At 32.6% G+C, this 52,581-nt stretch overlaps 7 protein-coding genes across 10 annotated transcripts; 3 read left to right on the top strand and 4 right to left on the bottom strand.

Annotated features, from left to right (window-relative positions):
• Positions 1–21,017: 21,017 nt before the first annotated feature.
• LOC109604791 (trichohyalin) lies at positions 21,018–28,830 on the bottom strand. Its single transcript, XM_020021329.2, has 8 exons — positions 28,689–28,830; positions 25,007–25,239; positions 24,775–24,951; positions 24,087–24,249; positions 23,600–23,780; positions 23,194–23,549; positions 22,932–23,144; positions 21,018–21,416 (listed from the first exon to the last, which is right to left on the bottom strand). Exons 1-8 carry the CDS (start codon positions 28,788–28,790, stop codon positions 21,198–21,200), a joined length of 1,644 nt encoding a protein of 547 aa, XP_019876888.1. The 5' UTR covers positions 28,791–28,830; the 3' UTR covers positions 21,018–21,197.
• Positions 28,831–29,628: 798 nt separating this feature from the next.
• On the top strand, positions 29,629–31,189 carry LOC109604471 (uncharacterized). Its single transcript, XM_020021003.2, has one exon. It carries the CDS (start codon positions 29,682–29,684, stop codon positions 30,879–30,881), a length of 1,200 nt encoding a protein of 399 aa, XP_019876562.2. The 5' UTR covers positions 29,629–29,681; the 3' UTR covers positions 30,882–31,189.
• Positions 31,190–32,975: 1,786 nt separating this feature from the next.
• LOC126265711 (uncharacterized) lies at positions 32,976–34,172 on the top strand. Its single transcript, XM_049968045.1, has 3 exons — positions 32,976–33,083; positions 33,140–33,244; positions 33,792–34,172. The coding sequence occupies exons 1-3, from the start codon at positions 33,048–33,050 to the stop codon at positions 33,960–33,962; spliced, it is 312 nt and encodes a 103-aa protein (XP_049824002.1). The 5' UTR covers positions 32,976–33,047; the 3' UTR covers positions 33,963–34,172.
• A 48-nt stretch (positions 34,173–34,220) lies between these two features.
• LOC109604480 (ionotropic receptor 75a-like) lies at positions 34,221–36,595 on the bottom strand. Its single transcript, XM_020021014.2, has 8 exons — positions 36,457–36,595; positions 36,227–36,402; positions 35,855–36,166; positions 35,683–35,804; positions 35,321–35,494; positions 34,827–35,271; positions 34,499–34,773; positions 34,221–34,449 (listed from the first exon to the last, which is right to left on the bottom strand). Exons 1-8 carry the CDS (start codon positions 36,593–36,595, stop codon positions 34,221–34,223), a joined length of 1,872 nt encoding a protein of 623 aa, XP_019876573.2.
• Positions 36,596–37,563: 968 nt separating this feature from the next.
• LOC109604632 (FAS-associated factor 1) lies at positions 37,564–42,020 on the bottom strand. The gene is made up of 12 exons (XM_020021162.2): positions 41,830–42,020; positions 41,665–41,733; positions 40,282–40,576; positions 39,739–39,919; positions 39,472–39,684; positions 39,234–39,418; positions 39,037–39,182; positions 38,690–38,981; positions 38,473–38,635; positions 38,186–38,420; positions 38,038–38,115; positions 37,564–37,982 (listed from the first exon to the last, which is right to left on the bottom strand). The coding sequence occupies exons 1-12, from the start codon at positions 41,866–41,868 to the stop codon at positions 37,902–37,904; spliced, it is 1,977 nt and encodes a 658-aa protein (XP_019876721.1). The 5' UTR covers positions 41,869–42,020; the 3' UTR covers positions 37,564–37,901.
• Positions 42,021–42,144: 124 nt separating this feature from the next.
• On the top strand, positions 42,145–43,605 carry LOC109604509 (SAGA-associated factor 29). 2 transcript variants are annotated; one of them, XM_020021047.2, is made up of 5 exons: positions 42,145–42,287; positions 42,337–42,582; positions 42,636–42,917; positions 42,976–43,213; positions 43,267–43,605. In XM_020021047.2, exons 2-5 carry the CDS (start codon positions 42,415–42,417, stop codon positions 43,449–43,451), a joined length of 873 nt encoding a protein of 290 aa, XP_019876606.1. In that variant the 5' UTR covers positions 42,145–42,287; positions 42,337–42,414; the 3' UTR covers positions 43,452–43,605. The 2 variants fall into 2 exon arrangements, with proteins under 2 accessions (XP_019876606.1, XP_019876614.1); XM_020021055.2 differs by having other exon boundaries at positions 42,201–42,287; positions 42,344–42,582.
• Positions 43,606–44,158: 553 nt separating this feature from the next.
• On the bottom strand, positions 44,159–46,996 carry LOC109605149 (polyadenylate-binding protein 2). Of its 3 annotated transcripts, none has more exons than XM_020021724.2 (5): positions 46,864–46,996; positions 46,361–46,603; positions 45,317–45,579; positions 45,131–45,264; positions 44,159–44,639 (listed from the first exon to the last, which is right to left on the bottom strand). In XM_020021724.2, exons 1-5 carry the CDS (start codon positions 46,865–46,867, stop codon positions 44,603–44,605), a joined length of 681 nt encoding a protein of 226 aa, XP_019877283.1. In that variant the 5' UTR covers positions 46,868–46,996; the 3' UTR covers positions 44,159–44,602. The 3 variants fall into 3 exon arrangements, with proteins under 3 accessions (XP_019877283.1, XP_049817288.1, XP_049817286.1); XM_049961331.1 differs by having other exon boundaries at positions 44,159–44,630; XM_049961329.1 differs by having other exon boundaries at positions 46,367–46,603.
• Positions 46,997–52,581: the final 5,585 nt, after the last annotated feature.

Here is a 52,581-nt window from a genome sequence, read left to right as displayed (position 1 = left end):
TAAATTAAAAAATTATAATAAAATGGGTAATTTAAATTTATAATAAATAAAATTTAAAATTTAATTAAAACCATGAAATTAAATTAAAAAATTAATATTTAAAATTAATAAAAAAGTTAAAATTAACAAATGAAATTTTAGTAAATCAAAATTGATTAGTTAAATAATTAAAATTAATAAGATTAATAATTAATAATTTGAATTAAAAAAAAAATAATTATAATAAAATTAAAATGTTAAATTTATAAAGTTATAATTAAGAAGCCAAATTTAAATTACAATAATAATAAAATTTTTAATTTAAATATAAATTAATTAAAATGAATATACTAAATTAAAAAAAAATTGATAATAAAAAATAAGTCAACATAAAAAATATAATTAAAATAATTTACAAAATTTTGAAAAATTAATTCGATAAATTTAAGAAAATAATGATAAAACAAAATTAAAAGTAATAATATAAAAAAAATAAAATATTAAATTGAAATTTTAAATAAATTAAAATTAACAAATGAAATTTTTACAAATTAAAATTAGATTAAAAAGTGAAATTTAAAATTTTTAATTAAAAATTAGTAATTATAATAAGTTGATTTGAAAAATAATTAGAATAAAGAAATGTATATAATTAACAATTTAAATTAAAATAATAATAATAATAAAATTAAAATGTCAAACTTAAAAAGTTAAAATTAATAAGCCAAATTTAAATTAAAACAATAATAAAATGTTTATTATAAATTCAAAATTAAAATCTACTTAATAAGCCAAATTAAAAAAAAGTAATAGAAAATATGACAAAATAAAAAAATATTACAATTAACAATAATTTACATACTTTTGGAATATTAATTGGATAAATTTAAAAAAAAAATAAATTAAATTAATTAAACTGAAATTAAAAATAAAAATTAAAATTAATAACTGAAATTTTAATACATAAAAATTAGATTAAAAAGTTATATTATATATATAAAGTTATATATATATATATATATATATATATATATATATAATAATATAATATATATATATATATATATATATATATATATATATATATATATTTCAATTTAAAAGGTTAAATTAAAACAATAATAAAATGTTTAATTAAAATTATAACAAATAATCCAAATTAAAAGAATAATAATTAAAAATAAGTCACAATAACAATTTATTATAATTAATAATAATATACAAATATTTTAAAAATTAATTCGATAAATTAAATAAAGAAAAAATAAATAAAAATTAACAAATCGAAAAATTATAATTAATAAGTGTAATTAAAAATAATAATACAATTGATATTTTAAATTTATAAAAAATAGAAAAAAAAAATTGAAATTTAAAAAAAAATAGAATTAACAAATGAATATTAGATTAAAAATGTTTATAGTATTATAATTAAAAATTTAAAATTAATAAAATAAATTATAAACTTAAAATTAATAAATTAAATTTAAAAAAAATAATATTAATAATTAGAATTAAAAAAATTTAAGTTAAAATTAATAAGTAAAAAACTTTAAAAAATTCAAAAAAAAAAAATTAAAATTAAAATAAAAAAATAATAAATTAATTTAAATAAATAAATAAAAATCTTATTGATTCCAATCTCGATTTTTCGGACTGGTAACATTTTGTTGCCTTTAATGTTTAATGAATTTTTGGTTAATATCTTCTATAACCTTCCACTCAAAAAAGAAATATTGTCTACACATATTATAAAGACATTGAATCATAATAAGGTGCGAGGCAAAATAATTTATGTAGACTATAAATAACAGTGAAGCCAAAACTGAATCTTGGGGAATCCCATGTTTTACTCCTTATGTCTATGAAGTCCATGAGTTCATTTTCATTTTCTCTCATACTGCACAAATTTTGTGACTCAGTGTAAAAAACGTTCTCGTTAAAGTGTCAATTAAAATGTGGAACGTCCTCGAATATGCAGTTATGTATTTCAAATTGCATAATTTCCATAACGAGGCTCGTGTGACCAAAATGGAGAACACATCCGCATCTACAATCGAAAGTGCGGATTGAAGGCTAACCATCGTCGTCAATTATCGTCACGAATCCCCGTACAATGTCCACTTTCAAACGAAGAATTTCCGACGCGGACATTTTATTTGATTTGACTTTATTTATTTTACGAATTGATCAAACAAAATCGCAATTAGATAATGTCATTATGTAAATCGTGCGAATCGGATCCAGGTAAGGGGGCCAGATGATGTCAATATATTTCTTTTAGGGGGTCACCATTCAAACTTGACTCATGTGAATTTTTCGATGAACTCTCATGAATATTTCGATGGGGCATTTGAATTCCATAACGCATCTCGTATCCATCGTACATATGTGATCATTCGACTTGTGCGTTATATAAAAGACAAAATTGTGCCCATCACGCTCTTATCAGAATAAATCAGTTGTTTCGGGGGCGCCGATCGATCAAACGTCTCATTTAAAAATCGGCTTTGTCGTCGTCTTCAAAAGAATACGCATCGTAATTACGGTTAAAGTGTGTTTAAATTCCACACGTGAAACTTTCACGATTAAAATGAGATGCAACGTTGCCGTATTCCGGATTATTCTCGGGGGTCGCGGAAATAAAATTGGAGGTGAAAAATGTTAATCCGGATTAGAAGTAATTCCTTGTTATGTGAATGGATTTTTAAAATTCTTAACGCCCCCACTATTATGTCTTTTTATACTTGATTTATGACTCTATGCATGTATACAAGGATAAACAAAATTAAAAGAAATTATTGAAATTATCAATATTCATTTGAACAACTTTTTGTCTTGAAAAATTGAACAAGTGAATCAAATGAATATTTTTCTTATTTTCTATCATAATTATACAATGAAATTAATATCTTCAAATGTATACAAATATTAAATAAACTTTTGAAACAAATAAAAGAATAAATATATCTGTATTTTTCACCAATATTCATTTGTATAAATGTTTTATTTTAAAAGACTAAATAAGTGATTCAAATAAATATTTTTATTAAATTACGTCATAATTATTATTTAAAAAAATTAATAAATAATAAATTAATAAACTACCTATAAATATTATTTATGAATATATTTAAATGTATACAAATACTCGTATTAAATAAACTCTTGAAACAAATAAGTGAATTTATCTGTATTACTCCCAGTATTCATTTGTATAAATGTTTATATTGAAAGATCGAACAATGCGATTCAAATGGATATTTTTATTAAATTCTGTCAAAGTTATTATTTAAAGAAATTAATTAATATAAATATTTTTAAATATTAAAAATGCGATTTATGAATAAATTTACAAGTATACAAATATTAAATAAACTCTTGAAATAAATAAGTGAATTTATCTGTATTTCTACCAATATTAATTTATATAAATGTTTATTTTGATTGATTGAACAAGTGATTCAAATGAATATTTTTATTAAATCCTGTCGTAGTTATTATTTAAAGAAATTAATAAATAATAAATTGATAAACTACTTATAAATATAATAATAACCACTTATAAATAAACTTTTATACAATTTTCATTTGTATTTGTATAAATGATTTAAATGAATATATTTATAAAATTCTATCATAGTTTTCATTTAAAAAAATTAATAAACAATAAAATTATAAATACTTATAAACTAACTTATAAATATAATTTATGAATATGTTTAAATGTACATAAAAATTAAATAAACTCTTGAAACAAATAAATGAATTTATGTGTATTTTTACGAATATTCATTTGTATAAATGTTTATTTTGAAAGATTGAACATATGATTCAAATGAATATTTTTATTAAATTCTGTTATAGTTATTATTTAAAGAAATTAATAAATAATAAATTGATAAACCACTGATAAACGTAATTTATGAATATGTTTAAATGTATACAAATATTTAATAAAATCTTAAAACAAATAAGTGAATTTATCTGTATTTTTATGAATATTCATTTGTATAAATGTTTATTTTGAAAGATTGAACGTGTGATTCAAATGAATATTTTTATTAAATTCTGTTATAGTTATTTTTTAAAGAAATTATAAATAATAAATTGATAAAACACTTATAAATGTAATTTATGAATATGTTTAAATGTATACAAATATTAAATAAACTATTGAAACAAATAAGTGAATTTATCTGTATTTCTACCAATATTCAATTGTATAAATGTTTATTTTAAAAAAGTAAGTGATTCAAATGAATATTTCTATTAAATCTTGTCGTAGTTATTATATAAAGAAATGAATAAATAATAAATTGATAAACCTCTTATAAATAAAATTTGTGAATGTGTTTAAATGTATACAAATATTGAATAAACTCTTGAAACAAATAAGTGAATTTATCTGTATTTTTATCAATATCATTTGTATAAATATTTATTTTGAAAGATTGAACATGCGATTCAAATGAATATTTTTATTAAATTCTGTCATAGTTATTATTTAAAGAAATTAATAAATAGTAAATTGATAAGCAACCTATAAGATTAAATGAGTTCTTAAAACAGATAAATCAATTTATCTGTATTTCTACCCATAGTGTCATTTTGGACAGGTGAATTAAATGAGTATTTTCTGATTTGCCGCCATAATAATCGTTTAAAGTTGTTAATAAAGAATAAATTGTTCAGTTTCTTTTAAATTTACTACGACTTATGAATCTACACGAGGATAAAAATTTCTTAAAATAAACAAGTAAGTTTATCTGTTTATCTGGAGGATCAAACGAATATTTTTCTTATTTACTGGCATCGTTACCGGTCAAAAAAGTTAATAAATAATAAGCCTTTGTGGCCGTCATGTACCGATCCACCGGCCACCGCATAACAAGGGTGTGATTAGTGTGGACCCTTCAACAAGACACCGACTCCCGGCAAGATTCTATTACTTCATCAGCATTCTGGTGAGTTATCGTGTCTGATGAGCCCCGGGCAACGTTCCAAGCAGGATGCCATTTCATTGGAACACTGACCCCGATCTCTTAACTCCACAAGATTCCGTATCTTAATCGATTCGAAAACTGAAACGTCGTCGAATCAACCGCGGGCGCGTCAGTCACTTGAAACAATGGCTGGCTTGAACCTGTCCCGCGGTTTCGGGGTGAGGTAACAAATCCGTAATTTTGTGCCGGGGTGAACCGGTCCGGGCAACGTTCTCGTTAAATATAATTTATGTGGTGATTTGGACATTTCTAATACGGCTGCAATGTTGGGCACTTCGTTTCGGAAATACGAAATTCGATTAGGAAGACGACGGGAACTCGTCGTTTTTAAAATAGACGCTTACCCCGTATGTGAGGCGAACAATTTTATGCAGGTTTCCGTGCATTTATTGTTGTTCGCAAAATTATTCAAAATACCATGCAATATTCAACATATTGAAATACAATTTCTAGATAAACACGTTGAGTAAGAAACATTTCTAATGTAAAAACCCGTAGCCGTGTCATTAATTCGCAATACGGAAAAAGAGACTCTTGTTGAATTTCGCCACATCATTATAATCTGACTTATTTTATTCAGGAAGGTAGAGAAAATAAATAAATGCATTTACATAAACCATCCAAAATCCTCATGCACTAATAACTCGAACAAATAAATTTATATTATGATATTAATAACTTAATTAACTCATCAGTATTCTTACTTTTGTAATCTCGTAGTTAATATAAACAGTGGTGGTCAAAAGATGGAATAAATTTTAATTTATTTTTCATTTCATTAGATTTATTTGTATATTTTTTATTATTTAATATAAACAACTATAAAGCATACACCTGGTTTCATGGTTCCATTCGGATTTTAATTGATTTATTCCATTTTTTTAGAAAAATATTAACATATTACACAATAATAATCGATTAAAAAATTAAACAAAAATCTTAAAGCATAAATTGTCATAAGCCAATAATGGGTCGAACCTCCCGTTTGATTAGGACAATCATTGACGAGTCATGGCATCGATCTAATGAGATTGTCGACATTTTCTTGTGGTATCTCATCACACACGAACTGAGTCTGACGTGTTAGTTCATTAAAAGTCATTGGAGGGAGCTGTAAATTCCTTAAGCGTGGCCCCATCATATCCCACATATTTTCGATTGGGGAAAGGTCTGAAGATCTGGATAGCCAAAGCAGTAAATTCACATGAGAGGCTTCTAGGAAGTTTAATGTATTTCTGGCAATATGTGGATGGGCATTATCTTGCTGAAAAATTAGTCCGAGAGCTCTTTTTGTGTAGGTATGAAAATAAGGCTATAAAACGTCATGTACATATCGCTGGGAGGTCATATTGCCACTTATGAAAACTGAAGATCACCTGCTACCATAAGCAATAGCACCCCGTACTATTATAGGATATATGACTCTCCATAGCAAAACGAGGATCACCCCTTTCTCCACGTCGCCGTCTTTCTTACAAACACATGACCATAGTGCATCCCCAAACAAAAACCTAATCACTAAACACAATGTTATTCCATTCCTCATCTCATTGTTGATGTTCTACACACCAGTTGACGTTGGCACCTACGGTTTGCTGGTAGAAGTAAATCCAAAAAAGGGTGATAAATCTGTAGGCCAAAAGACCTTATACAGAGATAAACAGATTGAATACCAATTGACCTACTTTCATTGACAAAACATTCATCAGTAATCAATCATCCACGGTGAACTCATCCTGTTTCTTACGGCCAATAATCTAAGACTATGGTCTTGTGGCTCGACGACACCCCATCTTTATACGTGTTTTCACATTCTTAAATTTTGTGAAATCTAGCTCTGATTCAGTCCAACCTGAAAATATACAATTAGTTTTTTTCAAGCCTTCTGATAAATATTTGTTCTTACATTATACACTGAAGGCTTCGAAATTGAAGGAAAACTGAATTCATGCAAACTCAAAAAGAATGTCCAACATACAAAATGTATACACAAAAAAATATTTAAAAAAATACCTGAAAAAATATTGACCACCTTCATCAGTTCTATTACGAAATCTTACAGCGGTATAATAAATAAATAAAATAAACCGAGTTTAACAAAAAATGTCTTAAAATTATTCCACACTTTTGACCACCACTTTACATAATAGAAAATGTGATGCGGATAAAAACGTTAAGAGATCCATTAGATTTGCTGGTGACGAAAGTGAAGGTGTATTCGAATTTCGAACAACCTTTTACTTTACTTTAATAAATAGTGTCGCAATTAGTTAAATATTTTAATTAGTTGTAAACACACGAATTGTCCCCCCAGGACAAAATTAAAGCAATAAATTGGCAATTAACGTATAAAAATTCGCATACATTTGTAAACAGACAACTTTATCATATTACAATTGATATTACAACAAACAATAGGCGTTGTACAGTGAGGGTAATCTTTATTAGATTTGATTTAACCATATGGTAGTTTCCGATTAAATAATTAAACACGCAACGTTATTATGAATGATTAAATTTATTGTTTGAATTGTTCTTTGTAAGAATTTTAATACTGTTGTATTCTGATATAAATAGAGAAATTTCAAGTATCAGATCTCACAACAGGCAGAGTTAAGTGCCTTTTTTTACTGTGAGGAATTTTTCTCGTAGTTAATTAATTATATTTTATAGTTGTCCAGCAACCAATATGGATATAATATTTTTTTTTACTTTCTTCTACGCGATATAAAGTACATTTTCGTCAGATTTCTCAAACTAACAAATTGAGCAGTTCTAGCACGAATTCCCTTTTATAATCATAGCCGTATATGCTTTTACAATCACAATAAAATTGAAAATTATGTTGTATACGCTTAAAACTGTGAATTTATCATACTCCACCATCAAGTGTTGTACTAAAACCTGCACGAATTTGTTGTATTAGTAATATTTACTCAGTCTTTTCGTATTAATTGTATAAATAAAATTTTATGTACACATAATCTGCAAGTGATAAAAGATATTTCTGGTTGATTTGTTAATGTATTAAACCATGATTAGCATTTGATTATAGTATTAGCAAAATGTTTATGCTGAAGGTTGGATTCATTTTTTGGTCTCTATTATTTCCAATGGTAACCACACAGGTATGTCTTTGTACATTAATATTCAAAACAATCTCGACAACTTTTATTCGTATCCTCGCCATTTTTAAGAGGTTAGTAACCCGATGCTTCAAAGCATTCGTATGCACAGTTCGGTGTATAAAAAATAGTTTTCGTGAAAGTAGTTTTAATATTTTTGTGATCAGCTACAGTGATAGGAGTCAGAAAGTGTAAAAACATTACAAAACGTCTATTTGCTATGGTGCAATATTATTTAACAGTGTGCCTATTGTGATCGGCAAATTGGATTATACTAATATATAAAAGAGGAAACGTCTCATCTTCTTTAGAAACACCACTTTCACTAATAATCGACGACATCAGATTTGCTACATTGAATTGTCACGTCCCAATCAACAATTGAGTTGATTGATTACCTCAGTTCTTAGAACGATCAATACTTTTGTAATAAATGCACGTTTCCCGGATTAAAACTTTAAATATTGTTACAGAGTGATGGACTTGACGTGTGTTTCAACAGTGGATGCACCATTCAAAAAAGGACGAAGCAATTTATATCGCCGTGTCCTCAAGGGTTCCACATCGAAGAGGCTACTAATATATGCTGGACTGTGATTAAAAACACGACGTATCCTCCCAACTGTCCCTACAAAGGGATTGTGCCGTTCGACGAGTACATCAACGTCGTCAGTTCAACGTTCCTGCCGGTATGGATGCCGGTGCAGAAGAAACTGTCCAAATACGGTTACGAACCGTTCGTCTGGACCGAAATTACTGAAAACTATGGCCAAATGTTCGTGCACAACTACACTTACGAAGGCAAACTTATAGATAAAAATTGCATGGTCTATAACAGCACTCAAGACAGGGTTGCAGTCGATTGCGACAGCCACTACAACGGCGTGTGCGCCTACAAATACAGACCCAGAAGCTTTACAAGTTGTAAAATAACCTACGGGCCAGTCTGCCAAAACATTGACTACCCACTCGACTCTAAATGCGTTTGTGTCGACTTATCTCGCGAGAACTCCTTCAATAAAAGCGAATTTTTGCTCCCCCATCAAAATTACAACTACTTGGATTTAACCCGTGACACCTGTTTAATGGCGTTGGAAGAACGCGATGGGATTTACTATTGGAGCAACTCCAACCTAAGGATAAATTACACTTTGTGGTCGCCTAATTTAAATGAATCCAATAATGTGGGGGCTGCTTCCCAAGACGGGTGGATCCTACTGGAAACGGAGGAGTCGACTAATTGCTCTCTGGTTGAAAAAGAAGTGAATATAAATCCGCCAACGTTGTCACTGAGTTTGGTTGATGAAAATCTGACTTTGAACATTGAAAACTATAAAAGTTTGTATTTTATTAGCGACACTGAACCTTTGGTCAGATGCTTCACGGATACAGGACCAGATCAGTTATTTAAAATACAAGAAATGGCCATCAAAGTGTTGTTTGGTGATAGCATTACTTACATCCATTCAATTCAGAGCAACCTCCCGGGTCACTATATCTGTCAGGCTTTCCAGTCTAACAATTTGGAACTGATTACAAGCAACGAAATACTGGACACTAAAAATGGTAGTTACTGCGAGTTAGTCAGCGAGTTCACCGATGATTATTCAAAAACTTTAAATCCTTTTTCGTTTGTGGACGGTTTACTGGAAAAATACGAATTGTTACTTAGACACAAATGTAAAAATTTATGTATTCCAAGATTATTCAAGATCAACACCATCGATGAAGAGAAATGTGAAATTACTCATACAATGCACATTTCTATTAAGTCCGTCAACCAGTCCAAATGTTTAGAATTCTATAATAATTTGAATCAAAACGATATGGCAGTACGTATTGCTGATATTTGCATAGGGCAAGCGATTAAAATTAATGATCAAACATTAATCCTTCCTACAGTTAAAATTGACGCCACGGCAGAAGTGATTGACTATTGTTTCACCAAAAGTGGACAAAAATTGTCTCTTAAATGTGAGGGCAATTTCATAGACGCTGCAAAATTTGACACTCCGACAGACACATGCGAAAAGTTCGATAACACGACCCATACGGAAGCTTTGAAAAATATGATCGAGAATGACGAAGTGGACATGGAACAGGTGCTAACTATTAGTTCGTGTGATGATCTTAACGAATTGGACGTCTACTATTTAACTGGGATACTGGAATACGTGGCGAACAGCAGAACCTACCCCAAAATTATATTGGAAATTATCGACAAGATCGTCAACAAACCCAAATCAATCTTAAAAAAATCTCAAGTATTCTTTAACACATCCGACACCCTCGTGAACGTGATGAAAAACAATACGAATATTGAATATGATGGGGAACACTTTAAAGTCATTGGGCTGAAAGACCGAGGTTTCTATATGGACTTAAACAGACGCATCTACATGATTAAAAGTGATGTAAACATTCATGATCTGCGAACCAACAAATCAATACATTCAGCTTTTATTTGGGACCGCAAGTTTTGGAAAGAATTGAATGGACACAGTGTGCTCATATCTATATTTTATACCGACAACTTATTTTGTGGAAGATATCACATGGTTATAACGTCAGATGTTGTCTTAGGAGTTTCAGTAACACCAAAACCAAGGTCTGAGCTTAAGTATAACGTTATTTTCAACAAAGATTTGTACAACGATTGTATTTACTATAAAACGTCAACGGATTATGAGTATAAAGGATATTGGACTTCTAATGGTAATAACAACGCTTATTCAACTGGCTGCATTTACAACTTGGAAGGATATATTGCTGTTGCTGATGTATCGAGTTGCGTTACTCAAAATTTGAACGAAATATTCAACAGCAATGATACGGTGCCCGTTAAGCTTAATAGTGTGAACGAAATTTGTAGTAACTTTAATTCACACTTTCAACCCATCGATATAAATTTTATATCACAAATATTAGAGCTGGCAGCTCTGTCAGACATGTACGACTTAAAATTAACATCTGAAATCGTCAACAATTTGCTGGACGTAAATGAAGATGTGATGAAAGAATCCCAAATACAATATAATGCCACTGATCGAATTTTATATTTCGTCGATGCTATTGTAGTGAAGGCCAAAAACAGTGATACGATTAAAAAAGACAAGTTTTCTGTTTTTACGGCTGACTTAAGGGAAATGAACATTAGTGGAGTTGCAATACAAAATTGCGATGAATCTTGTGAAATTTTTCCAATATTTAATCCGACCATCGATGACTTAAACAACATTGACGCTGCGGTCATTTTAGACGAGGCTCTTAAGGAACAACTATTGAACAACCAGAATGACTCCTACGTTCCTCAACTGGTGGTCACCATTTATTATAATAACGTATTGTTTGTGGATCCCAGGAATACCACCATGATTTTTGGAGTTCTTCTCCCCAACTTTAATGAAGAGTTCAAAGGAAACGTTTCAGTGGTTTACAACCAGTCCGGCTCCATAAAAGACGTCTGCGCCTTTTGGGACTACAAGCTGAAGTCGTATCCCGGTTCTTGGAAGAAGGAAAGTCCCAAGAGGCAGAAATACGATTTTTCCATCTGTGAATATTCACACTTGACGCACTTCGCCATGTTGATTTTCGATTCCGAATTTAACGACAAATACCATTTGCTGGATGTGATCACCACCGTTTGTTGTTCACTGTCTGGCGTGGGAATCCTGGGCATATTGATCACCGGTCTTCTGTTCAAAAAATGGAGGAAGAACACGGGAAACCACATACTTATTAACTTTGTGATCGCCATTTCGTTGAAAATTATTTTGTTGTACGTCAGCAACAGCGTTTACGAGAACATGCACGGCAAATCTGAATGCGTCGTTTTAGGGGCGATGCTTCACTACTCCTTGCTGTCCGAGTTCTGTTGGATGCTGATAATCGCAATTTTGCAATTCAAACGTTTCGTGGAAGTTTTGGGAGGACCGCCGAAATACATACTGCTTAAGGCGTACGTGTGCGGCTGGTTGTTGCCGTTGATTCCGGTTGTCTGCATACTGGCAATAGATCCCGACAATTACGTGTCCGGAAATGGGGGGTTGTGTTACCCGTCCCATTTGGGTCTCTATTTGGGAGTTTGGCTGCCAATTCTAATCATATTGCTGATTAACATAGTAATATTCTACTTCATTATGTACAACGTTTGCTATCAGAAAACCGAGTGCAGGGAAATGGTCAATCACGAGAGTCTGTTCCAGTGGAGGCTTGCCCTGTTGCTGTTCTTTATGTTGGGGTTGACGTGGTCGTTCGGGTTGATAGCTCAAATCAACGGACTAGGAATTTTTGTTTATCTGTTCACCATTACTGCCACTTTACAGGGATTCATCATGTTTTTATTTTTCATTTTGTTTAATAAAAGCACCCGGAAATTGTACACGAACACGTTGAAGCAGTTGAAATATTCCAACAGTCAGTTCAGCAACAACTAGTAATAAGTGTAATTTTATTGATGCAATGTATTTTATTTATATAAGCTAATAAACGTTAAATAACTGTTTTTTATCATTTTAAAATACACGAATACCCAGTACAGTTACAAAACTAAAATCTAAACCATGTTGGTTAATATTAGTCTGGTCGTGTGAGTATTTTTACAATAAAACGTAGACGAATTCCGAAGTCAAATAATGCATAATGATGCGGTGACTTTCACCCGGCCTTGGTCCATCTTCGCACTTTCTCTTTTCGCAGACACATATGGGAAGATAACGTGGTCATCCCGATTCATGATTCACATAAGAATTTTTTGGTGTGTCTCATAGTTTCATAATATGCATAATTTTTAAAATATACTCAGTCAAAGTGTCTAGGGAACACTAAAAATTAATTTTTTTAATTAATAAACCACTTTTAATGCAGCTTGATATCCCGACAACATAGTTTTACCCATTGTGTTACCCTATTTAACCAATATGAGCCCAAATCCCATTTTGCAGCAGGATAACGTTAGGCCACATACTGCGAGGGTCATTGGAGCAGTATTCGAAGAGCATTTTACCTTAGCCAGCGAACTTCCCTGATTTTAATCCCTTAGAAAAAGTATGGAATGCTATGAAAATAAGACTTTTGAATCGCCAAAACCATAATGGAAACCACCAATAGCTAATTTTAGGGGTACAGGAGGTATGGCAAAATCTGGACCAAAACCTACACGATGGGCTGATATTGAGTATGCCAAATCGATGTAGGGCGGTCGTAAATAACCGATGAGCTTCGTCCGGATATTAGTTTTTAATAATAAATAAATATGGCACAATTATTATAAATAACCTAATAAATATTTGAATATGTGGTGGGTGTTATTATTTTAACTTTTGAAGGGGTTATAACATCATTTTACATATATTTTTTATTTAATTAATAAAAAACACTTATTTTTATTAATTCATTATATTTTCACATTAGTTTTTTTTTGGTTTTATAGCAATAATTTAGATGTTCTTTAGGCACTTTGACTGTGTTTAACACTGATTGCCTTACGCTTTTAATTGCAATTACAAACAATGAAAATTTAAATATGTTATGCACACCTCTAATAAATTTCCATGATTATATTAAATGTTTAAATGAGATGTGCTTTTTAATGGCTACACTCATGTATAAAATAATATTTCTAATTAAACTCAGAGAAGTCAAAAGCAACCGTTTTAATTAGAAACAGAAATTTAGATTATTTTTATTATTAAAAATGAAATTTCTACTTAAATTTCCTTCCTGCGTACAAATTAACACAGTTTAAAACTAATTTACATAATTCAGATGTTTTTAATATATTGTGAAACTAATCTAGATTAAAAACAATATATCTAAACATCTCAGTCAATTTAGGTTTTCCACTCAAATACAGCTTCCGTCCATTTCTGAACACTACAAACATAAAAAACCATTTTAGAAACGGAGCCACAATTTCAAAGTCCATTATGTAAGTAATAAAAGGAGTCACCACAATGACCATTAACTTGAACTTAGGAAGAACAATGAGCGAAATCATCTTCCGTTGCTCAGCCATGAACAATGTTAAAGACGAAAAGAAGATAATATATACCGGAAATATTTTGCACCTTAATGCGCACAACAATGTGATACGTCTGCTTATTTTGAACAATGCGCCTCCAATTATGTAAGCGGCAAAACGACAGTACACAAATTAAACGACTAAATGTGCCGTTCGAATTATTAAGCATGCAAATGGACTTTCTCCTTGCACGGTATGGCAGATGTGCACCAAGAGTCGATGAGTCGCGATGCAATCGCTGCATATGTGGTCATCTGGAATCTGCCGGGGTGGTCTCGCACTTTTTTGGCTCACCTCAAAGAGTCAGCCAATGGATGGATATTCCGCGGAGTAAATCATATGGCACACGAAACAGATGAAAGACAAATTATTAAGTGCTTTGATTGAATGAATGGAAATGGCCTTTTCTCACGGCTTTCTCCGAAAACTTTAGTTCAAAAATCATTTAACGTCGTTTATATTGGCAATTGAACAGGGTCACTAAAATAAAATTGCTAGTAAAGTGTAAGAATTCACACGCTTTTTTCTGATACACGCAGTTTGAAAGTAAAGTTTGTTTTAATGGACCGTTTGCCGGCATCAAAAGGTCATATTGTAAATGGTAATTAAATTATTGATAGAAAAAATTGGGTCGTACAACTTTTTAAAATTTAAATTGTAAAATGCTTTTTTGAAAGTTATGATGCGCTCTTCAAGGTCTAGTTGTGAATTATGACATATGAAGTAAATTTTGTGTTTTACGAGAAATTTAACAGTAAGTATATAATTATGTATATTTTATAATTAGATTTTTAGGTTTATCATGTTAACATAAATAATTATAGTCTTTACACAAAACATTCGAAATATTTCATTTATGGTATGTGCTTAAGAAAAATGATGTCCGTTAATGTTTTAAATTTTAATTCACACTTTCAACCCGTGGATATTACAACTTTAGAAATTTTCATTTGTCTTGATAAAAATGTGTATTTAAATATCCATATTATTGTCAGTTATGCAGTATGTTTGATAACAACCATACGCCAATATTAGGTTTATTAGTGGGGTTAGTTAGGTACTTATTAATACTAAAAAAAAATTGAAGGGTCAAAAGTACAGCAACCATAAAATAAAACAACCTTACGTACATTTACCCTCACTTTATTTAGTAGCTAGTAGCGTATATGGATAGGCTATACGATATATAATCTTTCCACCATCCATCCCAAAGGTTTTCAATTGGATTGAAGTCTGGGCTTTGTGCTGGCCAAGACATTACACGTACACCTTAAACTCATGTTATCTTCGGCAAATGGAAAGATTAATTGTTCTTCTCACCCATAAAATGCCATCAGATTTGAATAATTGGAACCGATTTTCATCGGAAAACAAAATTGTTCACCATTGCCCATCTGTCCAGTTCATATGTCTTGCATAGTTTCACTGCATAAAAACTATGTAAATAAAGATATATGAAGGGATTACGAAATGTTTAGAGACTTAACAAATTTAAAATTAATGTAAATTAAAAAGAATCTTTTTCTCTTTTAATAAAATGAACCTACTTCTGAGCTTAAGAATAATGTTATATTTAACAAAAATTTGTGCAACGATTGTATTTACTGCAAAACATCAATGGATTATGAGTACAAAGGATATTGGGCTTCTAATGGTAATATTAACGCTTATTCGACTGGCTGCATTTACAACTTGGAAGGATATATTGCAGTTGCTGATGTATCGAGTTACTCAAAATTTGAACGAAATATTCAACAGCAATGATACAGTGCCCGTTAAGCTTAATAGTGTGAACGAAATTTGTAGTAACTTTAATTCACACTTTCAACCCATCGATATAAATTTTATATCACAAATATTAGAGCTGGCAGCTCTATCAGACATGTACGACTTAAAATTAATATCTGAAATCGTCAACAATTTGCTGGACGTAAATGAAGATGTGATGAAAGAATCCCAAATATAATATAATGCCACTGAACGAATTCTATATTTCGACGATGCTATTGTAGTGAAGGTCAAAAACAGTGACACGATTAAAAAAGACAAGTTTTCTGTTTTTACGGCTGACTTAAGGGAAATGAACATTAGTGGAGTTGCAATACAAAATTGCGATGAATCTTGTGAAATTTTTCCAATATTTAATCCGACCATCGATGACTTAAACAACATTGACGCTGCGGTCATTTTAGACGAGGCTCTTATGGAACAACTGTTGAACAACCAAAATAACTCCTACGTTCCTCAACTAGTGGTCACCATTTATTACAATAACGTATTGTTTATGGATACCAGAAATACCACCATAGTTTTTGGAGTTCTTTTCCCCTACTTTCATGAAGAGTTCAAAGGAAACGTTTCAATGGTTTACAATCAGTCTGGTTCCATAAAAGTCTGCGCCTTTTGGGACTACAAGCTGAAGTCGTATCCCGGTTCGTGGAAGAAGGAAAGTCCCAAGAGGCAGAAATTCGATTTTTCCATCTGTGAATATTCACACTTGACGCACTTCGCCATGTTGATTTTCGATTCCGAATTTAACAACAAATACCATCTGCTGAATGTGATCACCAACGTTTGTTGTTCACTGTCTGGCGTGGGAATTCTGGGCATATTGATCACCGGTCTGCTGTTCAAGAAATGGAGGAAGAACACGGGAAACCACATACTCATTAACTTTGTTATCGCCATTTCGTTCAAAATTATTTTGTTGTACGTCAGCAACAACGTTTACGAAAACATGCACGACAAATCTGAATACGTAGTTCTAGGAGCAATGCTTCATTACTCCTCATTGTCGGAGTTCCGTTGGATGTTAATAATCGCAATTTTGCAATTCAAACGTTTCCTAGAAGTGTTGAGTGGGCCACCGAAATACATACTGACAAATGCGTGCGTGTGCGGGAGGATGCTGCCACTGATTCCGATGGTCTGCATATTGGCAATAGATCCCTATAATTACGTGTCCGGAAATGGAGGTTTGTGTTAACCATCCCACTTGAGTCTGTAATTGGGTGTTTGACTGCCAATTCTAATCACATTGCTAATTAACATGGTAATATTCTACTTCATTATGTATAACGTTTGCTATCAGAAAACCGAGTGCAGGGAAATGGTCAATCACGAGAGTCTGTTATGATTGGTTTGATTGCTCAAATGAACGGACTGTCTGTCGATCTTTGTTTATCATGATATACTGAGTACAAAACACCTATATAATGTAATATATATAATTAATTCATTCCATTTTTTTTTAAATTAACCTATACATAATAATTGACTAAAAACATTTTTTTCTGGTATCTCATCCCACACGTAAATTCTTTAAGTGTCGCCCCTTCATATCTCCTATATTTTAGATTGGGGAAGATCTGAAGATCTGGATGGCAGTAAATTCATATGGGAGGCTTCCACCAAGTTTAATGCATTCCTGGCAACATGTGGACTGGGATTGTCTTACTGAAATATTAGTCCGAAATCACTTCTTATGTAGGGATGGAAATAAGGCGACAAAACGTCATCCATATGTCATTATTTCTTATTCGTACTCTAGACATGTTAAATATTTAGTATAAATTACCAAATAAAACAACTTGTGACAAAAACTGAGTTCACGTTTGTTTGAAATATATTAAAGATATGAAGAAAAAAAACCAACAATACATTTTCTGATTGACTTTACATTAATAACGTTCTGAACAAAAAATTCGAAATAATTCTTTTATGGTAATTGTTCAAAGAAAATGAATGTCCATTTATATTTTGAAATATGAAGCCTGAAAACCACAGTGATTCAACTATCCTTCGTGAACACTTAATTGCACGTTTAGAAGATCAACAATCAGATTTGCCTAACACCAGTACTTCCACCTATAGTTAAGCGATTTATCTGCACCTCGTGCACGGCACAATTGAAACGTCGAAGCACAGAAACCCAGTTTCGCAAGTGCGTACTCCCAGCAAATAAAAATTACCGAGTGTAGGCAGGCCGCCGTCGCTGAGCCAACGTGTGAGACCGATTCCTGCGACCGCCACCGTCATCACCATAATTTGTGCAATTGAATTCTGCTATTGCGTCGCGTTTCGTAAAAAAGAGAAAAAAATATATATATAAAACGTGTGAGAATGGACCGCCCGACGGTTCTCATAATCCCGTCGATTGTCCCATTTTGAAACGCAGTCTTGACGGTTTTAATGCAATTATCGCTTCATAAACTGAATATCCCCCCATAATAATTATATTGTGTCGAATATTGCAAACGTCTTTCATTCATTGGCCAATTCGCATTGTTCGGGATTGTTTAAACAAACACACGCATTAGCATACTTTTCATAACGAGTTACGGCACAATGAGAGGAGATCTTTCCTTTGCGGATGGAAGGAAAAAAAGCAAATATATGCGAAGCAATTTTTTTATTGGCTTTGCTGAGATGAGAATCCTTGTTCTGTGAAGTAATTAGGATGTGATGAAACGATTTTATTTAGAAACATCTTTAACTTATTTAACAACTTGTTATGTAACTTTTTTTTGGCTTCAAATTGAAGTCTCGAATATTAATATTCGATTTGATTTTCTCTAATCTTTAAAGTTTTATTCCTTATAAACGATAATCTAAATTGATTATTATATTAATCGCCTTTAAAAGCTTTCCTTTTATTTAATTAATTAATTTAGAAAAACTTTCAATTTTGTATATAGATGATTTACATTTTATAATAAATAATTAATTTATAATTTATAAAAATTTAATAAAATACATAATTTATAATTAATTGAATATTTACATATAATACTTTATAAAATTTATAAAATGAATGAAATTTATAAAATTTAAATATATATATATATATATATATATATATATATATATATATATATAGTTTATAAAATTTATAAAATTCATAAAATTTATAAAATAATTTATAATAACTCATAATTTATATTTGAAAATTTATAATAATTTATAAATTTATAAAAATTGATGGAATTTATAAAAATTCATAAAATTTATAAAATATTTTTTAAAATTTATAAAATAACTGTAAAAGAATTTATAGAATTTATAGAATTTATAGAATTTATAGAATTTATAGAATTTATAGAATTTATAGAATTTATAGAATTTATAGAATTTATAGAATTTATAGAATTTATAGAATTTATAGAATTTATAGAATTTATAGAATTTATAAAATTTATAAAATTTATAAAATTTATAGAATTTATAGAATTTATAGAATTTATAGAATTTACAGAATTTATAGAATTTATAGAATTTATAGAAAAATAATTTATAAAATTTAGTTATTGTTTATAAAATTTAAGTTATTTATAATAATTCATAATAAATGAAAATTTATCATAATTCATAATTTATAATAATTGAAAATATTTAAAAATTGAATATTTATAAAATTTATGTAATTCATAAAATTTATAAAATTCATAAAATAATTTTTAAAATTTATATGATAAATATATAAGATTTATAAGACTTATAGAACAGTTAAAATAAATGTAAAATTTGTATAATTCATAAATTTATATAATTTATAAAATTATTTATTATTTATAAAACTTAAAATTTACAAAATTTGTAAATATCTTAAAAACGAGGTATCTAAATAAGTCAGTTTTCCTTCTCTGGTCGTAACAACCAAATATATCCAATTAGGGACAACCTGTACACAGATTGAATTATCGTATATTTGAAATTTCCTGAAACTCAACATTAACGACGTTAATTTAACGCCAATCAATCAATTGCCTAATCAACCATCGCGGCTATGTTTGATTTAACCACACTGCTAAAAGTTAATAGAATGAAAAACCTTTCGTCCAAACAATATTATTGTCTTATTAGTCATAGAGAGAGTAAGAGGAACTATATCATTTTAATTTAATTCTGTAAAAGGTTAATTGAGCAGTCTCCCATTATAGAAGATGCGTTCTACATTGTTACACTCTCCAAATAATCAACGTAATTTATAAAATAAAACATCGCAATACCATAATTAAATGTGGCGCTCGCTTTATTCATATTAGAGCCGGGGCTCATTTGGTTGCCCAAGACACCGAATTGCACATCATCGGAAAAGGTCAAATGGCACACAGTCACCGACGTTCTACATTATTGGGAGCACAACAACAATTAATAAAACCGACCGTTTTGAGTGAACGGCACACGAGGGTCATCATCATTTAGAACGTCGATTCCCATATCTGTGATGTTGCGTACTCCAGTTTCGGTACTAATTGGCGGCCATCAATCATGGCAGATGTTTATTTTGTAAGTTCTTCCTTGCATGTTGGACAAGGTGAACGGTTTGCTGATTCTTTGTTTGCATTTCGGCTCACCGCTGTGACTGATGGTTCCCAACATTACACTGCAAATTATTTTTTTTTTACTCCTGTAAATGGTTGTTGATTTTGTTTGATTCGAAGATCTGTTCTTGAGTTATGCAATTTTATTCTCTGGAAACCTTTTATTATCCACAACAATCTACTGTGTAATTTATTGTCCATTTATCATTACATCTTCCATGCAGTAATAAATTATAAAAACCCAGGAAGAAAATTAACGTCAATTCGGGATCAATTACTTTCGTTTTACTTTCAAATGATACCATCAAACCTAATTTGCAATTTTGCTACACATTTCGAAACACGTGACAAAAAATGAATCAATCAAAACGGTGCTAATCTGCTAGTGATATAATATAAGTGAATAATAAACGTTATATAAACACGTCACTGTGAGAATTACAGCTGAAAAAGCACCAAGGAAAGATTTTATTTTTATACTTCTTGATTTTGACCCTATTACTCAATTTGCATAATGATGAAGAAATCAATAAGTGCGTGCGGAATCACCGAAACAGAAGGCGGCAGTAAATTAAAAATATATTTCATAAAACATTGGCATACAAAGCACATAAAGTAAATTGATTACATAAAATTTGATGATTTTATATATAATAATTGTATAATTAAGATGATGATAAAAGTGTAAATAGCAGTTACCAAAAATTTTGCACTGTCGTCAATCTGGGCCAGATTTTCATTTCTATTCTTTTTCAGGCAGGTCTTCAGGATCAGGACACGGACAGCAAGGCAAAATGCAAGGCGGTTTCGACTGTCTGTCCAAAACTATTTCGAAACGGTGCTTCATTCTTCCTTCATCCTTCACGTTATAATTAATGGCTTCCTCAAGCTTCTTCTGGAAGTACGCCTCCTCGTCGGCGCATTTTTTGAAGGATCGGTCCACTTCTTCGGCTTCCCTTTCCTGCAAGGAAAACCCATGTGGTTAACCAGCGTTTAGATTACGATAAAACGGTTCTAGAATAAGCATGCGGTTAAGAAGAATTGATAAATCACACAATGGGTTCACCATTCACACTATTATAGTTAAATAAATCATATTTTGTGGTTATAAGTTCCCATAATAGCCCTCAATATCTTTTGTTTCCGATTCTTTTTACCACATGTCAACGTCAAACCAGCGTAATTGTCTTGGCAAAAGCACCAATTATGGTGCCAATAATACTCGTTACTCCAATAGACCGTTTTGCAGATATAAATCAACAACTTGTGAGAAATTTCCGTAGTGTAGTTCCTACAAAACCGCATTTTGCCTCGTGTAAAAAAATATCCAATTGAATTCGATAAAGATCTAATTACTTCGGATCTTCCTTTCTTTATGTCTGCAATTTTTAATTGCGGCTCTGAGAAAATATTCTAATCGAAATAATTGTTCCCCAACTTTCCAATATGGTCTTTATGTAATGTTACAGATTTAAATGGTCAAAGTGTTGCGACAAACGACTTCCGTTCGAACCGATTCTTCTTCAGCAAAGGTCGACTGATGGGAATTCGGTACTAACCCGAGGAAGTGTGTCAGTGGGTGGGTACCACCTGATGTCACTATTATGTATCTTTTACGGCACTTTCAAACAATTGTTTCCTTTTATTGCGGCAATTAATTGACCTTTAATACGTGGTAATTAAAAAAAATAAAACGTTTTTGGGTATCCCCATTAAGACTTGGGCACTAATGTTTTATTATCGGGTTTCGTTTAAGTGTGAATCTTCGTCCAATCACGCTTCAACCTTTCATTGGTTGCCGGGCTGACGAACGTGGTAAAAAGTGGCATGGTATCCTTTCGCCTCTCGCATCTTCAATGGGAGCGACGGGTTTACCGCGGGCGAACGTCCACCGGTACTTTTTTGTGCAATGCACATAATTAATTTGCTTTCAGCAGGGAAGACAGGCAAATGAGTTGTCATGTATGCAGGCAACGAAATCGAAAGTACGTTGAATAATTTCACGGATTGTTCCGTTCCTAAACGCTGAAAACCCGCCTCTTGTGACTCGGTGTTCGGTCAAGTGAAAATTCAAAGCAAAACAAAACTGACGCAATCCCGACAACAAATCACGATGGGTTTTTTTCCATTTCGACGGCGGGCATGCACAAGATTTTTGGCGGACGTATCGATTATGGGAACGGTTGTGTTTGTTCCGACCTGAAATTGTTTCTCACATGTTTGCCAAACTCGATTTTCCCGTTGAAAAGTTAAGACGTGTTTCAAAACATATTCGGACCACGCTGCGGAATTTAAATGAGAAGTGAATTTTCATCACACGTCCGAGCGGTATTTCATTCTGCTTCGGTTAGTATGGAACACGCACGTTTCTTTTATTGTATAACACACAAATAGTATAGGAAGTGAAAAGAAAATGAATTCGTTGCATTTCGATCGGACAATTATACTTGCGAATTTCTTTAAAATAACATCTCACCTTCAATACCCTGTTGTATTCGATTTGTTTGCGAAGATCTTCTCTGTAGGCCTTCTTCTTCTCGTGTTCACGCCGCAGGAAGTCCCGCTCCAGACAGTCGTTCATCTCGAAGATCTTCTGGACCGTTTCGTGTTCTTCCTGCAGACGTTTCCTTTCCTCCTCCTCTTGCTTCTTCTTGAATTCAATCTGTTCAGCCCTGATTTTCAGCACTTCCTAAATGAAACTCATAAGTTAATAGCCAAGGTGGATATTAAATGCGTACTCGTCTTTGTTTTTCCTTAACATTCCACTGTTGGCAATACGCTTGCCTAGTTTTCTCGTCGATTTCGTTCTGATAGTTCTTCAACATTTCGTTGAGCATGTCTTCTTCCTGCTGCTTCTGCTGCTTCAGATCCTCCAAGTGTTTCTTGTACATCTTGGCCTCGCGTCTCATTACAACGGAGTTGTCGGTCTGGGTCTGTGCCTCCTTTTCCACCTCCCTCCTGACCAACTCCTGAAGCTCTTTGTCGAACGTGTCCTCGATGAATTTGGTGGTCTCGGCTATTGCGTTGTTTTGGGCTATCTGTTTCTCCAGTTCCTCCTTGAACTTCAGCTTAGCAATCTTCAGTTTTTCCTTCTCTGCAACGGTCATTAATAATTGTTGTTGCTATTAGAATCAAAATATTTACCGCATTCTTCTATTGCCTCCCTTTCGGCCTTCATCCGTTCCAGTTCTTCGTAGTCCTCCTCCTTGATTTTAATTCTTTCTGCCTCCACTAATTTCTTGCCTTGGATTTGCTTCTGCCAGGTCTCCCTCAGATCATACATTTGCATTCTCTGTTTTATTAAGTGCTGTTCGTCCCGTATTGCCTAAATAATTAATATAATAATATTGTAATAAGTTGAATACAGAGGGTGTTATGTAATATGTCAGTAACAAAGAGGATAAGAATATGCATAATTGTTGTATAAACTTTTAATTTATATAGAAAGGCAGGGAAGTTACGTAACTTGATAAATGAAGACATTGTCATAGACGTAAGGCATTGATCAAAATAGTTATACAAACAATTAATAACAAACCTACGACATTTACGGTTAGCAGTAAATCAATACACCTTTACCCTTTGTTTTCTGCAGTTTCTTTAGCTGGAATTTTTGTGAAAATTATATTACCTTTTCCCTCACTTCCTTTAGTGTGACCTGGTGCCACATCTCATCTAATTCTTTTTCACGATTCTTCTTCATTTCTTGTTCTTTCATCTGTATCAACTGTGCCTCCTTCGAGTCCATCAACAGTTTTTTACCGTAGTATAAACGTAAATCTTCTGAACGCATGCTATAAAAATAAAATAATTAAGTTACATAAACATAAGAGAATATTAAAGTAATAAAACGTAATAGTCATTACAAAATTACAAGTGCGGCTTAACCCATAATAGGATGATTATCGTTTATGTATTGTCTTCAATTATAAGTTAAATGAATCTTGAATGGGGAATCGATTTTGAAACCGATAAACCGTATGTAGGAAGCCACTCTATTCCAATATTGGAAATAATTATACAAAATTAACTACTATTCATTATAACAAAGACCCACGGGTTGGGCAACAGTCGGTGCGAGCGTACACAGTTGTGCCAAATCAATTTTTCTCGTCGCAATTCCATACTAGGCAACGTGCGCTATGATCACGACCAGTCGAATGGTTTTTCAAAGATGAGCGTAAACCAATACGGACTTTCACAATTCACTTGAACGTTTTTACTTTTAGCATCTTACGGTATTACGCAAACCGCACGGATAATTATTTTCCGATCGACTCCTGAGGAATGCGTCGTCCCATCATGCCGCACAATCTCACCCATATTGCTGCAGCCGTTTCTCTTCGGCGAACTGCAGTCGTTCGGCCTCCCTGCGCGCCTTGATTTCCTGACCGCGGCGTATCAGTCCCTCCAGCTTTTTGTCGTCGCCCTTCTGGGCCTGGTCGACGGTTTCGCGGTAGTACTGCCGCTCCTCCTTGGCCAACAGGTCGGCGAGTCTGCAAAAAACGATCACGTAATCAGAGATGAGTCCGACGCACGCAACCGTAATACTTGGCACGACGGGCCTCCACACTTTTTTCGTAGTCCGTGAACTTTTTGTGCAGCTTGTCTTCGATTCTCTTGCGTAGGATCATGTTGCGGCCGCTTTTCTCCGTGGCCGCCATGTGCTTGTTGTGCAGGAGTCTGAGTTCCTCCTCTTTGAGCCTGGCGTCGAGTAGCGAGTCCTTTTTGAGCTTGTACTCCTGCAGTCTGACATGCTGGTTGGAGTTTGCCGCTCTTGCGATCTGAAATTTTTTGTTTGCGAAATTGAATCGGTTAATTGGAACGGGAAGAACGTGATCTTGATATTTAATTAAAAATCGATTTTTGTATCGGTTACACAAGAGTGACATTTAGAAAAAGTTCGGCGACAAGAGTGGTTTATTGCGACGTTTTGAGAACAAATTTCATGTAGTTTATTACATTTCGACATTTAACGAGGGGACTACAACTATATTGGTTGAACTGACAAAATAATGGTTGTGAAAGAGATGATTATTCAATTAGTTTTCGAAAGATAATTACGGAGCAACTTGTTTTTTTTTATTGCTTTGATATCCATTAATATATTATACAGATTACAGTAATTAATTAATATTAACTGTTAACCAGTAAGAAATAATGTTTTTACAAATTCAATCGTGATCTATTTGAGATGTAACTAATAAATGTAATTCATTATTTTCATTGTATTTCCTACTTAATTGATGACAGATGTGTAAGACATAAACAATGTAATAAACGTAGCTTTACCAGATTCATAATTTATCTGTGGTCTGTGGTCAATGTAAGTGAAAAGTGTGTCGAACAAGCGAAATAAATTATTTATGTCATGAGGTTTGTTCTTGCGTTCAAGAAAAATTCTACAACTAAACGAATGATGATGCAATAAAAAGTGTTTAAAATAATTGATCCTAAGTGGAACCTTACCGCAATTTAAATAAATTTAAATAAACAAGTATCTACTTATTTTAATGTAGTTTTTAATTATTTTATGATGTGATTTAAGTTGATAAAATTTAATGAAGAAATTAAAAACGAAGGAAACGGCATGGGACCATGTTATCGTCATCAGTTAAACAATATTCAATAATCAATACCTGAATTATTAATATTTCCATTTTCTAAGAACAAACATAAATATTTACAGGAAACTTATTATTCATTGATTTACACTGCATGTCTTTTGAAGTGGATAATTTGAATTATTTCAACAAATACATTATCAAGACAAGTTTTAATGAACAAATATTTCATCAATAAAAAAACTTTTAAGCCAGTAATAAAACTAATATCTCTAAATATACGGCGTGCAAAAAAAGATTGATTTATTTCAAATATAAATCGTCAGAAGATAATAATGGGTCGGACCCCCTCTTTGATTAAGACACTCATTGACGCGTAGTGGCATCGATCTATTAAGATTATCGACATTTTCTTGTCATATCTCATCCCAAATGAATTGAATCTGACGTCTTAATTCATTAAGAGTCTGTGGAGGGCGGTGAAAATTGCTGTTCGATTGGGGAATAGTCTGAAGATCTAGGTGACCAAGACAGTCAATTCATATGGGAGGCTTCTAGGAAGTTGAATGTATTCCTGGCAATATGTTGACGGGCATTATCTTGCCCAAAAATTAGTCCGATATCTCTTCTTAAATAGGCATGTAAATAAGGCTCCAAAACGTCATCCACATATTGCTGGGACGTCATATTGCCACTAATTAAAACTGAAGGTGACCTGTTACCACTAACACATGACCATCGTACATGCCCCAGCAAAAGCGTAATTCATTACTAAACGCAGTGTGATTCCATTCCTCATCCCACTGTTGACGTTCCATACACCAGTCACCACGTTAGCACCCATGGTTTGCTGGTAGAAGTAAGTCCACAAAAGGAAGATAAATCCGTAGGCCAAAAGACCTTATACAGAGGTAAACAGATCGAATACCAGTTGGCCTATCTACATTGGCAAAAAATTCATCAGCATTCAAACTCGCTTAATTGACTAAAATTATTTCTTCTTTGTAGTTTAGACATGTTAAACATTTAGTATAAATTACTAATTAAAACAAATTGTGCGTGTTAAATATACGCTTGTTTGAAATACCTTAAAGATATTAAAAAAAAAAAGTACAAAAAGTTTTGAGGCTGGTGGTTTCGAGTCTAAATTTGTCTTTGAAGACGGTCCCATACTTGTTCAATTGGATTGCAGTCTGGTGAACGCAGAAGACACCGCATTCGATTAATGTCATAATGGTGCAACGCCAAATTTAAGTCTCATACGATGAGCTCGAGCTCTGTCGTCTACAAAAACGAAATCTGGTCCAAATTCTTCAGTATATGGAATAATAATTGGTTGAATTGGTAATATCCTTGAGCATTCATTTTCTATTTATTATGAGCAACTTCGTATGTGTTTCTAAAGAAATTTCACCTCATACTGTTACAGAACCATCTCCAAAAACAACAGTTGGAGCCATGTTTTGCTCTGATCTCTCACTACGTTCACGCCATGTCCGAATACAGTTATCCGAGTGTCATAACGTGTATCTAAACTCCTCTGTGGACAAATAATTACTCCATTTGGCTGAAATCCATAGGTTGTGATCGTTGGCCCATTCTTTGATGGGAACCCTATGCTTCCTCTTTAACAGAGGGTGTCAAAAATGTTTTCATACAAAATTCTTCTGATGGTAGAGAGACTTGGATTGATTCCATCATCTGCACGAAGGCTGGATCTGGACAATGAGTGATTGTCTAGAAGAAATAGCCATAAAACATTCCTCTCTTCTGGTCGTAGCTCATTGTCGACCACCAACATGTCGTTACCAGTTGAAGTGTGACTTATTACACTTTGTGAGACATTATAAATTTGAACTAAATGTTGATTCAGACTGCCATGTTCCAAATGTGCAGTTAACATATAATGACAAAATTTTCAGGTGAAAGTCTTCTTTGAGACATTAGCTAAAGTGCTAAACAACAAATAAATTAAGAATGAAACGAATAAAATTGATTCAAATACACAAAATGTGTTTTTTAGAAATAAAAATTTTACAAGAAGTGAAATGTTACTTATGTTTATGTCATCTAATTACAATTAATTTTACAATACCGACCACCCAGAGCAGTAAATATTCAAATAATAGGTAATATTGGTTAAGATAAAACATTAAAAATATTTCTATCTATTTAATCTAGGAATTATCTACCTTAAAAGACGGGCGTGTATTAGAAAATCTGCTATCATCTTTTGTAATCTGTAGATTGTTAATTTTAACAATCTTACAATATTGCAGTAATAAATTATTACCACATTAACTGTATTAGAATTGTACTTTTCATTTAATAATCAATTTTATATATAAACACAGACATTAGAGTCAAATCGACATTAGCCTGCTATTTTCATCTTTATACCTAAGGCAAAATATTTTATTATTAAACAATGTGCTGTTGTAAATTAATATAATGGCTAACACTTAAACCTGAACTTTTCACCAACTGAATTGCGAAACAGTCATTTAAGGAAAAAAATTTTTTTAAAAGAAATCAAAACAATTTAATTTCATGCGACTAATTTGCTCCATAATTAGATGCGTGTCTAGATGAATTAGCGCGTTAATTATTTAACTAAAATTACATTTTCCACGAAATTCAGTTAATTAAACAAGAAAAAATAAACTCACATGCTGGAATTGCCCGGGAATAACTCCGGCACAATGCAAATCCCTCACATATATCTTCTTGCGATTGGGTGATTTTTTGGGTCTTGGAACGTCACCAAACATTCTTAAATTTTTGTGTTAAAAATAGAAACACAATAAATTAATATAGTGCAATTTGATAGTTCTGACGTCTGACAGTTGTCTAAAGTGCAGGCATATGGAAATAGAATGGTGGGTTGTTAAATCGAATGTAACCATGGCAAACGTTTTGGCACTAGACTAGTAGAGGTAAAAATTGGTAAATGCGGTTTTTCTATTTTTTTTTATTATTGATGTTGGCGCAATTGTTTTATTTGGGACAATTTTATTGTATAATTATTAATTAATCCTTTAATGTAATACTTTTTTGTTTCATATTACAACAACATGAAATGTTAACAAGTACAATTATACCTAAAATAATTCTAACATAAAAACTCTATTACTTATGTTAGATATTGGTGGGTACACGATTTCTATGAAATGAACATTAACTGCCTGAAATATACATTACACATCGATGTAAATAAATACATATAGTCGCATGTAATAAATTTTCAATCAATACACTGTTAATCTAGTAATACATCATGCAATTAGACAATTACGATTTTATCAGTTAATAATCCCGATTAATCCTGCGACGACAGCAACGTAAGCGGAAAATGTTTACAAAAGACCGTATTTTTCCAGGGATAATAAAATTTGAGCGGTGGGCATAACGCGGCTTGCGTAACGAAAAACATCGAAGAGATTGTGTAAACAAAATATTTCCAAATGTGAAAACTATGATAATGGCAACACACAACTCCACTTAAGGGTTGATTATTCTTCGGCACGCGCATGTTCTGCCTGTGAAATTATCAGTTTAAAACATCGGCGGAGTTCAGTAAGACGCCGGTTCGCGTACGATGTAGTCGATAAAAAAAAAACTCACACACAAATACAGACATAAACGTGAACTCCTCGAACACTATGGAACTGATAACTACCAAAATAGTGGTGGCCATACTATTCGGCCTGGGACGGTTCTTTTTCGGCACGTTTCCCGTCAAGCTTTACCACTTCTTGAAGCGCTGGGAGGAAGAGGACGACTCGCCGAACTTCGTCAACGAGAAGAGGCATCATCAAGTTAATTGTGCTCTGGCCCTATGTCAGTCTTTCGGCGGCGGCGTCCTCTTCGCCACCTGTTTCCTGCACATGATGGTCGAAGTGTTCAAGTCCGTGGAGGAGATCAAGAGACTCGAGGGCATCAACACCGAGTATCCGTTGAGCCAAGTGGTCGTGTGCACCGGCTTCTTCATCATCTACTTCCTGGAGGAAGTGTGCCACTGGTACATAGCCAAGTTGCCGGCGGAACCTTGCGTCAAGAAGCCCAAGAACCACAACCTGGGCAACAGGACCATAACGCCCCTGATGACCAGCAAAATATCGCCCAGCAAACAGAAGGAGAACGTCTTCATCATAGACAACGAAAAGCCGGTGCGGGAGAACGAAGTCAACGAACCGAACGTCGAGACGTTCAGCATCACCTCCAGCGTGGCCGAAGAGAATCAGAAGAACAAGGAGCTATGTCAGGAGGTGGCCATTCCCGAGGTGGAAAGTGAACCGGAGGAATGCGAGAAAAAGAACAAGTGTGACCTGGCCTGTGAATTCGAGAAGATCTTTCAGAGTGACGCGAAAACCCAGCAGCAGATCATGAGATGCATCCTAATCGTAATGGCTCTGTCGTTTCACGCTATTTTCGAAGGTCTGGCCATCGGTTTGCAAAACGAGGCGGCCACCATCTGGTATCTTTTCACCGCAGTCACCATTCACTCGGCCACCATTTTATTTTGCATGGGTTTAGAGTTACTCATTGCGAAGACCAAGACGAAAATAATAGTGATACAAATGCTCATTTTGGCTGCCACAAGTCCATTTGGTGTTATCTTGGGTCTTCTCATTACATTGAGTTCAGACATGAATAGTTCCAAGGCAAAGTCTGCCACTGTCGTGATCTTAGAAGGTTTGTCGACTGGAACTATACTTTATATTACTTTTTTCGAGATATTAAATAGGGAGAAAGCTAGAAGGGTGTTCAGACTATACAGAGGACTTTGCATTTTAGGAGGATTCATATTTATGGCTTTGCTACAATATTACGAGCTCTCAGAAATTAAAGATAGTAATTAGTTAAATAAAAAAATTGTTGATGGATTGATGGACTGTGACCTGAGTACTTCATAGTTCGCTAAATACAAAAAAATAGTACTGGCAATAATAGTGCGTACTAATTAATATAATAAATTAATAGACGTATTAATGTGTAGTAACATTTTAATTTAACAGTTACGAAACAGAATGTGATTATTGAAAATTTGTGACATTTGATATAATGAGTTAATTAAAAAAAAAAAGAATTTATTCATATACAGTATTTTTGTAAATATTATTGTTCTCAAATATTATGTGAGTTATAATAAATAAAAAAAGTTTTTTTTAACCACTGATGTTTTCTTATTTCTACACTAGTCCTCAATTGTTGGTCTCTCACACATAATAATATGTCACTTATTCAAATTAAATAAATAAAATTTCTCTTTCATAATTAATTGGCTATCATATAAATAATTATAAATGCTTTTAAATCTTTTTATTGCTTGCTAGCTGTTTGAAAGCTATTTTTCCATTTCACCATTTAAGATTTCGGTTAATACAAATTGCAAAATGCTCCACTCATGGAAATGATTACACAACACGAGATGAATACTTTTTTTATCTCTGTTAGCAATAGCTTCAGAAGCAATCTCTTAAGAGATGTTTGTTTCTGGGATAAGTGCTTCGTCAGTGTTAATAAACATTCGAATTGTTACGAGGCAACAAATGTTTGCGGATTATTAACGCTCAGCAGGGTGTTCAGCAACAGAAATTTTTACCTATGGAAAAACGACGATTTCTCCAATTTTTTCTATAAAATGTTTAATTTTATTAATGAACGTCATAAACTTTTAAAACTCATTTGAAATTAGTTATAATTCAGTAAATATAAAATAAAATAGATTACAACAGTTAATGTCACTCAAAATAATTAGAAATCAACTTTTACTTTTGTAAAATATATATTTATATTTAAATAAAAAGTCGATAAATAATTTATGTTATTTTCTAGACCGATTTACATGTTTTTTATATGACTCTTAGAAATCGACAATTCTAAGGACTCTTCTGTTGTGCTAGTTAGTGACTTTTAATAACTATTTAATAACACCAAAAATATGTTCTTAGGTGGTGTTATTACTTAATGACTCCCTGAAGTGCTGCACACTCCAATTAATGTTGGGTAAGCTTTTCGTTATCTACCAAGTGACATGACATGAAATGATATTGACAACCCCAATATGAATATATTTGTAACCGAAATAAATCAGGAAACTTGCGTGACTTATAATGTGTCCTATTTTAATTTAATGTTACTTTATTCTTTACTTGGACAGTTTTTTTTATTTTTAGGCTTGACTCTATAGCAACGTAATAAAACCTCATGTGAAAAATAAATGTCCATCGCAAACATGTTAATTAATTGTGCGATGTGTTTATCGAGGAAGCTTCTGTTACATAAAAATGTGTATTGATTAAAAATAAAAACATTCATCTAAAACAATTAGTCAGAAGTCAACATCAATATATTGATTGCATTTTTTGAATTATTTATGCTTGGGAACCATCAGTGGATGAATGGTGACGCAAACCATTGAAATCATTTATTAAACAAATCTAATTGATCCCCCCATAATTTCTTCAACATTCAAAACTTTTTTCACGAATGGAAATCAATGAAAACGTTTCAGCTGTTTAAATTAGTTCTAATTAGGTTGTTTCACAACGTCGTGGGTATTCCGATTAAGTTACAGATAAGACCGGTTCCTCCGTTCAATAAATGTTGCAATTTTTCTTGGTATCCAATTTTTTTTTTCTAATCATGTACAAGATCGCTACTATTGCATCAAAGCTGCGTGAACTGAACTCATTAACTTACATTACCGTAATTAACATGATTATCACGCTATTTCGTCGTCGTAGTCATTGTAGTTTTGGTTTGTTTTATTCCCTCGTCAATGTTGAGAAATGCTAGATGGGTTTTTTTGTGCAATTCCTTGGTGTTCGATTTTTGAATTTTAAATTTCAAAATTGGTCCAAAATTGGACCTCCACAACTTCCTGTTAGACAAAGACAAGAAATGTCTATTTTTAGTTTGCGTTGCAGTAAGAATTCTTGCAGCAGGAATTATGTTGGCACCCCGTTAGATGTCGGCGCGTGTGGTGAACTCCCGCAAAACAAATCGATAGATAGACTTTTGAAATGAGGGAAGGTAAAATGTATAAAATACATGTACAGGTCAGTTTGGGTGTATTGAGGTTATACAGATTTTTAATTTGTCGTTTCTGTTTTAGTCGTGTTTGTTAGTTGTGTTCCTAGTTTGTGTGTGTGTATTAGATGGTAGAGTATTAACGAGAAGAAGTTTTTCAGATCAGTCTGTTAAGGGATACCTAACGGAGGCAAGTCAATTTCCTTTATAATAAATAATAGTAAAACAGTGAAGAAAATGCGAATAAAATGATATAGCATGATAATAACAACAAATGACATATGAGCTATAAATATCTTTAATTCATTGTAAGCTTAATGATGTTGCAATTTGCTCATATCTTGATTTCAGTTTTGTAAAGGCACATGCAAAGTTCATTGATTAACTTACCATAATCGCTAACATTGTAATTTAAATTTGGTTGCTAAAAAAGTAGACAAATGAGGGTGGTCAAACATAAGAACTTCTGAACTTTATTAACAATTTTAACTTGGATTTCATACTAGACTATATATTTCTGTGCCACTATCAAACACGTGGGTGAAACAGTGTAATTAAAACTTCACAGAATCTAATTTAACAACGCTCAAACTTCTGTTGATAAATTGGTGAACTTGATCGTAATGCTCTTGTTACGTGTAAATTTACAAAATTGACCTGAACCTCCACAATACTGTTGTGACTTGAACCAACTGTTGTAGTTTATTGACCATTCCCGCATTTCTTTTTTATTACAGAGGACATGCTGGTGGAACGAAGTGTGCAAAGAGGAGTTCCAGAGCCAGTTCAAGTGCAAATGTCCGGAATGGTCGTTCTGTAGGGCACCCGGTCGCTACTACAACGCATTCTGTTCGATGACTGCTACCGGTTATATTTGGGAGCAGCCCAGTTTGAACGAACCGCATTAATAAACAATACAATCAGCAATGTTGCTTTTCCATTTTTGGGATCAAAATATGTCTAATTCCTTTACATATATTTTGGATATTATATTTATACATTGCAATCATTTTTGAATGGCACTTGTTTGCTCAATTGGACGGAGACAATGCACACGATAATTTAATTTTTAAGATTTGTTTTATACTAAAATATTAAAATATAAAATTTGAATTTTGCTTGGTTTCTTTTATTGTGCCCAAAATACATACCTACAGGCAACAAATTTATTGAGGCCGTCTGAAAATGTCATTTTTGCGAAACGCTACACATTCCAGTACAAGAAAGAACAGGCTCAGCAGTATGCCATAAGATAAAACTATTAACCCACAAGAAAACTCCTTTATGTTAACGTGAATTATGATTTTTTTGGCTGAATCGATACAGGTGGGTTTTCTGGCGTCCCAATGTTTTCTTAAACCATCCATTTTACCATCCTCCACCATTTTCAACATACTGAATCAACTCCCTTATAAAATAGAAACGGCATAAATAATATACTCACCAATAGTTCATCATTTCCTTAAAAGGTGAGTGCTTTTGTAAGTTAGTGTGCATCGGTTGGGTTCTGTACATCTGTATCTCTTCCAGTTCGCATATTTGTTCATTGGTGAAGAGCTTCTCCACAATTGGGTACGCCGAGCTAGTCTGAACGTGCAATGCGAAGCCGCCCTTCTGAACCAGTTCCATCCCTTCGAGAGGTGAATAGAAACCTGTGTCGTTTGTTTCGCCGTTGATCTTCGTTTTGAACAATTCTATTGCGACTGGATCAGTAGTTTGCTTTTAAAAAAATAGTAATTACCAACTAATTATGTTTATAAATAACATCGTACCACGAAATAGTCTCTGTCTATTAAAATGTCTTCAATCCCAGCCCTTAATTTGCTATTTAGTAGGTCGCGTAAATTGAAAATGCTTCGGGGTGGATCCATCAGGAGATATGACACGATGCTGGCTGAATAAAACTGGTAAACTAAAATGCAGAATAGGAACACAAAAACGGATAAAATCCTGCTGGAAAATAATCTTGGGTAGCAAGTTGCTCCTTGTTGGCAAAAGGCTCCGAGAGTAAACAGCACCAAGAAGCTCCAAGAAGGGTCAACACCTCTTTTAATTTTACTCAAAAGATATCGCTCTACAGAGAAAGCAATCTTCAGTGCTAAGGTTATAAAAACCAAAAGGATGCATATTGTGAGCCACACATCAGTTGCCAGTGGTCTTAAAAATATCTCGTACGATTTTGCCTCGAACCTTGGTCGACGATAAATAAACACGGATCTGGATAACTAATTGTTAAATTTGTGTTAATACTTAAGATCAACAATACCTTAATACCCAGTTTCCAAAACTGTAATCGACCACTGGCATTCGATCGAGTTTATAAACTAGAGGGGAGCTACCAAAATCTACAATGCGTCTTTCCAGCAGGCTAACCAGGCCGTCAAATCTCCCTGTGTCTTTTTGGACGTATCCCCAAGAGTTAGTTCTTTGCACATGTAGACTAAAAACAATTGAGATCATTTACAGTTAATAATTTTAACAAATTGGATCTAACTAATATTTAATTTGATACATTTCCTATATAACATTGACATCATCTAATTGCTCAAATTTGTTTAAATCAGATTGTGTAATGAATTACCATGAAATCCAATTAAAAGGAATTGGATCAAACTAAAGTATAGTTACCTAAAATTATACATTTGTCTACAATGATCTACCGTTACACTTTGAAATCTGTTCAATGAATTGTCTTGTCGATCATCATCATTATTTAAATATTCTTGGAGATCTCGATCTAAATAGGGTATCTGAAATAGTGGAAAATAGTAATGAAACGCATATATTTATTTCCATTTACCACAACAGCAGATCTGAATTTAACCCCTGTCATATCTCTTCTCCTCCAGTATTTGCTACCAAATTGGGGAGCATTGTAACCCAATACTTTACTGTAGTTTCCAATTAATTGTACCTTCAGTTTGCCACCGTGATGTGAAGCAGGATTATAAGCATCATAAATCGACCACAATGTTTGATTATAAGGAATTGCAATGTGTACATCAGCGTTTATGTTTAAATAAGCAGATTCTAATAAAAGTGTGACCATTTCTAGTGAAGAGACAATAATTAACCAGTGATGGGTGTCGTAGAAGAAATGCGTATTATTTGTCTAAAAGATGCAGATTAAGCAATAAATAAAAAAGTAAATTAAACGATTATAGATATAGACCTTCTCAATAATATAACTTGCATCATTGCAATCACCATCCAAAACGATACACAAATGATTGTAATGAAAGTGTTTTCTTGATAACACTTCATCGAGCTTATCATCTGTAATATTACCATCTTCAACAAACAATCTCAATCCTTCGGTGTTTGTATCTCTCAACAAATCAAATCTTTCTAAAGTAATAAGTGATATTTATTTACCACGACGATTATTTTAATTATACTCGCCTTTCTTTGAATAGCAAGTCAAAATGGAGCCCAAATAGGCATGTTTGAATTTACAAAAGTCGTGAACCAGATCGTTGATAATCAAAGTGTGGCAACGAATAATATTAAAATTAATAACCGCAAGCATCAGAAAATCCATAGCGAATGAGGCTAATTTAAAATCTAACGAGAACGATTGAAACAATTTTACATTTCAAAATTTTACATACATGTAATGGGTACAAATCGAGGGATAATTACATAATGGTAGATAATTTTGAGAAAATTAGATGCATTTAAATTACCAGATGCAGTGATATAAAAATTATGAAAGTATTCGAAATGTCAATAATGCGCAACTGTTGATTTAAACTGGGTACGTAAGTTTATAAAATATGCTTCCTGATTAATAAAATTTACATTTTTAAAACTGTTACCAGGACGAAACATTAATGTGGAGAAAACAGGAAAAAAAACAAAATCTCGTTTAATTTTGTTTATTGTTAGACTGAATTGCATCAATCCTTATTCATAAATACATGCATTTATTGTACAAATATTGAAAAGCTTATATGAAAACATTTATGTCGTACAAAAACTATCATCTAATAATCCATTAATATTCAACAAAATTTAATTCAATATGTACACAAGGGATGTATTCCCAGAGATAGAACCATCTTCCGCAGTAGCAGCACAATTAAATGAAGTTTTTATTCAGGTATTTTATCACAAAATAAATAGGATCATATATATTTAAATATCTGCAAAACGTGATGTGTTGTGCGATAAAATAAATCAAACGTCCCATAGTTATCGTTAAAAAAATATATTAAATTTCAGGTCACTGTAAGATTTTTTAAAAGTATGTAAAAAGCTTATTATGAAATTTAGGTGTTAAACGTTTTTAATAAACTGTAGATTATGATCCATAAAAATTAGAGGCGGCAAGTTTTATAATTTTTACAACAGCACTCTGATGAGTACTAGTTTTGGTGTTGTAGAAATTATACCATGCATCATGCAAAAGTAATTATTCACTACCAATATTTAGAAAAATTTCGTAGTTATGATTACTTTTGGTTTGCTAAACTTAAATTGTAGGTACATAACAAGAAACGAAACTAATTTAAATTTTATGAAATTTTATTATAAATTAAGCTAATACTAATTAATATTGAACTGACAAAACATAACAGCATATAAACAAGCTCACAAATTCACATTTGGACAATGTATACAATTAATAATGTTCCAAAAAATCGATTAATATAGCTTAATAAAAGGAGAGCTTGTTTTTACTCACAATTTTTAATCAAGGGCCACGTCGATAAAAAAAGAATTCAATAAAGAATATATTTTCAGATATAATTCATATATATCTTTCTACAAGACAAAAAATATTGTTTAAATGCTGTTATAAAAATTTACCCTTCTTTGTTTAGGGAATGCAAACGAAAATTGAATTATCGTTCTTCTAATATCACAGTTTCTTGAGGATACAGTTTTAACTGCTTAAGTGACTGATTCAAGTCTAATGATGTCAGCTGAAAATTGTGCCAATTATTATTTATACATGTAGGTAGTTATAATAATACGTACATCCCTCCTAGGCCAGCTAGATATCACTTTGTACTCTTGGCTGGGGTATCCCTTAACAATTAAGAAGTCCAAAAGTACCTTAAATATTGGATTAAAAAAGAAATGAGAACATAGAAGTTGGATTTTGGTTCTAGCTAATTAGATTTACCTTAAGAGGCGTAGTAGCTTGAAACCTACGCTCGACGTTATCCCCATTAGGAAATCTGAATCTAATCTTAGTTATGTCCTTGTCTTCACTTGCGGGAGGCTCTGGTGGTAAACTGGCCTCCACCAATTTCCTCAACTCCTCCTTTTTTAGTTCCTCTGCAGCCTTCTCCATTTCCACCATTTGTTTCCGTTCAGTTTCCGCCTGTTCCTGCTTCCTCCTGGCTTCTTCCTTTGCCCTGAACAAAAATAGTTCGTATAATTTAATTTAGCGATTGAGGAGTGCCATACCTGTCTGCCTCCAAACTTTCCTTGTAAGCCATGTCCTGTTCCCACTTCACCAGTTCCCTCTCTGCCCTTTCTTGCTCCTCCCTAGCTTCAACTCTTTGATGTTCGCTAAAAACTTCCACACATTCTATCAGGCTAGAAAGTAATTCATTCACACCCACATTTCCTACAACACATAAAATCATAAAATGGTTCAATTTATTTAATAATGATGGGTTACCGTAAACCACATTATAAATCTCTGTTGTCGATCTGATTTTCATGATTAAAACGATGGCGGGCAATTTATCTATCGCAATATTTCTCAGACTCATAGCCGCAGTCGTGCCCAAGGCGTTTGTCACCGCCGTTTGCAATTTCGCACGGTTACTCTCGAATGTAATATCCCAGCCCCACAGCACAATATTTTTCTCAATGATCTGCATCACGCTCTCGAATCCGAGCAGCTGCGTGCAAAACACGTTGGTGAGAACGCTGGCGTCGTGATGCAGGTACATTGCCAAGATTTTCCTCTGCAATCGATAACACCACATTGTATAAACATAATTCCGTTAACCGATATCTTACATCTTTAGCCGGTTTGTTGCACGCCTCCTTCTGCGCATCCTCCAAAGTTCCCTGATAAAATGCCGGATGGATCGGACCGTACCTCTGGGTGAACTGTTCCGAAAACGTGATGCTACCCACTATTTCGTCCTCGACGTCCTCCGGAACTGAAAATTTCAATCAGCACGACACGCCAAAACACAATTTATGAAACGTACTCAACGGCTCTGGTCTTTTAGTTGTGACGTTATCCACGAAATAGTCATCGTCGACGTTGAAACTTTCCGAGGCGTCTTCAAATTCGTCTTCGTCGCTGTCGATATGAATGCAGGGCATGGATTTTTTAGTAGTTGCATGATTTGACTGGGCACTCCTCGCAACTGTTAAGTGGTGTGTTGGATAGCTAAAATACGAAATTGACTAAGGTGGAACTTAATTGAACAAAATAGTGATTACTCTATGCCTGACAGTGCGAGCATCGTTTGATCGTCTATATTCGGTGGCCAACCGGTCCAGGCCTGGTTGCGGCAAGGCAGACTCGAGACCGAATAGAAGTCGGTCTTCACATCGAGTATAGTCTTTGTCCCTGCATATTTTAGGTTGTAAGTCTTGCTCTCGTACTTAATGGTCAGGGTGTACGTGCCGTTCAGCTTTTTCATCACTTCATTACTGCAATTTCGATTGTACAATTTAACCAGCCGACCGAAATATCTCTTTACTTACTCTTCTTCGGCGGAGAAGCCCCCATCGCCGGCTTTCAGGGTAAGTGTGAGTTTGTTCTCGTCGGGGACCATCAGTTTTGAGAAACTTGTGTGTTCGTACTCCGACATTCTGGCCCATAACGAAAGTAATTGGCGACACGGTGGAATCTTGAGTTTCTGTTGTAAATTTAGTTTTAAGTCACCTGAAAAAAAATTTAATTTTTACTACTGCTTTTGAATTATATTTTGATAATCCGATTTATTTGGCTTAAATCCTGAAAATCCACCAGTTTCCTGTATTTAAAAGCATAAATGCAATAATCTGCTTGAATAACAAATATGTATTGATCATTGATTGAACAGTCCAATGCAGATTAATAAATTATTACATTGGGAAGTTGATAATTTACACAATTCGTTATGCAAAGTCATGAATTATAAACGACGGTAGCCTGTTGTGCCGCTTTATAATCGCACAATATGGCAAACCAATAGATAATAAAGAATTTAAATTAGGAACCGGAAGGAAATCCTGGTTGCTGACTGAACTGGAGTTCACACTTACTGACTGTCGCACTGTCCGGCAGTTCGACGGTGATGGTTCTGTCGCAGTACTGAACGATGAACTTGATCATCTTGGCACTCGATGTGGATGGCATGTTGTTCTCTGCGGGCAATGAGACGAGGGGCTTCGCCTTCTTGGACGGGCCCACATTGTTCCCCACCTCCATCATGTCGGTACCAGTTTCGGTTGGAGGCTCGGCGTCACTGCCATCGTCCTCGATCACCATCACATCTGGATCGGTGCGCTGCGGCTGGAACGACTGGCTGTCGGGAGGCATCACTCTACTCACTGCCCGCTGGATGTTCAATAATTAATTTGTATAATTTATATATACTTGATTATTTAATTTTGTTTCCTTTACTGACGAATGAATTATGAAGTTATTAACATGAGAATTGCTAATTAAGTGAATTTATAGTTATTTAAAGTTGGTTACGTCCATGTCTGGACGTTAAGTCGACATAATTCTGATTAAAACTTATTTTTTAGGTACGATATTATAATTTTTACTTATTATAATTGTAGTTTTGATAAGATTCAACATGTTTGACTTAGGTTGCACATTAAATAAATAAAATAGTGTCAGTAAACATAGCGAATCAGTTGAATCACTATATACTATGAGATAAAATCTTATCATTTTTAAAACAAAACAAGAAATGCTTTTGTTAATAAGGAAGGAACATAAGGTAGTATTGAAATTGTTTAAAATTTTAAATTGACTAATTTAACTTGCATTAATATAAATAAAATCTATTTAATATTAGAAAATGAATATTCCTTTATATATGCACAAGAATGCTGTTTTTCAGTGTAAAATTGCACTATTGTTTTGAGAAACTCAATCAATTATTCAATATTAATTGGAAAGGTGTTTTTTCAACTGAATACATTAAAATTTCAATTTCCTTCTATTATGTATAAATATTTCATAGTTAAAAATTCTCAGTAGATTCTGGAAACTGAATTTCCTCTGGACAATCAACAGCATTAGTTGCATACATAATTCAAAAGCTTTCGTGAACAATCAATAAAAACAAAACTAGTATTGACAAATGCAATAAAAATTATATTATTATGTGTTAGTATATATTTAAAGATTTCATTGTTATAAATACAAAATGTACAAGGATTTCAGTACAAAGGGATTTATAAAACAAACATGTACTGAAGTTCAATTGTAAACAGTTTTTATAAACATTAATTGAAAGCAGATAATTTTTTTGCATTTGTAATATTGTTTAGTTAATCAAATTCATGACTAAAACTTTAATTTACGTTAATACTTTTCAATAACATGACAAAGAACCTTCTTCAAAGCCATTGTCAAAATTTTTACATCAAACTTATGGTATAAAAATGAAAATTAGACGTTATACTTACAAGTAGATCCCAGTTAGTTTCCTCTAAGTGATAGATTGCTTCACCAACATCTTCAATACCAGTGCAGGCCTGTAAACAAAAAGTGTTAGTGTAAGTCATTCTTATAACCTGCACGCAAAACATTTAACAAATCAAATGATTACTTGTCTGCGAAAGGATAGTCACCTGAAAGTCAGCCAAGATCTCCTCTCTGTTCTCGGACATCGGTAAATATTTGACTGCTTAGAACGAACAAATTACAATTCTGCTAACAACTTCGCGATTCACACTTGTCAACTGGATGTCAGAAATTTCTGTACAAAACATTCTGATTAACGGTCACTGATCATGCGCGGATACATGTCCGAATTTTTGGCGAAACTAATCTAAACTGGAAAAAAAAAACACCGATAATCACACGCAAAAATTGGAGTGGAAACTCTTACGTTCGGAGAGTACGATTTATTCACAAAAATGTCACATAATTTTATACAGAGTGAATTTTAATATCGAGCGCGATAGTTCCAATGACTCGTAATGTACGGTGGCGCACCGTAGCGGCGGACAAACGTATACGACAATACAAACAAATGTTTTTCGGTTTGGTCGAATTTTCCGTTTCGCCAAAAAATATTTGCAACATTGTGAGTATTTAAGTGTTAACGCAACAAGAAGCTGTAATATTTCGTTAAGATTTTAGCGTCTCTCGTCCTCGCATCTTGGTACTATGTTGTTGTTCTACAGAAACATTTGTTGAAAAAATAAACAAATATGCCACTAACAGCTGATGCTATTGCCGCACAACAAGTGCAAGAACGTTTGAAAGCACTTATTGGAATTGTACAGGAAATTGAGAAGAAACGGGTAGTGTGCGAGAATGGTGTTACAGCCCTACAGAAGTTTCAGAACTCTCAAGATGATAAATCTGGACACTATCAAGTACTAATTAGAAAAACTAATGTAATTTTAGTTTCTAACAACGTATGTTCCAGGCTAAATTAAAATCCATGGTGAAAACATCAATAGCACAAGCAGAACAAGAGGAGGAAGTCATACGAAAGGCGCTGCAAAAGATTACTGAGATCAGGAATATAAAAAATGAGAGGAGAATGCAGGCCAGACATGCATGCAGCAAAGAATCAATTCGTGGCGGCACATGGATGAAAATGTTGCTCAGTTCAGCCAGAACTTTGCCACTGTTTGTTAGTAAAGTTGGGGAAAAACCACCACCATTATGTGGTGCCATTCCTGCAGATCCAAATTACATAGCAAAGGTAATCTTCCTGTATTTTTCTTACTTTTATTCTCTATTAATATTAATATTGTTATAAGATTGGTGATATGGTGGCGGCGTTGGCAAAAGAAGCAGTCGGAACAGAAGAGAATTGGATTCTTGCTGAGGTGGTGAGCTACAACTCACAGACTAGTAAATATGAAGTGGACGACATATTAAAAGAACAAAACCAAAAAGGCAGGCACACACTGAGCAAAAGGCGAGTGGTTCCTTTGCCTTTAATGAGAGCGAATCCAGAGACTGATTCAAACGCGTTGTTCCCCCAGGGAACTTTAGGCAAGTAAAATTTCCTAATTGTACTGTAAATTTTGTAACACACAAGTTTTTAGTGATGGCTCTTTTCCCCCAAACTACCTGCTTTTACCAGGCGTTGGTGAATAAACCGCCTCAAACTCATATGGATGAATACGAGGTTTTGTTTGAGGATTCCACTTACCCAGACGGTTACAGTCCGCCTCTTCACGTGGCTCAACGCTATGTTATCGCCATCAAGCAGAAGACGAAACAAAGTTGACAGTCTCTATTTGATAATATTGAACCTGGCTGCAGTACCATATAAATTATTTTATCACTTCTGTTTAATTTTAATTAAGCACGATGTTTATTTTCAAGAAAAAGCGAAAAGAAATTATAAAATATTTTATTGAATAAATATATTTCAATTTTCAGCTTTTTTCTATAAATGTGGACTGGTAAAAAATTTAACTTCACTTTCTTCAAATTATCGACTTTTTAATATCAAAAAATACACTTTCAAAAACGAACAATCCAAAGTTACTGGTAATTAAGAAATCTCTAAATAACAAGTTAGAAATATACAAAGAAGTCTTAAAACATGTAATAAATATACTTAAAAACTAAGATATTTTTGTAATTCTCATTATCCTTTTCAAATCTATTAATTTGTTAATTAAAAAAATATAAAATGTTATCTCACTGTTACTTGAAAAGGATATGAATAGCAAACTTATTCAGTAATAGAAATATATACAACCTGTGTAATTACACAGTTTTGTATGGCAATTCTTGGTATTAAACAAATTAAATATATGAATATATATTTAACATGTTGTGTGAGATTGTTGAAGCATCACAAGGATGTAAGTGTTGACTGTGTTTAGTTTCAAGTTACACAGAGTGTTTATATTATATAAATCTGTAATACAATTCCCCAAACTACCCACAATGTTTTCAATTTTGATATAAAAAAAATAAATTACATAGAGTATTTCTGGATCATTTATTAAAGTAAATACAAATTTTTTTTTTTACATTTAAATTATTATGGAACCCTTGTACAGGCTGAAGATACCTGAAAACTCGTTACAAATTTTCATGATAAAGAAATACCATTTATAAAACAAATAACAAATGCATGTTAAAACTCTTACAAAAGAAATTAAAAGTGGTTGTTGGAGAAAAACACTCACACTAATGAACATTCATCAGACCACTCACAAATGTAACTAAACTAATACTATAGAATTTTATGAAAATCACTAGTATCCTTTTTTGTAATGTCTTTTTTTCACAACGTTTGCCTTCTTTTGTATTTTTTCTTTTTTGTGGCATAAATGTTTTTTATAGATGCCGTTTAATATTTTGAGAAAAACTAAAAATGAGTAAACTTATGGATTTCCTTACAATTACCCTTAAATTGGATCATCAATATGGCGCAAAATATCCACCTCGTCTGTAACTCCTAAAAATGTAGAGATCAGTTCATTAAAACACCACTGTGTTTGGTAACAAAAAAGAAACAACATAAAGAAATCTAAAATAAAATATGAAAATGGGATTAACTAAAGGAAAAAATTATTTCATACAGTATCACTACCCTTGAAAATATGCAATACAATTTACAATGGACAAGGTTATTGACAAATCAATAACTGGAAAACTGGTAATTAATAATTGAACGTTATTTGATTTATGTTGTAATACAAAATTTATGCATTACATATCCCCAAAAAAGACAACAACTAAACAAACAATAAAAACGATTAACATAACAACAAATACAATTTGTGTAGTCCAAACACCCAACCTAACACCATCTATATAACCCAAATATTTTCCTCGGAAAATATTAATTTGCAGATAGAAGGGTTTACTAAAACCGTGTTAGTGACGTGATACTTGCTCACATAGTTTCTATATTGTTTCGTTTTTGTTAAAATCGAATGCTTTTACCTGGGCCTACGAGTTGGACGGAAACCGCCATAGAAGCTACCGCGACTTGAACCTCGCGACCTGAACGAACCTCTTCCTCTTGGAGGACGGTTGGTGGTAGACATTCCCGGTCTATTGGTCCTCTTTGGCATAACCTGAAACCGAATACAGTTATAAATTCGTCAAGACATCAACGATTCATCGTACCTTAATCTGTCTTCCTCTGAATAAAGACTCATCCATAGCCATGGCAGTTTGTACTGAGTCCCTATCGCCGAACTCGATGTACGCGAATCCCTTTGGGTGTCCGTCGTACTTGTTGCATAAGATCGTAACTCTATTGATAGATCCACATCCGTGGAAATGCTGCTCCAGCTCCTCCGCCGTTGCTCCGTAGTCCACGTTCCCGACGTAAACGCTACGGTTATCGGCCTCCATCTTCTCCTCCAGGGACATGTTAAGGGGACTCGCTGATAGCAGAAATAGAGGATATATGTAAGTACACTGCTGAACAAGTTAACAGCATTAATAACGCACAATTGTGTACTCGTTAAACAATGATAGTATCAATGGTGCAGTTTTTATGTCATGGATGATGGGGCATAGTTCTTACTAGAATTACATATTTAAATATTGAATTTGTTGAGACTCACAAATGCATTAAAATTAAAATTTAAAATAACATCAGCCCATGAGCATATATATTTCAGCCACATTGCAGTTTTTAGTATATTAAATCTATATAACAGTAGTAAGCGATAGTTTATAGTACTACAGAGTTGCTACTGGTATTCAACAAGATAACAAAATACTCAAGGACACCCCCCTGATGGGGTGAGAACTTGAATTATTTAATCTTTGCAAATTATTTGACTAAGGAAACTAACAGTAACTACTACGTATATGCTTACTAGTGTGTCGCGTTAAGCTTGAACTTATGACAAATTCTATACTTTTAACGATATAAATATCACAATAGAATAAACAAGCAAGTAGATTAGTCATGATTACTTCAGTAATACACATATTATATAAATCTTCAATAGTTTCCAACAATAAAGTAATGAATAGAAATGAAATCCTTCAAAAATCTGACACATGAAACATATCAACAATACTTTTATGCAGTACTTGCATAAAAAGTAATTGCCCTCTCGATGTGTATTACTTAGTAATCGATATGACTTCGGATTTTGTTATATACAGGTCTAAACATGCAATATGGATGAAATAAAACATGAATGATCTTACTTATACCCGGAGGGCTGCCCATGTTCATTTGCTTGTCAACTTCATTCTGAAGCTGCTTGAGCTTTTCGGCCTCCTCCTCCATCTCACGGACTCTGGCCTTAATGGCTTCAAGCTCTGGATCATCATTTCCAGTTCCATCGTTGTCTGTGTCATTTAGCAGAGTGTCATCCTGCAGACCATTGGTGTCGTCAAATGAGTCGAGTTGGTCGTCGCCCAGACCCAAATCTTCCTGGTCTGCCATAGCTGCAAGCCATTGAACAACATAATCAGTTTTATCCCCCATAACCTATACTATAAATATCGTCGTGTTTGTAAACAGCGATTGATTGAACTGCGAATCGTTTGAATTTTATTTGATGTGTGTTGTGCGTAACCATGTACTTGCTGAATACGTTGTTTTAGGCGGTTTATCAAGCAAGCTTTTTCCATGGCACACTATGTTTATAAACGGAAATACAGGACGAACATTCAAAAATTATGCGTTGCGAAGAAAGAAAGCTTACCCATATTTTATAATATTTTCCACTTTGGCAGCCTGTAATATCTTACAGGCTTTAGTCAGATAATAAATAAAATACCGGTAAAATTATTCGAGGCGCGTAACAGATATGGCGATGTTTCCAACATGGAGGTCACAGAACGCCAACCTTAAGCGTCGTTTGACAGTTAATACAAAAATTTTTTGAACTTTATTATTATTTATCAAATATGTGTTTTATTATTATTTATTAGTTATATTTAAAAAAAAATGCGTTTGAAACATTAATTAATAAGCAGAATTGATCTTTACACTTAGTGAATTAAGACAGGTCCGTAATGCAAAAATTAATAAACCGGTTGAAAATGTATGGGACGCACCCGCCCAAATGGAACGGATTGAAAAATTTTTTATTTTCATTTACACAGTTATTATAATATTTTTTGGGTTTACACCAAGTAAAGAACCTTTTTAGCAAAAATGATTGATAAATCTTTCACAAAATTTTAAAAAATTGCACTTGTATAAATATTGAACAAAATTAAATACTCATGTTACAATACAATGTTTGTTTTTTTGTTTAATTTTTAGAAAATAGTAATATAAACATTGTTCACTTTTTAATTACTTTTTTTCATACTTTTTCCATTAGATAATGTTTATGTCTATAATTAAATATTATTATTTTTATTATTAAAAGTATAGCTTCTTAAAATCAATCTTTTTTAAAATTAAATAAATTTTTATATCTTAATTCAAATTCAAATTTTATATAAATACTAACCCTCCTAATAATATAGTAGTATACAATTTTTTTACATCGTTGAATGGTACTTTAAGTAATTCATCTTCCTAGAAGGTATCACGTTGCAAGTATAAGTTGCATTCTCAGAAAAAATTGGAACGGCTGGAGGCTAGACTGTAAAGTTTTAAATCAAATCAAAAGTCCATTATTAGTCGGTGCATTCTAGAATGTGAGCCCCTTTAAAATGAAATCTAACTTACCCTTTCCGTTAAGTGCCAATCCGACCATATCATTATCTCTTAAACACATGCACGTATGCATCGTGAGCAGAATTTTCCAGTGGAAAAAATCAGTGGCGCACACTCTCGCAACATTTCTCTTTTCCAAGCGAATGCGCCCGCAATGTCAAGCGCAAATACGTTGAACTTGAATGTGCCACGGCTTCTGGGCCGTCTTCGATGAAAGTCAAGAATGAAGAACGTTCTGCACGGATCGCTGGCCAAGCAACGGCGACAGTTCCATTCGTTCGTTGCACATTCTGAACACTCTTGTGGCGGTTATCAACGCCTCAGATTCGCAAGATCCTGTTGGATTTCATACTTCTTAGAAATCGGTGTTTTTTATTTTCGTACGTTTGTGTGCGTCAAGACTGAATGTTTTTCTTCCAGTCAATAAAATGACTTAAATCGAGGTTTTAAGTTATTTTTATGAAAATCGATTGTTATTGTAATTTCGCACTAGAAATTACGTATCTCATTGCTAATTCGTGCTCATCTCCTCGAGACAGCAATTTACGTTTAGAATGTACAATTACACAAAGTAGCAGTTAGGCACGGTCAAAGTGACGGGCGTAATGGTAGTCCGTGTTTTGCATTAAACATACACGTTGTAGTAAATGAAAGTAAGTCAACGAACTACCTACTGCATAGAATGTCATCCGATAGAGTTTAATATATGTCACGACTAACTGTTATTCTTTTGGTATTTCGAGGTTCATTGATTGGCCATTATCTTTTATCAAAATATGACTTTTTAACTGTAAATGATGGAAATTTTTTTCAGTACATCAAAAAAATTAATGGTATTTCTGATTTGCATTATGATGTTATCAGTCTCCTATTTTGAGTCTCTTCATTTTTTACCGGTTTCTTTAGAGAAATGTCTATTAAAACATTTTTTTTTTTTGATTATACATATATTTGTTCCATATTCGACGTATACAAAAAATTACACTTCTAAAGAGAATTATAAAATTTTAAATGAATTTGGTATTTTCAGGTTGACCCTATTGATTATTTTATTGTATCAAAATATGACTTTTTAACTGTGATTGAAGACATTTCTATACCTGTATTTTGGCAGTTTCAATTTCATAAATTCATCTTCTAGTCCCTACACTGTGGAGCATCCTGAAAAGATTTCTTCGATTAAGAAATAAGCGATTAAGAAGTCTGGAAGCAATTTTGTGCTCATCACACAGAAAAATGCAATGTTGAAATGCATACATTAATAATGAAAAAAGTAGAAAATTACTGGTATTCGTGTAATGTGTCCTCAAAAACCAACAACGAAGACAGTGTCCGTTCTTCGTCGCGCTTTCTTCAAAACCTGCTAAATAAGTCACGAATGCGCCACCGGTATAATATCTATAACTATTTCTTTTCATTTTCAAGTGTAAGGAGAAAGTTTATCGACATTAAAATTATTAATAGACGCAAGATTTTGTTGCAGTAATCCGATTTGTTGAAATTCAAATACATTCGACTTGATGATTGTGTTGATGGTCGACTTTCCACTTCTAATATAGTTCTTTCTTTTCCCATAAATATTAATGATTAATTATTTATAAAAGCCAAACCTAAAATCGATGCAGAAATATAATGAGTTTGTTATTTTTATTTATTCGAATTGCAGTTATAAATATTATAGTAACTATGCGAAAGTTGGTCGTTTTAATTCATTTATGAATTTATAATTACCATTCGTAATACGTTTTTTGTAATTCAATTCTTATTGCCATCAATAATTTTATGAATAATAAACTAAGTTTTCCCTTTTTTGCTGTTTAATACAGTTTTGCTCTGCAGACTTTTAAACAGATCCTTATCTTTAAGGTGTAGTTAATATTGTGGATAACAACAAATGATGAACATAGAACATTTCAAGTAAATCGTCCCATTAGTCCATACCACGCTGAACCACCACCATATTAAGACTGTTTATTGTCTATGATAGCAACATTAGACCAAACAACGGCTAGTAAAATTGGTTTATTGACTTGCACTTTAAGATTATATAATTTGTTTACCGGAGTATAATTGGATAATATAATTGAATCATTATTGTAATAAGTACTTACACTTTTAAAAGAGTCTGCCGTATTGCCAATTTATATTAATTAGGACCACCAAGGCCTTTAAAATTTATGATCAGTTTTTGATTTGCATTTAGAACAAGTAAATAATATATTTACATTGGTGGGCGTGCAAAATGATGAATCCAGTTTTTCTTATTACAAAATGAATTAACATACTCCAATTGCGTCATTGCTGATTTGTGGAAAACAATAAACATTTAGTGAATACATAATTTGTTTGTCAAATATGTTAACAATGATTTCAAAAAACATAGTTAGTACTCTGCATAAATATAAATCCCATTAAAGGAGTTGTTTATTCCCTACTAGATTTTTGCACCAACATTTTTACGACTTAAGATATGTTAGATCGTAACGTGCAGACGCAAAAGCTGTTACATATTCATTGTTTACATTTTCATGTGTTTGTATACAATACCTTAGCAGCTTAGTCAAAGCTTCTTGGCAAAATTGCTCATGACTAACTCTGATTTATTCAAATTATATTTACTAATGGAATGTGTAATTATTTTGTTTTCACATTTTCAAATTAAATTACGGTGGTGGCCAGATAAATAGCATACATTACTGTTTAATGTTAATTAGGAAACGGATACCTCTAATTAAATACAATCAAAATATTTTATATTTGATTTACTATCTTTTGAAAATTAATTTTAAATAATAATTCTAAAATAACTCATTTTGAACCTAAATCGTAATAAGTTCTACTTAAATTAAATATTAAACAAAATAAATGAGGAATGTGATAGAAAAATCACACATTTAAAAATATATATTTTAGGTTTATCGTCAAAAATTAAATTTCTTGCGACGCCTCCTAAAAACTTTTTAAAAGTTGTATATATTTTTTTTTGAATTTCTTATTAAATATGTAATTATAATGGAACATCGTCATTATTACTATTTTCAGTAATAAATTTCAATTAATAGCTTCATGAAAAGTTTAAAATGTTTCGTCATTTGAGCTCATCTTTTAATTTTTCTCATGTTTTTGGACTTTTTATACGTCTATGAGCAGAATAAATATATTTTATTGTTGACTTCTTATTTATTAGGGTTCTAAAATTGTTTATATTTCGAATAAAATTGTATTTTTCAGAAAAAAATCCCAATAAATTGTTAATACATTGATGGGTACCTTTTGTTATTCAATTAATAACCACCAGACATTTAAATTTGATGGTTCTTGGTGTTTTGATCGAGTCTTCATGTCGTTCCATAAGTTCTCAATTGGATTTAGGTCCAGACTTTACGCTAGCCAATCGAGAACTACAACATAATTATCTTTTAATCAATTTAAACAATTTTTGATGCATTCTTCGGATCTTTATCATGTATAAAAATCCATGTAGCTGCCAATTTATCATTGGTAAATTATTCTATTACATCTTTCATGATATCTCTATTTACGAAACGGTTCATTTTACCAATAATTTTCTGCAATGCAATATACCATACCAAAAAAAGGAATCCCAAATCATAAAGTTTCCTCCACCATATTTCAAAGTTTTTGTTGTGTATCTAGGGTCCAAATTTTTATTTAGTGGACGACAAAAGTAATGTTTACCATCCATTGAACTTGAATTAATCACTCCAAAGTACCCTTCGCCAGAGTTCTGGGGGATAATCATCATATTTTTGTGCAAACTTTAGTGTTGTTTGAATATTTGATACCAATGGTCTTTTTATTGAAATACATTCTTGCTAATTTTGTACATTCAGTCAAAGTCTAATTGCTCTACTAGTCATAGTATGACTAAATTAATAAATACAGTTTTATTTGTCTAGATGGGATTTTGTTTAATGATTCTTCATCTGTCTATGAAGAGTGGTAAACAATTTTGTGAGGCCATTTGAATCCTTTACCGACGTCAGTAATATTTGGTCCTTGATTTTTCCTTTTCTATGTAGTGTAATGTTTCATCCTTCTCATTGAAAATGATATTATCCTATTAAAAAAAAATCTTCTTATTAAGTGTATTATTAAATGGTGCCATAAAACATAAATATATTTTAATGTAATATTTCTTTGGCCAACTAAAAAAGCAAAAAACATAGAAATATTGTAATATGTTTTATTTACTTATGGCACAAATTTTGAATTAAATTCTCTTATGAAATATTTTATTTTGATTTTTGTTATATTTCTTTGGCAACTACTATATATTAGTTATCTGAATTATAATATAAATTGTTATTTTCTGTATTAAAAACCGTTTACAGACTTTCAATATTATAATCCATTAACAGGATTTTATGTGATTGGCTGAAAATTTCTTTGTTTGCCATCCAATTGAATGTAAATTTTACGATAGTCTGCAAAAGTAGTTCAACAACCTTAATTCACTTATAATTGCCGGTTTACAGATGAATAAATACATCTTACAATGTTGAACCGGAAATCATTGGATTCTTCAGTTTGATGTTAAAATGTGATAATTATTTTCTCGGTTTTGAATTGACTTATTTGTACTGCGAATTAAGCTGTAAATGCGACTTTCACTAGATAATACCGAGAAAAGGGTTTCCTGTCGCGTAGTTTTAACAGGAAGAGAGCACGGAGCTCAATTAGTTTATGTAAGAATTCTGTGCACAACATTCGAATATTATTTCTTTTC

This window comes from Aethina tumida, chromosome 1 (assembly GCF_024364675.1).
Source record: "Aethina tumida isolate Nest 87 chromosome 1, icAetTumi1.1, whole genome shotgun sequence".
In the NCBI taxonomy this organism is placed as follows: domain Eukaryota; kingdom Metazoa; phylum Arthropoda; class Insecta; order Coleoptera; family Nitidulidae; genus Aethina; species Aethina tumida.
Note: the sequence above shows the minus strand (reverse complement) of the source record. Positions and strands in the feature narration are given on the sequence as shown.

What these genes read in the sequence shown, in the direction of transcription:
- LOC109604791 (XM_020021329.2), bottom strand. Translation starts at nt 28,790, where the DNA reads ATGTTTGGTGACGTTCCAAGACCCAAAAAATCACCCAATCGCAAGAAG. An exon ending in TTCCCGGGCAATTCCAGCAT is followed by an intron (nt 25,240 to 28,688) that starts GTGAGTTTATTT and finishes AAAAAATTTCAG; the next exon opens with ATCGCAAGAGCGGCAAACTC. An exon ending in GTGGAGGCCCGTCGTGCCAA is followed by an intron (nt 24,952 to 25,006) that starts GTATTACGGTTG and finishes CGTTTTTTGCAG; the next exon opens with ACTCGCCGACCTGTTGGCCA.
- LOC109604471 (XM_020021003.2), top strand. Translation starts at nt 29,682, where the DNA reads ATGGAACTGATAACTACCAAAATAGTGGTGGCCATACTATTCGGCCTG.
- LOC126265711 (XM_049968045.1), top strand. Translation starts at nt 33,048, where the DNA reads ATGAGGGAAGGTAAAATGTATAAAATACATGTACAG. An exon ending in TGTATAAAATACATGTACAG is followed by an intron (nt 33,084 to 33,139) that starts GTCAGTTTGGGT and finishes TTTCTGTTTTAG; the next exon opens with TCGTGTTTGTTAGTTGTGTT. An exon ending in TTAAGGGATACCTAACGGAG is followed by an intron (nt 33,245 to 33,791) that starts GCAAGTCAATTT and finishes TTTTTATTACAG; the next exon opens with AGGACATGCTGGTGGAACGA.
- LOC109604480 (XM_020021014.2), bottom strand. Translation starts at nt 36,595, where the DNA reads ATGGATTTTCTGATGCTTGCGGTTATTAATTTTAATATTATTCGTTGC. An exon ending in GACTTGCTATTCAAAGAAAG is followed by an intron (nt 36,403 to 36,456) that starts GCGAGTATAATT and finishes TTATTACTTTAG; the next exon opens with AAAGATTTGATTTGTTGAGA. An exon ending in AATTCAGATCTGCTGTTGTG is followed by an intron (nt 35,805 to 35,854) that starts GTAAATGGAAAT and finishes CCACTATTTCAG; the next exon opens with ATACCCTATTTAGATCGAGA.
- LOC109604632 (XM_020021162.2), bottom strand. Translation starts at nt 41,868, where the DNA reads ATGTCCGAGAACAGAGAGGAGATCTTGGCTGACTTTCAG. An exon ending in GCCGGACAGTGCGACAGTCA is followed by an intron (nt 39,920 to 40,281) that starts GTAAGTGTGAAC and finishes ATTTTTTTTCAG; the next exon opens with GTGACTTAAAACTAAATTTA. An exon ending in AAGCTACTACGCCTCTTAAG is followed by an intron (nt 38,116 to 38,185) that starts GTAAATCTAATT and finishes CCAATATTTAAG; the next exon opens with GTACTTTTGGACTTCTTAAT.
- LOC109604509 (XM_020021047.2), top strand. Translation starts at nt 42,415, where the DNA reads ATGCCACTAACAGCTGATGCTATTGCCGCACAACAAGTGCAAGAACGT. An exon ending in ATCCAAATTACATAGCAAAG is followed by an intron (nt 42,918 to 42,975) that starts GTAATCTTCCTG and finishes TATTGTTATAAG; the next exon opens with ATTGGTGATATGGTGGCGGC. An exon ending in GTTCCCCCAGGGAACTTTAG is followed by an intron (nt 43,214 to 43,266) that starts GCAAGTAAAATT and finishes ACAAGTTTTTAG; the next exon opens with TGATGGCTCTTTTCCCCCAA.
- LOC109605149 (XM_020021724.2), bottom strand. An exon ending in TCAGAGGAAGACAGATTAAG is followed by an intron (nt 45,265 to 45,316) that starts GTACGATGAATC and finishes ATTCGGTTTCAG; the next exon opens with GTTATGCCAAAGAGGACCAA. An exon ending in CGTCCAACTCGTAGGCCCAG is followed by an intron (nt 44,640 to 45,130) that starts GTAAAAGCATTC and finishes CTACATTTTTAG; the next exon opens with GAGTTACAGACGAGGTGGAT.